Below are 72,089 nucleotides of genomic sequence, written 5' to 3' on the forward strand. Positions count from 1 at the left end.
TCTTAGAATTTCTTATAATTTAAAAAGCATTTAAAATATTGATTTGGTCCTAGTTTTAATTATTTTAGAGCACTTAAACACTTTATAAATTATTGGTTGCCGTCTGTTAAATAGTTAGTGCATAATTGTAACCTTTTGAACATTTTTAATTCACTGATTTACCAAAACTATAATTTAACTTGTTATTTGAATTTGTAATTGGACTAAGTTTGAAGCAAGCAGGTTAGCAAAATTTTAAATATGATGACCTGGCATCATTAATAGAGGTTTACTGTAGCTTAACTATCGGGGTGTCACAATCACACATAAACCTCCTTATATCTTCCTCAAAACAGCCACCATACCTACCTATATGACATTTCCATAGTCATTCCAAGATATATATTGCCATGCAACTTTCCACTATTCCATTTGTCATGACACACATCATCATTTTCATATTACCTTGCATGATCATGTAGTTGACATCGTATTCGTGGCAAAGCCACCGATTCATAATATTTCATACATGTCACTCTTGATTCATTACCCTTTCCGGTACACCGCCAGAGACATTCATAAAGAGTCATACTTTATTCTAGTATCGAGTTGTAATCATTGAGTTGTAAATAAATAGAAGTGTGATGATCATCATTAATAGAGCATTGTCCCAAAAAAGGCCAAATAAAAAAGGAAGGCCTAAAAAATAGGGGGCAATGCTACTATCCTTTTTTCCACACTTGTGCTTCAAAGTAGCACCATGATCTTTATGATAGAGAGTCTCTTGTTTTATCACTTTGATTACTAGTGGGAATTTTTCATTATAGAACTTGCCTTGTATATTTCAACAATGGGCTTCCTTAAATGCCCTAGGTCTTCGTGAGCAAGCAAGTTGGATGCACACCCACTTAGTTTCTTTTGTTGAGCATTCATACATTTATAGCTCTAGTGCATCCGTTGCATGGCAATCCCTACTACTTGCATTGACATCAATTGATGGGCATCTCCCGAGCCCATTGATTAGCCGCATCGATGTGAGACTTTCTCCATTTTTGTCTTCTCCACATAACCCCCATCATCACATTCTATTCCACCCATAGTGCTATATCCATGGCTCACGCTCATGTATTGCGTGAAAGTTGAAAAAAGTTTGAGATTACTAAAGTGTCAAATAATTGCTTGTCTTTTCATTGGGGTTGTGCATGATGAGAGCATTCTTGTGTGACGAAATTGGAGCATGACCAAACTATATGATTTTGTAGGGATGAACATTCTTTTGCCATGTTATTTTGAGAGGACATAAATGCTTAGTTAGTATGCTTGAAGTATTATTATCTTTATGTCAATATTAAAGTTTTGTCTTGAATCTTTCGGATCTGAATATTCATGCCACAATAAAGAGAATTACCTTGAGAATTATGTTAGGTAGCATTCCACATCAAAAATTATGTTTTTATCATTTACCTACTCGAGGACGAGCAGGAATTAAGCTTGGGGATGCTTGATATGTCTCCAACGTATCTATAATTTTTGATTTTCCATGCTATTGTATTAACTGTTTTAGATGTTAATGGGCTTTATTTTACACTTTTATATTATTTTTGGGACTAACCTATTAACCCAAGGCCCAGTGCAAATTGCTGTTTTTTTTGCCTATTTCAGTGTTCCGCAGAAAAGAAATATCAAACGGAATCCAAACGGAATGAAACCTTCAGGAACGTGATGTTTGGAACAAACGTGATCCAGAAGACTTGGAGTGGACATCAAGAAACAAACGAGGAGTCCATGAGGCAGGGGGCGCGCCTACCCCCTGGGCACGCTCTCCCCCTCATGGGCCCCTCGTGGCTCAACCGACCTACTTCTTCCAACTATTTATACTCATATACCCTGAAAACATCCAGGAGCACCACGAAGCCCTATTTCCACCACCGCAACCTTCTGTACCCAAGAGATCCCATCTTGGGGCCTTTTCTGGAGCTCCGCCAGAGGGTGCATCGACTACGGAGGGCATCTACATCAACTCCATGGCCCCGCCGATGACGTGTGAGTAGTTTACTTCAGACCTTCGGGTCCATATTTATTAGCTAGATGGCTTCTTCTCTCTCTTTGGATCCCAATACAAAGTTCTCCTCAATCTTCTTGGAGATCTATTCGATGTAACTCTTTTTGCGGTGTGTTTGTCCAGATCTGATGAATTGTGGGTTTATGATCAAGTCTATCTATGCACAATATTTGATTCTTCTCTGAAATCTGTTATGCATGATTGGTTATCTTTACAAGTCTCTTCGAATTATCAGTTTGGTTTGGCCTACTAGATTGATCTTTCTTGCAATGGGAGAAGTTCTTAGCTTTGGGTTCAATCTTGCGGTGCTCGATCCAAGTGACAGAAAGGGAAACGACACGTATTATATTGTTGCCATCGAGGATAAAAATATGGGGTTTATATCATATTGCTTGAGTTTATCCCTCTACATCATGTCATCTTACCTAATGCGTGACTCTGTTCTTATGAACTTAATACTCTAGATGCATGCTGGATGGCGGTCGATGTGTGGAGTAATTGTAGTAGATGCAGGCAGGAGTCGGTCTACTTGTCACGGATGTGATGCCTATATACATGATCATGCCTAGATATTCTCATAATTATTCGCTTGTCTATCAATTGCTCGACAGTAATTTGTTCACCCACCGTAATACTTATGCTATCTTGAGAGAAGCCACTAGTGAAACCTATGGCCCCCGGGTCTATATTTTATCATATAAAGTTTCCAATCTATTTTATTCTGCAACCTTTACTTTTAATCTTTATCATAAAAATACCAAAAATATTATTTTATAATACCTATCAGATCTCACTCTCATAAGTGACCGTGAAGTGATTGGCTTCTCTCGGGAAAAATAGCAAACGGTGGGTAAACAAATTACTATTGGGCCATTGATAGAACATCAAATAATCATGACAATATCCAAGCAATGATCATTACATAGGCATCACGTCCAAGATTAGTAGACCAACTCCTGCCTACATCTACTACTATTACTCCACACATCGACCGCTATCCAGCATGCATCTAGTGTATTAAGTTCATGGAGAAATGGAGTAATGCAATAACAACGATGACATGATGTAGACAAGATCTATTTATGTAGAAATAGACCCCATCGTTTTATCCTTAGTAGGAACCATACATACGTGTCGGCTCCCCTTCTGTCATTGGGATCAAGAACCGTAAGATCGAACCCAGTAGAAAGCACCTCTTCCCATCGCAAGATAAATACATCAAGTTGGCAAAAAAAAACCCAAATATCGGAGAAGAAATATGAGGATATAAGCAATCATGCATATAAGAGATCAAAGAAACTCAAATAACTTTCATGGATAAAAAGATAGATCTGATCATAAACTCAAAGTTAATTTGATCCCAACAAACACACCGCAAAAAGAGTTACATCATATGGATCTCCAAGAGACCATTGTATTGAGAATCACACGAGAGAGAGTAAGCCATCTAGCTACTAACTACGGACCCGAAGGTCTACAAAGAACTACTCACGCATCATCGGAGAGGCACCAATGGAGGTGGTGGACCCCTCCGTGATGTTGTCTAGATTTGATCCGGTGGTTCTGGACTCTGCGACGGCTGGAATTGATTTTCGTCGACTCCCCTAGGGTTTCTGGAATATTGGGGTATTTACAGAGTAAAGAGGCGGTTCAGGTGGGCACCCGAGGTGGACACAACCCACCAGGCAAGCCTGAGCCTCCAGGTGTGCCCTGGTGGGTTGTGCTCCCCGCAGAGCATCCCCCAGGTGCTTCTTTGGCCCACTGGATGTCTTCTGGTCCAAAAAATCCACACAAAGTTTCGCTGCGTTCGGACTCCATTTGGAATTGATTTCCTGTGATGTAAAAAACATGCAAAAAACAGCAACTGGCACTTGGCACTGTGTCAATAGGTTAGTACCAAAAAATGATATAAAATGACTATAAAATAATTATAAAACATCCAAGAATGATAATATAACAACATGGAACAATCAAAAATTATATATACGTTGGAGACGTATCAGCATCCCCAAGCTTAATTTCTGCTCATCCTCGAGTAGGTAATTGATAAAAACAGAATTTTTGATGTGGAATGCTGCCAAACATGTCATCTCATATTCTTTTTTTATAGCATGGACATTTGGAATTTTATATTGTTCAAAGCAATAGTCTAGTTTTGACATGATAACTTAAATACTCAAGCGTACCAACAAGCAACCATGTCTTTCAAAATATCAATGCTCAAATAAGTTATCCCTAGCCCATCATGCTCAGTCATCAATCCATTCATGAAACACACTCGCATATTCGGTATGCCCAATGCTTAAGTACGATCTGTCGGTGTACTAGAATAGGGGTACCCTAGTACCCCGAACTTGTGCACGGGCAGTTGCAGCACCCCGCGGCAAAGGCTTGCCGGGCGAACGCCAAGATCCCCCAAGGTTCCCTTGGAGCCATCCAAGAACAAAGTATTTAAGCTAAGGAGACAAGACCCCGGCAAGAGGAGCTTGCCGGGAAGGCCAACCAAGGCGCTCCAAGGAACTTGCCGCGACGCGCCACGCGCTCCGGCAAGGCAACAAGGCCCCGGCAAGAGGAGCTTGCCGGGAAGACTAAATAAGGTACCCCGAGGCCCGGTAAGCGACGAGCCTCTGGACCCGGCAAGATAACAACAGCGGCAAGGCGCTTGCCGCGGCAGGCGGCCACTCTGCACCCACGCTCCAGCGCATCCACCAACGTGTCGCTCTGGGGGCCTCTCCGGGCGCGCGTGGCAGGAGGCTGTGCAGCCAGCAGTGCGCAGTGGCATGCGAAGCTGACAAGATCGCCATCATGGCGAATGGTGGCGCCCCTAACGGTCCTTTTCTGCACTGTTCGGGCGACTCAGACGGGCATTTAATGCCCTTGTCCCCTGCCGTCAGGGTTAGGTAGGGTGCACTGTACAAGCAACTGTATCAACTACCTTGCTTTTTACGTTTTTACCCTCCTCTGCGTTGCCACCTGTCGGTGACCCCTTTAGCGTATAAAAGGAGGCCCATGCGCAACGTAGAGGAGGTTCGGGGTTTTAGAGGTTCGCACAGTTTGCTTCGATTCATTCGTAGCCCAGAAAACATCACACTCTCTCGCTCGAGAGCAAGAACACCAGATAATACAACCAGACAAGCAGCAGTAGGAGTGTTATCTCTCCGGAGAGCTACGAAGCTGGGTAAACCGCTCATGTGCCTCGCCTCGATCTGCTCTTCGTGCGACCTCCGCCCCCCGCCGAACCGAAAGGGGCCCGGTCCGCCGGCCCCATAGGTGTTCGTGGATCAGTTTCCCCGACATCTTTGGCGCGCCAGGTAGGGGGTGTTGAGATTGTGTGAACCAGATCCGGCGTTCACACGAGCTAGATCTTTATTCCCTTCATCAACATGCCACTGAAGAAGAAGACTTTGGCGGCAGCCGCTCCATCCACGTCACTTCCGCCACCGTTGGAGCAAACGAGTGGTGGGATGGACGCCGGCGGAAGAAAGGACGTCGACGAGGAAGCTCATGATGCCGCCAGGTCCAAGAACAAGGCTGCACAAACCTCGGCGACTGTACATGTTCCGCGCCACTCTCAGGAGGCGCAAGATCAACAACGTCATGGCACTAGCAGTGCCATACGCATGATAGCCCAAGACCAAGCTGGTGGATCTCGGGGCGCTCAAGACCAGCATGCACGCCAGCGTGCTGGCACGAGCGGGGCACGGTCGCCTGGACAGGATACTGCTCCTTCTAACATAGTTAGAAGTTCGAGCACGTCCCGCTCCTCGCGCCGTCCGCCACTGCCACCCACCACTCCAACAGAAGCTTTGGCGCGAGCTCAACTTCTCCTAGATTACCCTCCGACGTCGGACAAGATCGACGAATGGAGGGCCACCATTCAGAGTCTCATCGGCTATGCCAACGGCGACACTCCACGGCGGCCGAGCGCGTCGCCGCCGCGGCAGGACCGCCGGACGCGAGCCGGTGGCGACGAAACGGGCGGAGGTGCAACTACCATGCAATCACCGCCCCGAAGGCCAAGATCACCGACTTGCCGGATCCACCTCGACAGCGACTCCACTGCATCGTCGGATCCACGAGCTCGTCGCGATCAGCGCCAAGTTCTTCATGATCGACAACAAGAAGACGCTCGAACCCGCATCGAGCGCCGACGAGAAGCGCGACGTCAATCCGACAAGCGCGCTGGGCCCTCTGTTGACATGCATGCGCCAGGGGAACCAGGCGATCTGCCGTACGCGGTAGGTTGTCCTGCGTTCACTCGTGAGCTGCGGCAAGTCCAGTGGCCTAGCACAAAGAACTTCAAGCCAGACATACCGGAGAAGTACGACGGCAAGACACATCCGTCAGGGTTCCTCAGCATCTACACCATCGCGGTGCAGGCTGCCGGGGGACGGGATGACAAGATCCTTGCCAACTACTTCCCGCTGGTGCTCAAGCCCAACGTCAGATCCTGGCTCATGCACTTGCCGGACAACTCCATATCCTCTTGGGCTGATCTGTGCCATCAGTTTGTCGGCGCCTTTACAGGCGGACACAAGCCTCATGGCCAGGAGAGTGATCTTCATCTGCTCGCTCAAAAGGAAGGAGAGCCCCTGCGCAAGTACATTCAGAGATTCAGTAGTGTGCAGCACAACATCCCAGACGTCCACCCTGCCGCGGTGATCAGCGCGTTCCATCAGAACGTGCGGAACCGCAGGATGTGGGAGGAAATGGCGATGTGCAAGATCAGGGACGTCAGTGAGTTATATGCACTGGCTGACAAGTGTGCGCGTGCTGAGGAAGGGAGGAGACTCCCCGGAGAAAATATAGGAGCGGGGGGATCTGACAGTGAAGATGCTGCCCCGACAAGGAAAAACCGGCGGAGGAACAACAGAAGGAGGAAAGGCAAAAAAGTGCTAGTTGTTGAGTAGTCCGGCAACGGTGGTGGCGCCAAGGAAGCCAAAGCTGGTGACTCCGGCAAGGAGGTTGCCGCGGAGGTGGCAGTCGCCGACAAGCAGGACGGCACCAACAAGCAGTATTGCAAGATTCACCGCACTGTAAGAAAGTCGAGGAGCTTGTTGAGCAACAGAAAGCTGAATACGAGCGGCGCGACAAAGAGAAGGCCCAGGAAGGAGCTGGTGGGTCCGGCAAGAAACGTCCCGGCCGAGGAGGACGCCACGGCAAGGCCAAGCAGCGGCAAGGAGACAGACCTCCCCGTGGCCGCGACAAGGATGAAGATGATAACGAAGATGAAGATATGGATGATGAGGAGACTGATGAGCAGGAGTTCCAGAAAGCCACAGAGGTCCTGTGCGTTGACGGTGGTGCTTCTCTGCATGCCTCGCACCGCCAGCTCAAGCAATGGGTGCGGGAAGTTAATGCAGCAGAACCACCCGTCGAGTCACGCAAGCCTCTGAAATGGTCCGGCACGCCTATCATCTTTGATATTGAGGACCACCCGGATCGCATAACTGCGGTCGGGTGCTTGCCGATGTTGGTTTCACCAACAATCCGCAACCTCAAGGTCACTAAGATGCTAGTTGGTGGCGGGGCCGGCTTGAACCTGATCTCCTCCGCGGTGCTCCAGAAAATCCAGATCCCTGACAGCGAGCTCGAAGAGACCGGCACATTTCAAGGAATCAACCCGGGAAGGAGCAAGCCAAAGGGAAAGATCACGTTGCCGGTAACATTTGGCAGCGAGCTGAACTTCAGGACCGAGAGGGTCACGTTTGGCGTTGCCGACTTTCCATTGCCTTACAATGGAATCCTTGGCCGACCGACACTCGCCAAGTTCATGGCAGCCTCTCACTATGCGTACAACGTACTGAAAATGCCAGGCCCAATAAGTGTCATCTCTGTCCCTGGCGACAAGAAGGATGCTCTTATCTGTGCCAACAAGATCTACCGGGAAGCAGCAGCCGCAGCAGAACGCAGGACACTTGCCGCTGAAGCTCCCGGGGGGAAGAAGAAGACCAAGTCTGGCAAGAGCTCTGATGCCCACTCCGGCAAGCGCATCTCTTTGGAGTGCTGTGCTACCGTCGAGGACGCACCATCGAGCTCCACCGGCAAGTGTAAGAAGGCAATGGCAGCTCCACCTGAGACTAATAAGGTGTCTGCCAAGGAGGATGGCACTGGTGGTACCTTCACCATCAGCGCCACTCTTGACCCCAAATAGGAAAGCGCGCTCGTTGCTTTCCTGCGGGCGAATGTCGACGTGTTTGCGTGGCAACCGTCTGATATCCCCGGTGTTCCCAGGAAAGTAATTGAGCACCACCTTGCCGTCTGTCCTCATACGCGGCCCGTCAAGCAGAGAGTCAGGAAGCAGGCAGTAGAGCGCCAAGAATTCATCGCAGAAGAAATCAAGAAGTTGGAAGCAGCAGGCCTTGTCAGAGGAGTGCTCCATCCCATGTGGTTGGCCAATCCTGTTGTTGTGCGCAAGGCTAACGGGAAATGGAGACTTTGTATTGACTTCACTGATGTTAATAAAGCCTGTCCCAAAGACCCATTTCCCTTGCCGCGTATTGACCAGATTGTTGACTCCACAGCCGGATGTGATTTGCTTTCATTTCTTGATGCATACTCAGGATACCATCAGATCTTCATGGCAGAAGAAGATGAAGAGAAAACCGCATTTATCACCCCGTGTGGCACGTACTGCTTCGTACGGATGCCTTTTGGTTTGAAGAATGCTGGTTCAACATTCGCAAGGGTAGTCCACCATGCTTTTGAGCCACAAATACACAGAAATGTGGAAGCTTACATGGATGACATAGTGGTCAAGAGCAAGAACAAGGCGACCCTGATTCAAGATTTAGACGAAACATTTGCAAATCTGCGCAAGATCAACCTCAAGCTTAACCCCGAGAAGTGCGTGTTTGGAGTCCCTTCCGGCAAGCTTCTCGGGTTCTTCGTGTCTCAGCGGGGAATTGAAGCCAATCCCGACAAGACCAAAGCCATTGGGCAGATCGATGCACCAAAGCGCGTCAAGGATGTACGAAGGCTTGCCGATTGCGTGGCTGCTCTCAGCAGCTTTATCTCTAAATCTGCTGAGCGCGCCCTGCCATTTTTCAAAATTTTGAAAAAGGCAGGTCCAATGAAATGGACTCCGGAAGCGGAGGCTGCACTGCAGGACTTGAAGAGATACCTGTCCTCCACTCCAACGCTTGTCGCACCTAAGCCGCAAGAGAAGTTGCTGCTATATATAGCGGCAACCAATCAAGTGGTTAGTGCTGCGTTAGTGGCGGAGAGGGAGGCAGATGATGAGCCAGCAACCACGGCAGATCCATCCAGCGACAAGCAGGGGGCTTCGTCGACAAGCTCTGGTCCCGACAAACATGGGTTTGCGCAGGAGCATGATAAGATGCCAAGGAGAATGGTGCAGCGCCCAGTTTACTTTGTCAGTTCTCTTCTGCAGTGGGCTAGATCAAGGTACTCTGGTGTGCAGAAGTTGCTTTTCGGCCTCCTCATGGCCTCAAGAAAGCTGCGCCATTACTTCCAAGCACATGAGATCACAGTCGTCACTCGCTTTCCGCTGAAGAGGATACTGCAAAATCCAGAAGCAACGGGCAGGATTATCGAGTGGGCGCTGGAACTGTCAAGCTTTGGCCTCAAGTTTGAGAGCACCTCAACTATCCAAAGCAGAGCATTGGCAGAGTTGATAGCAGAGTGGACGTCAACCCCAGATGAAGAAATTTCAGAAACGAGCATCCCCGTCAAAGAGGCAAGCAAAGAGTGGCTGATGTACTTTGATGGTGCCTTCTCGCTGCAAGGCGCCGGTGCAGGCGTGCTGCTTGTCGCACCCACCGGAGAGCACCTCAAGTACGTAGTCCAGATGCACTTTCCCAAAGAGCAAGCAACCAACAATACTGCAGAGTATGAAGGATTGCTTGCCGGTCTCAGAATCGCAACAGACCTTGGGATTAAGAAGCTCATTGTCAGGGGTGACTCACAGCTTGTCGTCCGACAAGTGAACAAGAACTACCAGAGTCCGTTGATGGAAGCGTATGTTGATGAAGTGAGGAAGCTAGAAGAGCACTTTGACGGCCTACAAATGGAGCATATCCCAAGAGCTCAGAATGATATTGCTGATGGCCTGTCAAAGTGCGCCGCACTAAAGTTACCTGTGGAACCAGGGATCATTGTGCTTAAGTTGACTCAACCATCCGTAACACCATCAACTGGACAAAGCAAGAAGAGGAAGTTGGTTTCTGGTGACTACTTTCCAGCAGAGCTCCCCGAAGCCGCCGCCAAGAAAGTCCCCAAGATCAACACCAAGGATGCTGAGGGGCAGTCTGCTCCGGCAAGCCTTATGGTTTGTTCCGTTGAAGCAGACGCTCCCGACAAGTTTTGCTCCGGCAAGCTTGCCGGGGAACATCAAGCTCCGGCAGGGCCGCAAGCCCTTGCCGTAGAAGCGGATGTTCCCGCAGCAGCAAATGTGCCTTTAGTCCTTGTTGTTGAGCCACAAGCTCCAGCATGGGCACAGCAGATTGTCCACTTCCTTCAGACAGGAGAACTTCCCGAAGAACAAGAAGAAGCGGAAAGAGTAGCCCAGCAGTCAAGTATGTACCAGTTTGTCGATAGCATACTGCACAGAAGAAGACTCAACGGTGTGAAATTGAAGTGTATTCGCCGGGAAGATGGACAAAAGCTGTTGGCGGAGATACATGGAGGCATATGTGGCCACCACATTGGCGCAAGAGCACTTGCCGGCAAAGCTTTTGCGGCAAGGTTTCTTTTGGCCGACAGCCCTCCAGGATGCAACTGCACAAGTAACCAAGTGTGAAGCGTGCCAGTTCCACTCCAAACAGATACACCAGCCAGCTCAAGCTCTCCAGACAATCCCTTTATCCTGGTCGTTTTCGGTCTGGGGGCTCGATATCCTCGGCCCTTTCCCCCGAGCTGTCGGGGGCTTTGAGTACTTGTACGTCGCAATCGACAAGTTCACAAAGTGGCCGGAAGTGCAGCCAGTGAGGAAGGTGACAGCACAGTCAGCAGTCAAGTTCTTCAGGTCAATTGTTTGCCATTTCGGGGTCCCTAGCAGGATCATCACCGACAACGGCACGCAATTCACGAGCCGCACCTTCATGCAGTACGTCCAAGACCTTGGCGCCAAGGTCTGTTTTGCTTCTGTTGCTCATCCAAGAAGCAACGGTCAAGTAGAGTGGGCAAATGCTGAAGTGCTGCGCGGGCTCAAGACCAGAACTTTCGACAGGCTGCACAGGTGCGGAAGGAACTGGATCGAGGAGCTGCCGGTGGTTCTTTGGTCGATCAGAACGACGCCAAATCGAGCCACTGGCCAGACACCTTTCGCTCTAGTCTATGGAGCAGAGGCAGTTCTCCCCATGGAACTCGTATACGGATCACCTCGAGTGCTCGCTTATGATGAGCTTGAGCAAGAACAGCTGCGGCAAGACGACGCGCTGCTCCTTGAGGAAGATCGTCTTCAGGCTGCTGTACGAGCTGCTCGATACCAGCAAGCTTTGCGCCGCTATCATAGCCGCAAAGTTAAAGTCAGAAGCTTCGAGGAAGGCGACCTTGTTCTTCGGCGTGTTCAGTCCGCCAAGAATTCCAACAAGTTGACGCCGAAGTGGGAAGGCCCTTATCGGGTGAGACGAGTCACAAGGCCTGGCGCTGTCCGCCTTGAGACCGAAGATGGCATTCCGGTGAGCAACTCCTGGAACATAGAACATCTTAGTAAGTTTTTCCCATAAGGCGCGGTTGCCGGAACCTGTTCCGGCAACCACCTTTTGTACAAGTCTTGCCGCTGTTGCATGTAATCCTTTGTACAAAGCCGGGCGCAGATCCCGGGCATAAGTAAAACCCCATGTGCTCCGCATAGCTTGTCCATTTCATGCGTTAGTTCCTTAGTTGCATGCCATTATCTGACACTTTGTGCAGCACCTACATCCGGTAAGCAGTAACGAGTCGAAGAGCTCCATATTATTATTTTCTCTTCTTTCTTTTTCTTTTAAAGGAAAAGAAGGTTCTCTCGCACACAAGTTTGCCGGGGAGGGAAGGAGAAGATTGTGGTATGGGCCAGGCGTCGTTCAAGCAAAGACTTGCCTTACCGGGAAGCAAATGACAGAAAAGCTAAGTTGCCAAAGTTTGAGCAATCACTTTTAAAAAAAATTGAGTTATCTTCCTCGAACGACCCTACTTTGTATGGAAAACCTGTGCGCGGAGGAACCAACTCGTGGCTAGTTGCGCCCTTACTTTGTTTCGAGTCCGCTCAACAGCTTAAGCGTGCTGCATCTAGTTGCGACAAGGTTTCTTGTCGGAAGCAGAGCCGCCAGCAGGCTGCTGAAGTTCCGCACTCAGCGCTCGCGGCTCGGGCGCCTGCGCCGACAAGTTCCCTAGAAGCGTAGGGTAATAACATACAAAGGAAGGAATCTAGTAAAGGAAATAACATAGCAATTGATAGATAGAAATAAAGTTATATTACAAGATAACTTGCGGCAGCTCTAACAGACTGTTTTCATAACATGATTAGCAGCGACAAGGGAAAAGAAGAAATGGGCGGCCTAATCTACGCGTCCGCCCTCGACTCTCTTGATCTCGCTCACCTTGTCCACAATGGGTGCGACAAGGGCCTTGAGTGCATCCAGATCGGCGTCAGGCGGCAAGGACCTGAGGACGTTGGTGAAGCTGATGCCTGGATTGCGGAAGGCTACCTTCATCAGCACCTTCTGGAGAACCCCGGCGCAGATTTTGCGCGACTCGTCGGCCAGCTACTTCGGGATCCTCTCCCCGAGCCGCTGGAGTGTCGTCGCCACGCCCTTGAAGAATAGGCTGAGCTTGGCGCTGGGTTGAAGACTCTCGTCGGAAGGATACCCAAAGTCCTCCATCCCCAGCTGCGCCAGCTCCTCGTTGATGACTGCGGCAGTGTTCACCAGACCCTCAGTCCAGTGCTCCACTGTGTCTCTGAACGAGTTCTGGGTAACTGCAATGCTCTCCAGCAGCGCCGCGTCAGCCTTGACCTTCTCCGACAAGGTCTTCTCCCGCTCCTTGGCGGCCTCCAGCATCTGCGTAAATGTGGCTAGCTTCAGCTCCAGGTCTGCTTTGGAATCCTTGGCGGCGATGAGCTCCTTGCCCCTCTCAGCGAGAAGGCCTTGCAGCTCACCGTGGGCGGCAGCATCCTTCTAACGCTCACGCTTGAGCGCGGCAAGCTCCTCGCCGCTCTTCCCAATATCGGCCTCCAGCTGCGCCACCTTCTCCTCTAGCTCTTTCTTGGCAGCCTCTGCAGTTGCCGCGGCGTCCTTTGCCTCCTTGAGCGCCCCGCCAAGTGCTTGCTCACACTCGGCGAGCTCTTCCTCGTAGCTGTCGAGGTTGGCCTTCCGCTGCACTAGTTCACCTTCCCGCGCGGACTGCTTCTCGGCAGCCAGCCTTTGTTCCTCCTCAGCCTCGGCCTTCTCGAGAAGAAAGGCCGTGCGCTCCTCGTCGACTCACTCCCGCTCCTGCAAGGGACTGGAGAGCTTCTTGATTTTGGCCCCGGAGCTCCTCCGCGCGCTTTTCCATGTCAACTCCCGCCTTCGCGACAAGCGCTTCCCGGGAAGCCAGCTTGGCTTGCCGGGTGCGGTAGAGTGACAGCAGCTTCCGCAGCAGCTGCTCCTCCTCAAGCTCGCCGCTGCTGCTGCCGGGCGCGTCAACTAATGACAGTCCAGCAGAGGCGAGCACCTCCCCGTCAAAAGTCTCCCCCTCGACCGGCGCCCTGGAGCTCGACGCCCAGGGTAGCTTGATGAAGATATTGTCACCGGCCTTCAAGTAGGCGCCGGGCTAGGCCTCCTCGGAGCCCGGCTCCGCAGAAGCGGCAGAGGGTTCGGCGGTCGGCGCAGCGCCCGGCGCTCCTGCGGCCTCAGGGTCATCAGTGCGATCGCCCGACCCCTCGCCGGCTTCCGCAGCAGCAGCCCTGGCGGCCTCCTCGCCGGCGGTCTCATCAGCACCGGCACCTTCCTCGCTGGCGCCCTCTGTCTCCATTGGCTCAGCCGTAGATGGGTCTGAAGAACAAAGAAGGGAGGAAAATCAATCAAAAATCCAAAAAAGGAAAAACGGAAGAAGCAGAACCCAAGGGAAAGTTCCTGGGCAAGTGGATTACCAGCGCCAAGATCTTCAGTTGCGGCCTCGGTCGCCGCAGGATCAGCAGTGCCGTCCCTTGCCGGAGAGTCCGCCCTTGCCGGAGAGCGCTCCCTTGCCGGGGACTCTTCCCTTGGCGGCGCAGTCGAAGCAGGTGGCACTTCGGGACCAGCCTCCGGGCGCTCCTGATGAGGCTGCTCTGCTCCTGCACAAGTCAACAAGCAAGATATCAACAAAGGAAAAAGCACTCAAGTGCGCCCGACAGCAGAAGGCTAAACTATGAACTTACACTGGGGGCTGCGCTGGGGGCTGCTCTGAGGGGTAATTGCCGGGTCCGTCAAGGTGGTCTCGGGCCCACCTCCTGCTGACACGATGGGGTCATCCTCGATGACGATCACCGCGGCCTTGGCCCTCTTCGCCGCTCTCTGGGCCAGTGTTCTGAAAAGAAAGGAGTCCAGATTGAAGCAAGTCAGATACAAGATATAAACAGCAAGATTGAAGGATTATAAGAGCACCAAAGAAACTCACTCTTCTTCCTCTTCGTCGAAGCTGAGCGCGGAAAGATCGAAGTCCGGCCCTCCTCCGGTGCGGCGAGGTGGATGAGTAGGATCCCTTGCCCGCTTGGCGGGGGCAGTGGCAGTGGCCCAGGAAGATCCCGCTCCAGTTGCCGCTGTTGCGTGAGGCGCTCCCGCGGCAACATTGCTTGCCGCAATAGAGCGCGTCGCGCGGCTCGGTGGCTGTGGAGCCGGCTGCCGCCCCGCTGCGTCCCCGGCCCTGCAAAGGCGCCTCCTTGGCGAGGCCGGGGGCTCCACCTGCGGCAAGCTCTCTGAAGGCTCAGCCTCCTCCTCGCCGGCCACGCTCGGCTCGGCTTCGGAACCGGCAGGCACCTCCTCGCCCATGAACTCCGCGCGCTCGGCAAGGTTTGCCGCCTCCGCAGCCTCCGCCTCCTCCACAGTGAACCCAAACACGACCGCAGCAGCTGCGGCCGCAGCCTCTTCCGCCCTAGTAGCAATGAGCTACAGCTCCTCGTCGGTGGTGTCACGGGTGAGGCTCTTCTGCTCGTCAGTGCAGACCGGCACTTCCTCCAAGGTGTCGAAGAACGCTCGCACAACGTCATCCGCAGGCTCTTGCCAAGTTGGGACGATGCCGTGTGAATCGCACAACGGCATCATGGCGCGGATCCGGTCAAGCGAAGAGTTATTGCACAAAGGAACTACGCCCCTCGGCAGTGTGAATGGGTGCTGGGGGTCACGTTTGAATAACTCCAAGAGCATTGCGTCCAGCTCCAAGATGGTGAAGTTGTAGTTGAGGCCCGGCCGCAGCCTCATGATGTCCGCCGAATTCTTGAATTCCCAAGCGGGCCTCCCCCTCTCCTGCAGGGGGGCAATGCGGCGGCGGAGGAAATCTGCCCCGACAGCACCTACGGTGAGCCCGGCAAGCCTGAGGCGAAGAATCCTAGTGATGGCGATCTTCAGCCTCTCGTCTTCCGGGGCCACGTTGCTCCAGTTATTGCCGCGCACTATTGGAGTTTGGCGCACGGCGGTGAAGGGCTGCGGATTCTCCTCAACGATCCAGCACCACTCCGCTCTCCACTCCTCCCACTTGCTGCGGAGCTCACCCTCCAAGGACGCCTCTTTCTTGCCGACTCTAAAGACCCAGGCAATCCTTCCGGCAAGTGGCTCTCCTCTCTCTAGCCGAGGTATGAAGAAGTGGCGAAAAAGGGCAACACTAGGGTGGACTCCGACAAAGTTTTCGCACAAGTGTGCAAAAACTGCCATGGTCAGGACAACATTGGGGGTGAAGTCAAGGAGGCGGAAGCCATATGTGTTCATAATATCACAGAAGAACTCCGAGAAGGGCGGGCAGAGCCCGCAATAGAAGAATAGCTGGAAGAACGGATACCCATTTGGAGCCAACTCCGAGGCAGCGGCCGGGAGTACCCTCGTGCGCGGATTCGCACGCGTCTCCATCGCCCAAAAGAGGTAGAAGTACTCCCTCAGCTCCTGCACGCCGAGCTGGGGGGTGAAGATCGCCCGCTCCTTCCGCAGCACCGCGAGCCGCTGCGCCTCGGCCGACTTCACACCCTTTCCCTTGTCGGCTTTCGGGGCCATGGCGGAGGTGGTGGGGAAAGTCGACGGCGTGGTGATGCTGGTGGCAATGGGGGGGGGGCGGAGCGCTGCTCTCTCGGCTTCGAGAAGAAGGGGGGAGCGGCGGAGTTTGTGAAGAAGGAGTAGCAGCAACCAGCGAGGGGGTACGAACTACCTCTGTTTCCTCTGCTTATAAAGAGGGACGGGGCGGACGTTTCGGCCTTCCAAATAAACGACCACCCACGATCTCTCCCACGATGCCGCATTCAACGCGTGCCGTTATGGGAGAGCGCGGTGGATGCGGAGCAAGATTTGGCGCGGCCCAGCCCGCATGTGCCTGTGCCCTGTCTTGGGCCTGGCCCAACAGCGCTCGGCACCGTGTCTGGCCCAGGCCCAGGGGCTCCTGTCGGTGTACTAGAATAGGGGTACCCTAGTACCCCAAACTTGTGCACGGGCAGTTGCAGCACCCCGCGGCAAAGGCTTGCTGGGCGAACGCCAAGATCCCCCAAGGTTCCCTTGGAGCCATCCAAGAACAAAGTATTTAAGCTAAGGAGACAAGACCCCGGCAAGAGGAGCTTGCCGGGAAGGCCAACCAAGGCGCTCCAAGGAACTTGCCGCGACGCGCCACGCGCTCCGGCAAGGCAACAAGGCCCCGGCAAGAGGAGCTTGCCAGGAAGACTAAATAAGGTACCCCGAGGCCCGGTAAGCGACGAGCTTCTGGACCCGGCAAGATAACAACAGCGGCAAGGCGCTTGCCGCGGCAGGCGGCCACTCTGCGCCCATGCTCCAGCGCATCCACCAACGTGTCGCTCTGGGGGCCTCTCCGGGCGCGCGTGGCGGGAGGCTGTGCAGCCAGCGGTGCGCAGTGGCATGCGAAGCTGACAAGATCGCCATCGTGGCGAACGGTAGCGCCCCTAACGGTCCTTTTCTGCACTGTTCGGGCGACTCAGACGGGCATTTAATGCCCTTGTCCCCTGCCGTCAGGGTTAGGTAGGGTGCACTATACAAGCAACTGTATCAACTACCTCGCTTTTTACGTTTTTACCCTCCTCTGCGTTGCCACCTGTCGGTGACCCCTTTAGCGTATAAAAGGAGGCCCATGCGCAATGTAGAGGAGGTTCGGGGTTTTAGAGGTTCGGACAGTTTGCTTCGATTCATCCGTAGCCCAGAAAACATCACACTCTCTCGCTCGAGAGCAAGAACACCAGATAATACAACCAGACAAGCAGCAGTAGGAGTGTTATCTCTCCGGAGAGCTCCGAAGCTGGGTAAGCCGCTCGTGTGCCTCGCGTCGATCTGCTCTTCGTGCGACCTCCGCCCCCCGCCGAACCGAAAGGGGCCCGGTCCGCCGGCCCCATAGGTGTTCGTGGATTAGTTTCCCCGACACGATCATAGTGCCCCCTAGTTGGTGCTTTTATAAGAGAAGATGGAGAATCAAATTTAAAAATAAAAATTGCTAAAAATAAAAGAAAGGCCCTTCGAAGAGGGACGTAGGGATTTGTAGAGGTGCCAAAGCTCAAAGCAAAAATTGAGAGATAATTTTTTTTGAGATGCATACTTTTCCCACCAGCGAAAACGACTTAGAGTTCCCAACACTTTCCTTGCTAGATATATCATAGGCGGTTCCCAAACAGAAATTATAGTTTATTCCTTTTTCCAGCATACTTTCTTTCCATGGCTAAGTGTATCCACGGGTGCCTTCCATACCAACACTTTCCAAGGAATTTATCATTTGACAACATAAAGTAAATTCATTTTTCATTTCGAGACTGGGCATCCCTAATACCTTTGTCCTACTCTCGTGCGATGAAAAGTGAATAAACACTCATCGTGAGAATAACACATTTAGCATGGAAAATATTGGCCACCTCTCACTGCCTCGCGGGTGATAGAGCACACAAAAGAGAAATTTCTTTTGAATATTAGAGATGGCACATACAAATTTGCTTAGAATAGCAAAAGAATACCGCACATAGGTAGGTATAGTGGACTCATGTGGCAAAACTGGTTTAAAGGATTTTGGTTGCCCAAGTAGTTATCATACTTAGTGCAAAATGAAGGCTAGCAAAAGATTGAGAGGCGACCAACCAAGAAACGCATAACCTCATAAGCGAGCATTAAGCATAATTAACACCAAATAATGCACCACAAGTAGGATATAATTTGATTGCATAAGTATTGTCTTTCGTGCTTGCATAGGGAATCACAAACCTTAACACCAATATTCTTACTAAATCACAATTACTCATCAACATGACTCACATGTCACATCACCATATCTCAAAACTATTACAAGGAATCAAGTTTATTTTGTCCAATGATCTTCTTGGAAGTTTTTATTATATCCTTCTTCGATATCTATCACTTTGGAACTAATTTTCATGTGTTGCTTTTGATAAGCTCAAACAAATATAGGTGAAGATCATGAGCATAGTATTTCTTTCTCTCAAATTAATTTAAGTGAAGCAAGAGAGAATTTCTTGAAAATTTTACTAACTCTCGAATTAATCTAAGTGACGCAATAGAGCATTTCTTCAAAAATACTAAAGCAAACCATGCTCAAAATGATATAAGTGAAGCACTAGAGCAAATCCATAGATCATAAAAATTTAAGTGAAGTATAGAGAGAAATTCTAACAAGTCATGGCATAATTTTGGCTCTCTCAAATAGGTGTGTCTAGCAAGGAATCAAGAGTTAAAACACAAAATAAAACAAACAAAGACTCATATCATAGGAGATACTCCAAGCAAAACACATAGTATGTGACGAATAAAAATATAGCTTCAAGTTTTATGATATCCACCGACCTCAACTCCAACTCTATATATTCACGCTCGGGGAGAAAAAATGAGACAGAAGGATTCATCACGTTTTACAATACGGAGCCGCCGCCAAGCCCTATTCTCTCTCGGGAGGGCTGATCTGGAGTCCGTTCGGGGCTCCGGAGAGGGGAATTCGTCGCCATTGTCATCATCAACCTTCCTCCATCACCAACTTCATGATGCTCACTGCCGTGCGTGAGTAATTCCATCATAGCCATGATGGATGGTGATGGGTTGGATGATATTTATCATGTAATCGAGTTAGTTTTGTTAGGGTTTGATCCCTAGTATCCATTATGTTATGAGATTGATGTTGCTATGACTTTGCTATGCTTAATGCTTGTCACTAGGGCACGACTGCCATGATTTCAGATCTGAAACTATTATGTTTTCATGAATATATGTGAGTTCTTGATCCTATTTTGCACATCAATATTCACCTACTATGTGTTATTATCCGGTAACCCCGAAGTGATAATAATCGGGACCACTCCCGGTGATGACCATAGTTTGAGGAGTTCATGTATTCACTAAGTGTTAATGCTTTGGTCCGATACTCTATTAAAAGGAGGCCTTAATATCCCTTAGTTTCCAATAGGACCCCGATGCCATAGGAGGGTAGGACAAAAGATGTCATGCAAGTTCTTCTCCACAAGCACGTATGACTATATTCGGAACACATGCCTACATTACATTGATGAACTGGAGCTAGTTCTGTGTCACCCTATGTTATAACTGTTGCAAGAGGAATCGCATCGGACATAATTATCCATCACTGATCCATTGCCTACGAGCTTTTCAGATATTGATCTTTGCTTAGTTACTTTTCCGTCGCCACTATTACAAACACTAAAAAACCAATACTGTTACTTTTGCCACTGTTACCATTACTTCCATATTACTTTGCTACTAAATACTTTGTAGTAGATATTAAGTCTTTAAGGTGCAGTTGAATTGACAACTCAACTGTTAATACTTGAGAATATTCTTTGGCTCCCCTTGTGTCGAATCAATAAATTTGGGTTGAATACTCTACCCTCAAAAACTGTTGCAAACCCCTATACTTGTGGGTTATCAAGACTATTTCCTGGCACTGTTGCCGGGGAGCATAGCTCTATTCTTTGAGTCACTTGGGAGTTATATCTTTTGATCACTATGAGGAACTTGAAAGAAGAAAGAACCAAGATTTTTCCCTCAACTACGAGGGGAGGTAAGGAACTGCCATCTAGCTCTGCACTTGATTCACCTTCTGTTTTGAGTAAACTTGTAACACCTACACCTACTATTTATTCTGATATGTCGCATCTTACTGATGATGCCACTTCTTCTTTGCATGATACTTATGATGAAACTACTTCTATGCTTGATGATACTGTGCCACTAGGTGAATTTCTTGATGAACAACTTGTTAGGGTTAGAGAGAATGAAATTATTGAAACTGATAATATTGATGAAAGTGATGATGAAGATTCTCCCCATAGATATGAATTACCTGTTGTGCCTGAGGGTTATGTTATGCATGAAGAAACTACTAGAGACTTTTTAGCTTGCAATGATAGATATGATCTTAAGAAACTGATAGCTAAGCTGAAAGAAAAGTCTTTGAATGCTAGAGTGAAATATGACCCTGTTTTTTCTACTTCACCTATTTGTATCTCCGATAAGGATTATGATTTCTCTGTCAACCCTGAGTTAATTACTTTGGTTGAATCTAATCCTTTTTATGGTTATGAATCTGAAATTGTTGGGGCACATCTTACTAAATTGAATGATATAGCCATCTTATTCACTAACGAGGAAAAAATCGTTACTACTATATCCTTAAGTTATTTCCATTTTCATTAAAGGGTGAACAAGGTTTAATTCTATTGATCCTGGTTCTATGCGTAGTCCCTAGGATATGATTTATTACTTCTCTACTAAATATTTCCCTGCTCATAAGAAACAAGTTGCCTTAAGGGAAATATATAATTTTGTGCAAATTGAAGAAGAGAGTCTCCCACAACATTGGGGAAGGCTTCTCCGATTACTTAATGCATTGCCTAAACATCCTCTCAAGAAAAATGAAATACTTGATATCTTTTATAATGGACTAACTAATGCTTCCAGAGACCACTTGGATAGTTGTGCTGGTTGCGTTTTCAGGGAAAGAACTGTTGATCAAGCTGAATTGCTATTGAATAATATGTTGAGTAACGAAAATGATTGTACACTTCCTGAACCAACTCCTAAGCCAACTCCGAAGAAAAGGGGTATTCTATTTCTCAGTCTTGAAGATATGCAAGAGGTAAAGAAATCTATGAAGAAAAAGGTATTAAAGCTAAAGATGTTAAGAATTTACCACCAATTGAAGAGATGCATGCTTGATAACCCGACATAGGTAGTAAAGGTAAATTCTCTCTATAGATTTGATGGAAGTGATATTCCTCATAATAAGTCTGCTAGCCAATGCTTGGATGAGTTTGATAATTTTATTGTTAAACAAGAAAACTTCAATGCTTATGTTGGTCGACAATTGAAATGTAATGCTTATATGATTGAACACTTGAGTGATTATATGTCTAGAGTTAAAGGTGAATTAAACTTATAGTAAACATGCTTCTATGGTTACCACTCAAGTAGAGCAATTGTTTAAAGCTCAGAATGATTTTCTCAATGAATTAAATAACATGAAAAATGATAACGCTATTAGAGTTGTGACTAGAGGGGGTAAAATGACTCAGAAACCTTTGTATCCTGAGGGCCACCCTAAGAGATTGATCAAGATTCTCAGAGAACTAATGTTTATGCACCTAGTTCTTCTAAGAAGAAGAAAAGGAAAAATGATAGGACTATGCATGCTTCTAGTGAACCTGTTGTTGACACACCTGAGAATCCCAATGATATTTCTATTTATGATGCTGAAACACAATCTAAAAATGAACATGAACCTAGTGATAATGTTAATGATGATGTTCATGTTGATGCTCAACCTAGCAATGACAATGATGTAGAAATTGAACCTGTTGTTGATCTTGATAACCCACAATCAAAGAGTCAATGTTATGATAAGAGAGACTTCGTTCCTAGGAAGACGGTAAAAAATGAGAACCATGGGTTCAGAAACCCATGCCTTTCCCTCCTAAGCCATCCAAGAAAAAGGATGATGAGGATTTTGAGCGCTTTGCTGAAATGATTAGACCTATCTTTTTACGTATGCATTTGACTGATATGCTCAAAATGAATCCTTATGCTAAGTATATGAAAGATATTTTCACAAATAAAAGAAAGATAACGAAAGCTGAAATTTCCACCATGCTTGCTAATTATACTTTCAAGTGTGGAATACCTAAGAAACTAGGAGATCGAGGAGTACCAATGTAACGCCCTCGATGCGGCTATATCTCCCACATGTCGAAGCACAACTTAGAGGCATAACCGCATTGAAAGCAATGTTGCAAGTGAGGTAATCTTCGCAAACAACCCATGTAATACAATAAGGGAAAAGATACATAGTTGGCTTACAATCGCCACTTCACACAAATACATGAATAACGCATTACATCATCCAAATACAATCAGGGCCTGACTACGGAGCCAAAATAAAAGAAGACTACCCCAAATGCTACACAGATCCCCGATCGACCCCAACTGGGCTCCACTACTGATCAACTAGAACCAAACAACACAAAGGGAAAGATCTTGGTTGCGTCATCTGCACGGTTCAACGGCACCTGGAAGCTGGTTTTGGAAGTATCTGTGAGTCACGGGGACTCAGCAATCTCACACCCTCGTGATCAAGACTATTTAAGCTTATAGGTAAGGTAATGGTATGAGGTGGAGCTGCAGCAAGCGACTAGCATATTTGGTGGCTAACATACGCAAATGAGAGCGAGAAGAGAAGGCAAGGCACGGTCGATAAAACTATGATCAAGAAGTGATCCTAGAACAACCTACGTCAAACATAACTCCAACACCGTGTTCACTTCCCGGACTCCGCTGGAGGGGTGTCCCAACTTAGCCCATCACAAGCTCTCACGGTCAACGAAGGATATTCCTTCTAGCGGGAAGACCCGATCAGACTCGGAATCCCGGTTACAAGACATTTCGACCAGCAAGACCGCCTGATGCGCCGACATCCTGATAGGAGCTGCACATATCTCGTTCTCAGGGCAACACCGGATGAGCGCTCCGTACAACTAAAACCAGCCCTCAAGTTTCCCCGAGGTGGCACTGCAAAGGACTCTAGTTCGGACCAACACTTAGACAAGCACTGGCCAGGGGGGTTAAAATAAAGATGACCCTCAGGATGCGCGACTCCCAAGGGAAAAAGGCTAGGTGGCGAATGGTAAAACCAAGGTTGGTCCTTCCTGGAGGAGTTTTATTCAAGGCGAACTGTCAACGGGTTCCCATTATAACCCAACAGCGTAAGGAATGCAAAATCCGAGGACATAACACCGATATGACGGAAACTAGGGCGGCAAGAGTGGAACAAAACACTAGGCATAAGGCCGAGCCTTCCACCCTTTACCAAGTATATAGATGCATTAATTAAATAAGAGATATTGTGATATCCAACAATAATATCCATGTTCCAACAAGGAACAAAGTCCAATCTTCACTTGCAACTAACAACGCTATAAGAGGGGCTGAGCAAAGCGGTAACATAGCCAAACAACGGTTTGCTAGGACAAGGTGGGTTAGAGGCTTGGTTTAACAATATGGGAGGCATGATAAGCAAGTGGTAGGTATCACAGCATAGGCATAGCAAAAGAGCGAGCAACTAGCAAGCAAAGATAGAAGTGATTTTGAGGGTATGGTCATCTTGCCTGAAATCCCGCAAGGAAGAAGAACGAGTCCATGAAGAAGACAAACGGACGTAGATGATCGGATCCTCACAACTCCGGAACGAAACCGAAGCTAACGCGAGAAGTAACCCGGAAAGAAACAAATAACAAAGTAAACAACCATCACATAATCATGGCATGATGCACAATCAAGTATGATGCATGTCCGGTTTAATGAAGCATGGCATGGCAAAATGCACAAACAATCCTACAAATTAAGTGGAGCTCAACATGCAACTCCGTTGCATATTGGCGAAACACCACATGACTTATTTAGTTCTCTCTCGTTTATGTACCCAACAATATTAAATGTTGTTAAACATGGCAAGAGGGTGAAGCAAAGAAAACTACCTATCTAGTCAAGTTTAAATGAGGCCGGAAATAACAAACAACAATTCTGGTAAAACCTCATGTGCATATTTTACGGTTTGGTACTGTTCTTCCCTAAACCCATTTTTAGAGTTGTTAGACATGCAAAGTGATGCCACCATGTTAAACTAGACATTTTTCCACCCCATTTACATATAAAGATTATTAGGTTCCGAGTTACGTTATTTAGTTATGAAAAAAATCATTTTAGCATGGCATAGGAGCAAATTTAACCAAACAGTATTTTAAACATTTCAGACACACAAAATTCTAAGCAACTTTCATATATAATTCATTTTAATCCGATGCACCAATTGTGAGTTATTATATGCATGTAGTCTAGGGGGTTTCCTACAAAACTGCTGCTCTCCGGATAATAGACAAAATTCGCAGGACCGGGAAAAAAACTAGCGGGCCGAAACTGGCCGGCCCAACAGTAACAGGGGAGGGGCTGGATGCGTCCTCACCATGGGTCGTGGCCCAGAAATGTGGAAAGGGGAGGCCTGCAGGGGCAGCTGGGCCTGGATCTGGAGACAACGACGCGGTCGACTGCCTCGCTGGTGCGCTCGTTGTCTCGTTCCTGGAGCGGGGACTGAGTGATGCAGGGGAGCTGGCGCGGTCAATGAAGGCAGCAGCGACGCGGCAGAAGTCCTGGCGACGGTGGCGCGACGGGAACGGGAGGCGGAGCTCGTCGAGGATGGCGGGATCTGGGTGCAGGGTCCATGCATCATAGGGTCGTGCTCCTTGTTCCCTACAGCGACTGAGCTTGAGGCCATGGCAGCGGCGGTCTGGTTCAGAGAGAGACAGAGGTGAGAGGAGGGAGTAGGAAACGAAGGGAAGGAAAAGAATCAGAGGAGGAACGGTGACGGCGTCGGGCTGCAGGCTCGCGGGAGGTCTCTGCTGGTGGCTCTCGGGTGGAGGAGACCATGGGAGGGGCTTGCGGCGGAGCTCGGTGCTAGTTCAGGCGCGATGTAGAGGAGGCTGGCTCTGAGGCGGATGGGCACGGGTCAACAGGGCGCGGAGGAGGTCCCTGGCGGCGGGGCTTGGAGAGCTCGGCGCCGAGGAAGGAGCTCCAGTGCGGTGAACTCCCATGGCGGCGGTGGTGCTCCTGGACAGAGAGAGTTTGAGAGAGAGATACAGGAGACGGAAGGAAGACTGAAGCGATGGAGCAGGGGCTGGGCGCTGGACCTGCGGTGGTGTTTTGGCCGGCGAGGGCTCCTATGGCCGGCGAGGGTTGGTGGCGAGGTTCTCGGGCAGGATTGGTAGGGATGGATTTTTGGATCGGGAGGAGTTGTGGCGGCTGTAGAGTTGATTTGGTGGCGCTGAAAACAAGGAGAAGATGGCGGCGGCGAGGATTGGACAGGGGAGGATCCCTAGAAATTAGGGTTGGCTAGTTTAGGTAGGGTTTCATCTGCTATAAATAGAAGCTAGGAATTGGGTAGGGGCTATCACGTCCCTACGATCGCAATCGGACGGTTGCCAAAAAAATAGTTAGGGAGTCCGAATAGGAAAACAGTGATGTTTTGTAGACGTTTGGGGATGATCCGGATCCAACAGTGATGACTGTCCGGGTCGGGTCTGGGACAATTTTCGGACGCGCGCGAGGAGGGCCGCGGGCTGACGAGAGAGTTTAGGTAGGGCCTGACGGTGAGTGGTAGTGAGCTGTGTAGACGGTCTCGAGCTAAGAGAACAGAAGAGAGGGAGGCCCGGCGACTGTTTCCGGAGACCGAAAAACGTCCGACGTCTGACCGGCTATACTGCCGCTATAGTTTAACGGTTGGGCTATCAAACGAACTCTGAATGCGATGAAACTTGACAGGCGGTCTATCTACAGTAAAATAAGACCGCACGCCAACTTTCAACCCATTCCGAGAACATCTTTCGGCCACTTAAAAAATACTATTTCAGACGTGCCGCGGGCGCGTGCAAGTGTGTCACAGTAATTCCACAATAATGGAAATATTTATAATAGATCCCTAATATCAGGAGGATATGTTATAAAGAGAAGTCACCCTTCCCTCGGTTTAAATGGACCGAAGATCCATGCAATTTACTTAAGTGAGTTTTTAGAATGGGTTGCATGCTGACATGATGCCATGCACATGATGCAAAGATGAATGCAACAGACGAAACAAATCACACAACGAATCTCGAAAACCCTGGAAGGCATCTGAAGCTCCGGTCGTGGGGCGTCACAACCAACTATACCATGCTCCTTTAAGAGAAACTATGTTAAAACTGCTTTATGTGATCTTGGAGCCGGTGTTAGTGTTATGCCTCTCTCTTTATATCGTAGACTTGATTTGAATAAGTTGACACCTACTGAAATATCTTTGCAAATGGATGATAAATCAACTGCTATACATGTCGGTATTTGCGAGGATGTGCCTGTTGTGGTTGCAAACGTTACTATTTTAACGGACTTTGTTATTCTTGATATTCCCAAGGACGATAGTATGTCTATTATGCTTGGTAGACCCTTTTTGAATACTGCAGGGGCTGTTATTGATTGCAACAAAGGCAATGTCACTTTTCATGTTAATGGTAACGAGCATACGGTACACTTTCCGAGGAAACGACCTCAAGTCCACAGTATCAATTCTATTGGAAAAATTCCAACAATTACTATTTGGAGGTTTTGAATTCCCTCTTCCTACTGTCAAGAAGAAATATCATATTCTTATTGTTGGGGATGTGCATATCCCCGTTGAGGTAACTTAGTGTTATTCAAAAATTCTCCGGTTTCATGCGATTCAGAAAGAGTTTGTTAACAAGACTTGATCAACCTTGTTAGTGGATTCCTTTTGATGAGCATGAGATGGATGAAGTTAGAAAGCACAACTATTTGTACCCTATTTTTACTTTCTGTTATTTAGATTAAAGAAAGCAAAAATAGTATTTTCTGTCCATTTTCTGAATTATCCTTGCAGTAAAAAATTCCCCGAAAATAAAAGTTCTCCAAATGTCCTGACAATTTTTGATGATTTTTTGTAGAATATTTAAGAATTATTGGCACTGAGAACACACCAGGGGGACCCACCTGCTGGCCACGAGGGTCTAGGGCACGCCCACCCCCTTGGGGCACACCCCCTACCTCGTGGACCCCACGTGGGCCCCTCCACTTATTTTTGCACCCACACACTTCGTCTTCCTCCAAAAAAAATCATCCACCAGCTCAAACCCGAGTTCTAGCTCATCTTGCTGCCATTTTCGATCTCCTAGCTCAAAGCTCCATTCACAAAACTGGTTTGCGGGATTGTTCTTCGGTATGTGACTCCTCCAATGGTCCAATTAGTTTTTGTTCTAGTGCTTTATTTATTGCAAATTTTTGCTGCTTAGGTGACCCTGTTCTTGAGCTTGCATGTCAAATTTATGTGGTCAAAAGTGGTTCTAATGCATGATATGGCCTCTAGGCTCTTGTAGGAGTAGTTTCTATCAATCTTGTTGAGTTTGATTCACTTTTATTTTGAGTCACCAAAAATTTTAAAAATATATTTAGAGGAAGAAATATGTTTAGGAAAATGTACCAAGGTGGTTCCTCAAGGAAGCAAGGCCCAAGGCTTGCGATACGTGAGCCGGACAACAAACTACCAAGGGAAGCTTAAGTGCGGCCTTGTGAATGCCCGCCAGAGGAGTTCATGGTCCAGGCAGGCATCAAGGATGAATTTGACGCATATGTGAGTAATGTTGATCTTGAGGGCTTCGTGTCAGATAAGTGCCAGCAATACCACTATCCAACTGATTCCTTTGTGAGAAGGTTTAAATTTACATCCTCACACAATTCTCACACTGTTTTATTTGATCTTTATGATAAATCATATACCATGGACCTAGAAGATTTTAATACTTCTTGTAAACTCCCGCACTAGGCAATGTTAGTGAACCTCGCAAATCTGAATATAAAGACTTTCTTCCTAGTATCACTATGGGGGAATCTAGGGAAATCAGACAAGCTACCATAGGAACCATTCATTTCCCTTCCATACATTATTTTGCTCTCTTCATTGGTAGATGCATTAACGGCAAAGATGAGTCTTGTCGCATGTGTGTTCCAGATCTTAGTGTCCTCAAGAGTGCGGTATTAGGTGATAAACAATGCTACTGGCGCACGTAGGTTGAATCACAACAGTATAAGTGGAGATTAGTTTGGTGGAATTTATGCAACTCGTGTAGCTAACTATCTTGATATACCCATACGTGGAACTGATATTGAGTTGCCTCCTGCTTATCTAGATTATGATGCTATGGTTTGCCACCACCTTCTTGAGAGGAATGATCAGTTCCTCCAGTACCGACTAATCTTTGACAGACGGCACACCGTCCATGTTGCTCTCCCTGCTCCTACTTTCTTTGACTTTCAAGCAAAAAGGAGATATGTTATAACCAGGGAGGAGGCAAACAAGTACGAGAGGAGGACGGAGGCAGCTCGCCTCCAAGCTGCAGCTCGTCAGGCAGTAGCTGCTGCATCCCAGTACGACCCTAGTTAGAACTTTGGATATTCGCCAGGCCAGTCGTGGCCATAGACCAACTTAGGCCAAAAGCCTAAGTTTGGGGGAGTACGTATTTCTCATCGACATTACAGTCATGTTCACACACTCATCCCAATTGTCGGTGCTCATACTTTTTCATTGTAATTCCATGCTAGTTTATTTTCTTGTCCAACATTCTTCTTGTGTGTTTGAAAAACCTTAAGAAAAAACAAAAAAAAAATTGTAGCTTTTATCTAGTTTAGCTTCCATGCCTGTAGTAGTAGTAATCAAAAGAAAACCCAAAAAGATTTCTCGTTCTTATTTTGCTTGTTGGGAGCTTTCCCGTGTAAATAGTTTTGTTTCTTTTATTTTCTTTGGGGGTCGAGAGGAGAAGACCATAATGAAAATGTTGAGTGGCTCTCATATGCATTGTTGTTGATCTAACCAAGAGCCCATATTACCTTGTCTTCTCTTATGTATTAAATGCTTGCAGATTCCAACTTAGTCCAATGCACGTGCACTATTATTATTATCGACACCATTCGGTTGTGCAAGTGAAAGGAAATAATGACAATATATGATGGACTGATTGAGATGAGAGAAGCTGGTATGAACTTGACCTATCTTGTTTTTGTAAATATGATTAGTTCATCATTCCTGACTACGCCTATTATGAATGAAACATGTTTGCAATGACGATTAGAGATTATAGTTGCTCATGTCATGCCTAATTAGCTAGGAGTTTATAATGGTTTACCTTGTGTGCCAACATGCTATTAAAATGGTTGTGATGTGGTATGATAGGGTGGTATCCTCCTTTCAATGATTCGACTGGCTTGACTTGGCACATGTTCACGCATGTAGTTGAAACAAAATCAACTTAGCCTCCACGATATTCATGTTCATGGTGAATTATATCCTACTCATGCTTGCACTCAGTGTTGATTAATTTTAATGCATGTTCATGACTGTTGTCACTCTCTAGCTGGTCGCTTCCCAGTCTCTTTCTAGCCTTCAGTTGTACTATGCGGGAATACTGCTTGTGCATCCACTTCCATAAACCCCAAAAGTTATTCCATATGAGTCCACCATACCTTCCTATATGCGGTATCTACCTACTTTTCCAAGTAAATTTGTATGTGCCAACTCTAAACCTTGAAATGAAATTCTATTTTGTATGCTCGAATAGCTCATGTACCAACTAGGTTGTCTATATCTTCCATGTTAGGTGGGTTATTCTCAAGAGGAGTGGACTCCGCTCATTCACAAGAAAATGGTTGGTAACCGGGATGCCCAGTCCCATTCTTAAATTAAAATAATTGCAAACAAAACTTTCCCAGGATTGTTGTTAGTTGGAGGCACCCGTTGTTTTGGACAAGCCATTGATTGATGTTTGTTGGTGGTGGGGGAGTATAAACTTTACCATTCTGTTTGGGAATCATCTATAATGTGTGTAGCATAGAAGTATGCCACTCAAAATATTATTTATCTCTATTTTAAAAATTGAGCTCTGACACCTCAACAAATCCCTGCTTCCCTCTGCAAAGGGCCTATCTATCTACTTTTATGTTGAGTCATCATCCTCTTATTAAAAAGCACCAGTTGGAGAGCACCGCTGTCATTTGCATGCATTACTATTAGTTTACATTGAGTATGACTGTGACTGGATACCTTTTACCATGAATTATAGTGTTTAGTCAGTCCTTGAACTTTAGAGGTGCTCTGCATTTATGTTTTACGGTCTCAGAAAGGGCTAGCGAGATACCATCTTGTTATATCATATTATGATTGTTTTGAGAAAGTGATGTCATCCGAGATTTACTATTATTGCTCGCTAGTTGATTATGCCATTGATATGAGTAAACATGAGACCTAAATGTTATTGTGAATATAGTTAGTTCATAATCTTTGCTGAAAACTTGAATGCGGGCTTTACATATTTACAACAACAAGATAAAACAGAGTTTGTAAATTTTTTCTTTATCACTTTCAGTTTGTTAACTGAATTTCTTGGGACAAGCAAAGGTTTAAGATTGGGGGAGTTGATACGTCTCCATCGTATCTACTTTTCCAAACACTTTTGACCTTGTTTTGGACTCTAACTTGCATGATTTGAATGGAACTTACCCGGACTGACGTTGTGTTCAGTAGAATTTCCATGGTGTTATTTTTGTGCACAAATAAAAGTTCTCGGAATGACCTGAAACTTCACAGAGAATATGTTTGGATTCGATAGAAAATACTGGCGAAAGAATCAACACCAGGGGGCCCACAACCTGTCCACCTGGGTGGGGGCGCGCCCCCCTATCTTGTGGGCCCCCTGAGGCTCCATCGACTTCAACTCCAACTCTATATATTCACGCTCAGGGAGAAAAAAATGAGAGAGAAGGATTCATCGCCTTTAACGATACGGAGCCGCCGCCAAGCCCTAATCTCTCTCGGCAGGGCTGATCTGGAGTCCGTTCGGGGCTCCGGAGAGTGGAATCCGTCGCCATCATCATCATCAACCTTCCTCCATCACCAATTTCATGATGCTCACCGCCGTGCGTGAGTATTTCCATCGTAGGCTTGCTGAATGGTGATGGGTTGGATGAGATTTATCATGTAATCGAGTTAGTTTTGTTAGGGTTTGATCCCTAGTTTCCATTAAGTTCTGAGATTGATGTTGATATGACTTTGCTATTCTTAATGCTTGTCACTAGGGCCCGAGTGCCATGATTTCAGATCTGAACCTATTATGTTTTCATGAATATATGGGAGTTCTTGATACTATTTTGCAAGTCAATAGTCATCTACTATGTGTTATGATCCGGTAACCCCGAAGTGACAATAATCGGGACCACTCCTGGTGGTGACCGTAGTCTGAGGAGTTCATGTATTCACTAAGTGTTAATGCTTTGGTCCGGTACTCTATTAAAAGTAGGCCTTAATATCCCTTATTTTCCAATAGGGCCCCGCTGCCAAGGGAGGGTAGGACAAAAGATGTCATGCAAGTTCTTTTCCATAAGCACGTATGACTATATTCAGAATACATGCCTACATTACATTGATGAACTGGAGCTAGTTCAGTGTCACCCTATGTTATAACTGTTGCATGATGAATCGCATCCGACATAATTATCCATCACTGATCCATTGCCTACGAGCTTTTCATGTATTGATCTTTGCTTAGTTACTTTTCCGTTGCCATTGTTACAATAACTACAAAACCAATACTATTACTTTTTCCACCGTTATCGTTACTTCCATATTACTTTGCTACTAAATACTTTGATGCAGGTATTAAGTCTTTCATGTGCGGTTGAATTGACAACTCAACTGTTAATACTTGAGAATATTATTTGGCTCCCCTTGTGTCTAATCAATAAATTTGGGCTGAATACTCTACGCTTGAAAATTGTTGTGATCCCCTATACTTGTGGGTTATCAGGGATGCCAGTCGGGGCATCCCCAAGCTTAGTTGCTTGCTCTCTTTGGATAATAGCTTAGTATTCCAGTGCATCCCCAAGCTTAGGCTCTTCTTACTCCTCATTCCTTCATCCATCATAAGATAACCCAAAACTTGAAAACTTCAATCACACAAAACTCAACAAAACCTTCGTAAGATCGGTTAGTATAAGAAAGCAAATCACTACTATAAGCATTGTAGCAAACCAATTCATATTTTATTCTTGCATGATATCTATTGTACTCCAAACTTTCTATGGAAAAAACTCATAAAAGAAAACCATAGAATCATCAAAACAAGCACATAACGCAAAGAAAATAGAATCTTTCAAAAACAAAACAATCTGTAGCAGTCTGGAAATTTCTAATACTTCTGTAACTCCCCAAATCTTGAGAAATTAGTAAAACCTGAGCAATTTGGATATCAATCTTCTGCAAAAAGAGTTGGTATTTTATTGCGCTCTGGATAGAAATGAGAATTTTTTTCGTGAGCACGAAAGTTTATGTTTTTCAGCAAGATCAAACAACTATCACCCAAGAAGATCCTAAAGGCTTTACTTGGCAAAAACACTAATTAAAACACAAAAACACAATAAGAATAGTAGCATAATTGTGCAAACACTCAAGAATAGATAGAAAACGACAAAAATAAATTTTATTCATTGGGTTGCCTCCCAACAAGCGATATCGTTTTATGCCCCTAACTAGGCATAAGATTTCAATGATGCTCACACGAAAAATAAGAATTGAAACAAAGAGAGCATCATGAAACATATGACAACATGATTTAAGTCTAACATACTTCCTATGCATCGGAATTTTATAAGCAAACAAATCATCAACGCAAGAAATATCTAGCATATGCAAGGAAGAAGGAAGAAATAGTAGCAATCTCAACATAACGAGGGGTAATTTAGTAACATGAGAATTTCTACAACCATATTTCCCTCTGTAAAAATAATTACATGTAGGATAATAATCAAATTCAAGAATATAGCTATCATAAAATATTCTCTTCATGATCCACATGCATAAAAGTTTTATAATCTTCCAAGATAATGGGATTAACACCAACTGAAGTCATGACCTCTCCGAACCAACTTTTATCAAAGATTTCATAGGATTGAACACTCTCCAAATATGTGGGATTATTTTTACCTAGAGTTGACACTCTTCCGAACCCACTTCCAATATTATTGCAAACATATTCATCATGAGGCTTAAATAAACTATCAAGATCATAAGAATCATCATCACCCCAATCATGATCATTGCAATAAGTAGCGGACATAACAAAACAAGTGTCCCCAAGCTTGGGGTTTTGCATATCAATGACATTATCAGAGTTTATAATAATATTATTGCAATCATGCTTTTGATTCAAGGAGCTATCGTGAACCACTTTATAAATTTCTTCTTTTAACACTTCGTCACAATTTTCAGATTCAGGAATCTCAAGCAAAACTTCATAGAGATAATCTAGTGCACTCAAATCACTAGCAATTGGTTCATCATAATTGGATCTTTTGAAAATATTAGCAAGTGGATGAGGGTCCACATCAATAGATTTTTCAACAAGCAAAGATGCAAGCAAATAGAAGGCACATGGCAACACAACCAAACATAAGATCGACGGAGAAAAAGGCGAATGAAAAAGAGGGCGAATAAAATGGCAAATTTTTGTGAAGTGGGGGAGAGGAAAAAGAGAGGTAAATGGAAAATAATGTAAATTGCGAGGAGATGCAATTTGTGATTAGGAACCTAGTATATGTTGAAGATGCTCCCCGGCAACGGCACCAAAAATTCCTTTTGATGCGGCTTGAAGCTATGTCAGTATGTCCCAAAGAGGAAGGGATGATGCAACACAACGACGGTAGGTATTTCCCTCAGTGATGAAACCAAGGTTATCGAACCAGTAGGAGAACCAATCAACACTACGTAAACAGCACATGCGCACAAATAACAAATACTCGCAACCCGACGTGTAAAAGGGGTTGTCAATCCTTTTCGGGTAACGGTGCCACAAATTGGCAAATGGACGTGAGAGAGTTGTAAATGTTGATAGATCGAACGCCAAATAAAATAAATTGCAGAAAGGTATTTTTGTATTTTTGGTTTAATAGATCTGAACATAAAAGGCAAATAAAATAGATCACAAAGGAAAATAATATGAGAAAGAGACCCAGGGGTCGTAGGTTTCACTAGTGGCTTCTCTCGAGAAAAATAGCAAAGGTGGGTAAACAAATTACTATTGGGCAATTGATAGAACTTCAAATAATCATGACGATATCCAGGCAATGATCACTACATAGGCATCACGTCCAAGATTAGTAGACCGACTCCTGCCTGCATCTACTACTATTACTCCACACATCGACCGCTATCCAGCATGCATCTAGTGTATTAAGTTCATGGAGAAAGGGAGTAATGCAATAAGAACGATGACATGATGTGGACACGAACTATTTATGTAGAAATAGACCCCATCATTTTATCCTTCGTAGCAACGATACATACATGTCGGTTCCCCTTCTGTCACTGGGATCAAGCACCGTAAGATCGAACCCATTACAAAGCACCTCTTCCCATTGCAAGATAAATAGATCAAGTTGGCCAAACAAAACCCAAATATTTGAGAAGAAATACGAGGCTATAAGCAATCATGCATATAAGAGATCAGAGAAACTGAAATAACTTTCATGGATAAAAATATAGATCTGATCATCAACTCAGAGTTCATCCGATCCCAACAAACACACCGCAAAAAGAGTTACATCATATGGATCTCCAAGAGACCATTGTATTCACTACTGCAGGATGGTCCAAACGCGACACTTTGATCAGAGACCCTTCGACGAAGCTGTGTGCAATGCCATAATCACAAACGGTGGTGTGAAAGAACTGTCAAAAAAGGTGCAAAATGTTTGTGATGGCGGAGCTATCAAACACGGTTCATATTTTAGTTGCATGTGTGATGCAGGGCATACGGTTCAGCTCAATGAACTGTTTGTGATGAGGCAGAACAAAATAAATGGGCAGTCTGATGAAGGCGTGTGCGATATAGAGCATATGGTTCACTCGGATGAACTGTTTGTGATTAGGCAACAAAAAACAAATGGTCAGGCAGATCAAGGTGTGTGTGATACGCGACAAACAAGTCCGTAATCAGAAATATGTGTGAAGACCAATAATAACACAGACGATTGCTGGTAATAAGCCGTGTGATTTTCTCTATCTACAGTAGAATAACATGTATATATATAATTGAAATAAACATCCAGTTACATAAGTGACTATACAGATCATTCGCACACACCTCAATAAACAATTGCCTGCATTCTAAAGTAGGAGAAATGATTGTCTAGTCATCTATTTCTTGTGACGCTCCCGCCACTGTTATGTGGATCGATCCCTCGTCTGGGTCAGGAACAAGACAGTTCCTCATGTCAACGATCTGCATGTACATCTCATAGCTTGTGTACGTGTCCATGGCCGCGTACTTGACATGTTGTTCATCCAGTCTCTTATGCCACACACTGTGCTAGGCGTTCCTGTCCTTATTGATCTTATTCTTCATCTTCATGTGGTAGGGGTCAATGATGGCCGAGGCAAGGTCAACCAAGGAGTTCAGTTTGTTTTTGTCGCTGCCCCAGACCTTGTAGTCGCTTTGGATGTTGACAAGATTCGGGCATTTCAAGTCCGAAACCTTGAGCGCTTTTAGATCGTTGGTGGTGTCCACCGTAGCGAAACTGTAGTCGGAGCTATTGATAAACCTGGAGAAACGCTCACAAGGCCTTGTGGCAAGGTGGTACTGGTAGACGAGGACGTCATGTCGCATGCACAACTGGGCGGCGATAACCTTCTGATCGTGCCCGACACGACCGATGGTGTACTCGAGGTCGAAGCCGACCAGTCGGTACTTGTCCTCGGCAAGGAACTCCTCCATAGTTTGGATGGAGCTCTCCACCGAGATCAGATCATGCGTGTACACCACCGAGAGGTCCTTCCCTATCACCTGGGTGTCCACTACATGATGCGTGGTGAACTGCCCGCCGTTGTCGTTGTCGGCCACTGGGAGCGCCCATTGGAGCCACGGGGAGCGCCATTGGAACCGCTGGATGTCCTCTCTGTATGTGTCCTCATGGGTGTGCTTATTGTGTCGTGTGAGATGAGAGATGAAGGTAAATGACCGCAAGAATAAAAGGGGGCTGGGCGGCATGGATTATCGTCGCGTCTGCATGGTAGTTTTTGCAGCGGGTAACTGCATCGTCACGCTGCGCCCGGCGCAACCGCTTGCACACTCACGTGCATGATCGTGCGTTGGCCCCAAACACTAGCAGTGCACGTGGAGGGACGAGGGAAGAGCACCCAGAGGGACACGAGCAGAGCACGCGTGGCGGGACGCGAGCAAAGCGCGCCGCGGCCGCCTGAACTACAAGCAACCACACGCATAGAGCAGTTGAATAGGCAAGAAATGGTCGCCTACAAGTCGGCCGACAGTTGCGTCACTGCGTAGAGAGCGGCCGTGTGCTACCACCTCCGTCTAGTCTATTGTATCCTTTATATTCTGTGCCATACTTTGCCCTCAATTTAACCAACAAAATGATAATGAATGTTTAAAAAATTATATAATTGGAAACTATGTTCAAATACAAATCCAACTATACAATCTTTGGTGACATGCATTCGTATTTTATTAGTTAAATCATACTTATAAACCAGGATGGTGGTATAGTAGGTACTTAAATCGCAAATGTTTTTTTATTAACTGTATGTGTACATGGCCTTTCGTCCTCCTCTCGCACGTCTTGTCACCCCGCTGCCGCAGACGGCTTACGGCGCAAGCTTGCGCAGCGCACGGGGGCGTTCTTTTATCCAAACGGTGGCGCCAATGAATCATCGGTGAGCCCGTTCCCGCGCAACCTCGTAGGATCCCACGCAATCTTCCTGCCCGACTTGGTGAAATCCCCCAAAATCCCAATGCTTACCGGCCTGCGATAAAAACCCTCATGGTCGGCGAGTCCCGCGTCGCATTTTCCCCTCCCTCCCTATAGCTTATGTCATCTGCTTCTCCCACAATCGCCAATGACACCGGTCCATCGTCGTCGCTCAGCCACTCCACCGTCATTAGAGGACAACTCCAGCTGGGAGGCTACACCGCGGCAGTGGCCCGGTCCCCGGCGTAGTGTAGTGTGCATGGCATCCCTATTGGGTGTGCGTGGAAACCCAACCACACGCTCCTCCGCAGGTGCCCGTTGGCAGCTGTCGTCGGCCGCCGTTGCTGCCACACCACCGTCGAAAGCCAGGGCCATCGCGCACTCCGCCGCCGCGGCTCGAAGGTGGTAGGTGGCCGTCGTGGCCTCCACCCAACTGCCAGCCACTGTGGCCATCACCCGCTCCACCACCGCGGCCCGAAGGTGAGAAGTGGTGGTCGTGGCTGCCACCCCGTCCTGTAGGTGGATGCCTGCATGTGCATCAGCGACCTTGCGCACTACACCGAGTTCCTGCAGGAGGAGTAGGAGCGCCTTGTCGAGCATGCAAAGAGATTTACCGTTGCCGTGGCCTGTGCCACCTCAGAGGCAAGGAATCAGGAGATCTAGGAGGAGAACCACCGCTTTGAGAAGGGGTCGTCTGGAACGGCAGAGGGCGTTCGAGGTGAGCATTGCTGAAGCTGCAACAGCGGCAGGCATCGTACTACGGTTGCCCAGCTCCTGGTAGGCTCCTCCTCCGCCTCTTATTGAGCGCTCGACAGAGGAGAGGCATCCAGAAGTAGTGCAAAGCCCCTCCGCAGTAGTAGTAGTATTTTGGGGCTATTTTGTTCAGTTCATCTGACTATAGATGTGGTGTAACTATACAATGTACTTAAAATTAGCTAGTATATATAGTTGAACTAGCTATTTCAGTACGTGGTTGGCAACAATTGGGAAAAAGTTTGGTCGGTTCAGCCGCCGAGTTAAACTGTTTTTATAAATTAAGAACGACTGCTTAATCTATGATTGAAATCTATGCTTAATTACTGAATTTTAGTTGCAAAAATTAGATACTGCTAGTGATTTTTAGCTTCATATTTTGACAAATCGCAGTGTTACAAGGATTGACAAATCTTACCAAATTGTTTGTACGTGGTTGCACACGGGTCATCCAAAACAACCATTTGAGTTGAAGGGATGCACAAATCCTGCGTTGCTCTCACTTTGCATACGGGTGTTCTATCTAAAACGTTTGCGATCAGGAGCAGAAGAAATCCTGCTCGGCACATTTTCATTTGGCTACCTGTGGAAGCTGTCGGTTTGCATACGGGTGTTCTAACTAAAATGTTTGCGATGATTGTTTTATATTTAAAAAGCGAATTAAACTACGGCTTGGGCGCCATTAATGGACGGGATGCAAGCAAGGCGGGCGGCCATGGAAGTCAAAGGGCTCGCTTCCCAGTGAGCCTACGCATCATACAGCTCGCACGCTTCCTAGTGAGCCTGCGCATTGGAGGACAACTTGCACGCCTCTCGGTTAGCCTACGCACCGGACGGCGCTTGCAAGCCTCTCGTTTAGTCAAGGTCAAGCAGTTGTTTGCACAGCACATCCTACAGCCATTAAAACCAAGACACGTGGAGTCACGTTTGAGATATTGAAGTGGTAGCTCTTTTTTTCAAAATACCTTTCTTGGCTGTCATTATTAGAGTGCGCCGTCTCTCAAAATGGACACGAAAAATACCATAGCATGTCGGGTGCCATTCCATGATAGCATGCCAAGTTTCATGAATTTCAGACGAGTTTTGGATTTACTAGAATTTAAAAACCAGGCATCTCAATGTTTTGCCGGCAATCAACGGTGCCTTGGTGTTTGAAATTGATTCCCATTTCTTGCATGGGACCTAAGCATGCACCCAAGGACACATATTTCATTTTTCAACCAATTTATATGCACTCGAGCATGTGCATGTAGTTCAAATTTGAATTATGCACATAAATGCATTAAAAACTCAGTTAATGCATAAAAATGTCCAAACGAACCCCGAAAAATCACAAAAATTGACACAAGACTCCTGTTATTCTATGTTGACACGAGAAAGTTTTTGGAAGCAATAAGAGGCAGTGGATATCACTTCGTCCCCAAAGGTGGGACATTCCCTACCTAAACCATGATGCTTTTTGTGAGAAGCATATACCCAAACCTACCTCAAACGGGACAAAAATAATTTCCACAGCATGTTGATGCCGCTTCATGAAAGCATGCCAAGTTTCCTGAATTTCAGGCGAGTTTTGGATTTACTAGAATTCAAAAACGAGGCATCTCAATGTTTAGTTGGCAATCAACGGTACCCCTGGTGTTTGAAATTCATTCCCATTTCTTGCATGGGACTTAAGCATGCACCCAAGGACACAGATTTGATTTTTCAACTAATTTATATGCACTGGAGCATGAGCATGAATATCTAATTCGAATTATGCACATAAATGCATTGAAAACTCAAATAATGCATAAAAACGTCCAAACGAACCCCGAAAAACCACAAAAATTCCCAAAACACTCCTGTTGTTCTATGTTGACACGAGAAAAAATTTAAAGCAATAAGAGGCAATGGATATTGTTTTGTCAACAAAGGTGGGATGTTCCCTACCGAAAACCATCATGCTTGTTGTGAGAAGCTCCGGTTTGTGAGAAGCATATACCCAAACCTGCCCCAAATGGGACAAAAAATTTACCACGGTATGTTGATGCCGCTCCATGATAGCATGCCAAGTTTCATGAATTTCACACGGGTTTTGGATTTACTTGAATTTAAAAACCAGGCATCTCAATGTTTTGTCGGCAATCAACAGTGCCCTGGTGTTTGAAATTCATTCCTATTTCTTGCATGGGACCTGAGCATGCACCCAAGGACACATATTTGATTTTTAAACCAATTTATATGCATTGGACCATGTGCATGTAGTTCAAATTTGAATTATGGACATAAATACAATGAAAACTCAGTTAATGTATAAAAATGTCCAAACGAACCCCAAAAAATCACAAAAATTTGACACAACACTCCTGTTGTTCTATGTTGACACGAGAAAATTTTTGGAAGCAATAAGAGGCAGTGGATATAGTTTCGTCCCCAAAGGTGGGACGTTCCCTACCGAAACCATGATGCTTGTTGTGAGAAGCTCTGGTTTGTGAGAAGCATATACCCAAACCTACCCCAAAACGGGACAAAAATTTTACCACGACATGTTGATGCCGCTCCATGAAAGCATGCCAAGTTTCATGAATTTCAGACGAATTTTTGATTTACTAGAATTTAAAAATGAGGCATCTCAATGTTTTGCCGGCAATCAACGGTGCCCTGGTGTTTGAAATTCATTCCCATTTATTGCATGGGACCTAAGCATGCACCCAAGGACACGTATTTGATTTTTCAACAAATTTATATGCACTGGAGCATGTGCATGTAGTTCAAATTTGAATTATAAACATAAATGCATTGAAAGCTCAGCTAATGCATAAAAATGTCCAATCGAACCCCGAAAAATCACAAAAAATCACACAACACTCCTGTTGTTCTATGTTAACACAAGAACAATTTGAAAGCAATAAGAGGCAATGGATATCGTTTTGTCCCCAAAGGTGGGACGTTCCCTACCGAAAACTTTCATGCTTGTTGTGAGAAGCTCCGGTTTGTGAGAATCATATACCGAAACCTACCCCAAATGGGACAAAAATTTTACCACGGCATGTTGATGCCGCTTCATGATAGCATGCCAAGTTTCTTGAATTTCAGACGGGTTTTGGATTTACTAGAATTCGAAAACCAGGCATCTTAATGTTTTGACGGCAATCAACGGTGCCCTAGTGTTTGAAATTCATTCCCATTTCTTGCATGGGACCTAAACATGCACCCAAGGACACAAATTTGATTTTTCATCCAATTTATATGCACTGGAGCGTGTGCATCTAGTTCAAATTTGAATTATGGACATAAATGCATTGAAAACTCAGTTAATGCATAAAAAATTCCAGACGAACCCCGAAAAATCACATAAATTCACACAACACTCCTGTTGTTCGATGCTGACATGAGAAAAATTCGAAAGCAATAAGAGGCAATGGATATCATTTCGTCCCCAAAGGTGGGACGTTCCCTACCAAAAACCATCATGCTTGTTGTGAGAAGCTCCGGTTTGTGAGAAGCATATACCCAAACTTGCGCCAAATGGGACAAAAAGTTTACCACGGCATGTTGATGCCACTGCATGATAGCATGCCAAGTTTCATGAATTTCATGTGGGCTTTGGATTTACTAGAATTTGAAAACCAGGCATGTCAATGTTGTGCCGGCAATCAACGGTGCCCTGGTGTTTGAAATTCATTCCCATTTCCTGCATGGGACCTAAGCATGCACCCAAGGACACATATTTGATTTTTCAACCAATTTATATGCACTTCAGCATGTGCATGTAGTTCAAATTTGAATTATGCACCTGAATTGGCTAGAAAACCAATTTAATGTATAAAATGTTAAAAAGAACCCTGAATAATTCCAATTCTTTTACGACACACATATAGTTGCATGTTCACTCCAGATAAAAGGTCTAGCAATTCAAACACCGTCCATTGCCGCTGTGACCCCATTATGTAATTCAAATCAAGATGAAAAATCAAGTAGATCGCACATAGTTTATTATCAGCAACCGTGCGAGATGTAGCAAAAAATATCCTGGAGCACCGTCGGTGTATAATACGCCTATGGCTTACGCAAGAAGGTGCGTCAGCTACAGTCCATAGCCGGCATATCAAGCACACTAGCTTGCCCCCCAAATATCATTTCACTATTCAATCGTCGCCAATGAAAGATGGGCATGTGGATCCGCGTGCTACCAAGGTGCATGAGCGTGACCGCAATCTGCGACCAGGCGGCAAAGGCAGCCCAAACAGCCGTTGTTGCTTCTCAGGTGGCGGCAGCAACATCTGCCTCGGGGATAGCAACTAGCGAGAGTGGCACAACATATGTCCGTTCCGCAGCGGCGGCCTTAACCCTGATGGAGGCCGCCCGTGACCATGTCGAGGCCACCCACGCCCAGCGCCTGGCGGTCACCGCACAAATTGAACGAAGCTTCTCTGACAATGGTCGGCAACCCACGGCCGAAGAGCTGGCAATCACCGAGAGTGTTCGAGCAGCCCTCCGTTCCTCCACCACATACCTTGCGACGACGGAGCCCGTGCAAGCCCAGATCGCGTCCACCCATGCCCAGCTCATGGCGACCTTTTCCAAAGAGATGGCAGACGCGGATGGCGAGATGCTTGCCGAGTATGATGCAATGGATGCCATGGAGCCCCTTCCCCAGGAGACCGTTGGGCGCGAGCTGGACATGGAGGCGGCGGCGGAGATCGACGAGCCCCAGCCGTAGTAGTACTCTTTGTTTTGTTTAATTAAGAGCGCCGATCTTTAATTTGTTAGAGTAATGTTTAGGTCAGCTAGCTCTGTTTAATTGTTGAACTTGCTTGATTAATAAGTGTAGGTGTGCTGTAGTCTCCTTTGTGTACCCAAATTATGCAATGACGTGGATGACCACTGTAACCATGGAAATTCGAACCAAAACTTTTGACGTTCAAACTCATCACACACGGGTGAAGCTATCTGAATCGTTTGTGATGTCCACATATCGTACACAGTTCTAAATAAGGGACCGTGTCTGATGACACTTTGCGCGCCTATTTTTTGGCTGAAGCGATTCCAAATTTTCGACTTCCGCGGAAATATCTACCTCCCCGCCCCCTCCCCCTTACCAAAAGCCACATTTCCACTCTTTCTGCCTTCCTTTCCAAGTTGAAACCTTCACACCTTCCTTGCAGCGCCGCCTCCTCGTCGGCGACCCTCCTTCATGTTGCTCGGCCTCATCTATCCAGGCAGTTAATCCACACCCGACCCCCATCCTCCTCCTCCTTCCACATCCCACATGCCTCGACCGCTGGCGCGAGCGCGACACTTTCCACCAAAATCACCGTCCCCTCCACCAAATAAGCGCCGCCCTAAGCCATGGTGCATGTAGTGTAGCCAGGATCTCAAGGAGCATTTGGAAGCAGAGAAGCAAATCGCGGCCGCACATGCGGATGAGGTCGCGATGGCTGCCATTTGTGCCGACCCACAGGCCTTGCCATTTGCTAGCTATGCCGGTTAAGCATGCTCGGTTTACCCATTGCGTGTGCTGCTCCTGCCTTTCCTTCACAAATTCTAGTGAACTGTGGAATCTAATTTTACCATGAAATCTGTTGCTCAAGTGTATATGTTCTATATGTCGTGCAGTGTGGTGCTCACTTATTAACTATTTTGTTAATTAGTTGTCGTCTTCAGTTAACTATTTGGCTCAATTCTGCAAATGTGATGTTCAATTCTTCGGGCTGCAATTTTGTATTGTCTTCCATGTGAGAAATAAATCGAATTTATCTTTACAAAATACATGAGAAATGAATACAATTGCTATATTTCCAAGTTGTCAAGCCTGCTTGGTTTGGTTATACATTGTGCAATGTGGTGCTCAGTTAAGTTTGCTTCATTTGTGTAGTGGTGTTTAGTTAATTGTTTGGTCCAATTCTGCAATATGATGTTCAATAGTTGTGCATGCATTCTGTTATTCTATACCATGTGAGGAATAAATTGAATTTGGTTGTAGTAAATACATGAGAAACAAATAAAATTGCTACAATTGGCTGTATTTAACTATTTGGTTATTTGTGTGGTCTTCTATTAGGAGTATGTTATATTGTGCAATGTGGTGCTCAGTTAATGTTTGGTTCATTTGTTGTGATGTTAAGTTAACTGCTTGGTTCAATTCTGTAATGCGATGTCCAATTGTCGTGGGTAGAATTTTGTATTGTTGTGCATGTGAGGAATAAATCGAATTTGGCTGCACTTAATACATGAGAAACATATACAAGTGCTACATTTCCTAGTTCTTAATCATGCTTGGTTTGGGTAAATGGGTTCTCCGTGTGGCTTGAATTAACCTGATGAATATGCAATGTGCTTATTTTTCATCAAAATATTTTACTGATAGCATGCAAACCTTTACTTAACCTGATGACTAGCTACCTTATATGTGTTGCAGGGAAACAATGGGAAGCACCGAGGTTTACAATCGAGGTTAGAATGTGCATGGTCCGTTCTCTAATAGCACATTATTGTGCAATTGGAGGAACCATTCTAATATTTTGGTTTTTAACAATTTGGTCTTGCACATGTAGGTCCTGCTATCAGAGGTTTTGACCCACTGTTCGACCCTTTTTGCACATGGAGAAATGAGTTGTCCATGAGTATCAATCAAATGAAGAAACTCAGAAAGATTGTTAGAATAAAGAAATTAGCGACGAAAAACAACAAGATCTTTGTCTGCACAATGAAGAAGACATCAGTTCACTACAAGATGGTACTAACTATTATACCTTGCCTTTTTTATTCCTTTGCCCCATTTCCAATATAGAGAAGATATTTGTGCACATCCTTATTTTCAGGCCTTTCCAAAGCAGTTCACTAATGATTACCTCTCAAACCACCTCTATGGTCAGGAGGCGAGGAAGGTATTAATATAGCACCCACGGTTCAATATTGAAGTGTTCCTGAAGAGGTCGAAGGACGGATGGTCAATCATCCACAGGCACTTCCATAAAGTTGCAAAGACCTTCAACATGAATGAAGGCTCAATATTCGACTTACACTTTAGCAGTTTTCCAGATGAGATGCATCTGTCTATATGCCGCCCATGATGCTAATTTCAAAAGATTCTACATGTTGCATGTGGAACTTGCTGCTGGTGTAGTTGTGTAATGGGGTAGCTGAGTGCTAAAGCTATATCATGTTGTACTCTGATGTATTTCAATTATAAAATTCTGCTTCCTTAATATGGAAATGAAATATATTGTGTGCTTAATATGAAATGTAAATTAGATTAATAAATGGATTATGAATAATCAGATAATTATCCTGCTAATGGCGAATTAGCCTGCTAATTGGGTTTTGCTATTCCAAACGGTTGTTGAAAAAATACCATGGGCGATGACCTCAGGCAACGCACACAGTTTCTAAGAATAAACCATGTTGGATCAATGAAAAATCACACACGACATTCTCTTGAAAACTGTTTGTGTTAGGCCACCTTGCACAAACGTTTACCACATAAAAACTGTGTGTCATGGATAGCCTTTGCCGCACAGTTTCTTCTGCGGACCGTGTGTGATACATTCAATAACGCAAACGACTTAACGGGAAATATTGTGCGTGATGTACCTATGAACGGAAACGTTTTCCTTGGAGAGACTATGTGGGATGTACATACGAACGGAAATGTTTAGAGGGGACTGGCTGTGTGGGATGTACTTGCGACTGGAAACAATTTCACTGTATAATTGCATTTTTAGCTCTACTGTATATATTTCCATATTAGAGCGCTTGTCGGTCGCACACTTTTTCTTTTTGCCGAGCGTGCATGCCAGGAGGGCATATCCCCGACGGTTTCTGGGTCGTGTGGGAAGGACCCCCCTATCGCGCACACTCACTTGGCGACGGTTCCAAATGTCATCGCGAAAAGGGGTTAAAACCCATTTGTTTAGGACCGACGCGCACTAGTGATTGAGAAACAAACGAGAGAGAGGTAGTCATCTAGCTACTAACTACAGACCCAAAGGTCTACAAATAACTACTCATGCATCATCGGAGAGGCACCAATGGAAGTGGTGAACCCCTTTGTGATGCTGTCTAGATTGGATCTAGTGGTTCTGGACTCTACGACGGCTGGAATTGATTTTCCTCGACTCCCCTAGGGTTTATGGAATATTGGGGTATTTATAGAGTAAAGAGGCGGTTCAGGGGGCTCCCGAGGTGAGCACAGCCCACTAGCGCACGCCTGGGCCTCCAGGCGCGCTCTGGTGGGTTGTGCTCCCCTCGGAGCAGACCCCAAGTGCTTCTCCGGCCCACTGGATGTCTTTTTGTCCAAAAAAATCCACAAAAAGTTTCGCTCTGTTTGGAATCTGTTTGGTATTAATTTCCTGCGATGTAAAAAACATGCAAAAAACATCAACTAGCACTTGGTACTACGGCAATAGGTTAGTACCAAAAAATGATATGAAATGATTATAAAACATCCAAGAATGATAATATAATAGCAGGGAACAATCAAAAATTATAGATATGTTGGAGACGTATGAATGGTGTTGATCTAGAAGCCCTCCGTGGTCGAATCCCCCTCCGGCAGGACGCCGGAAAAGGCCCCTAGATGGGATCTCACGGGTACAGAAGGTTGCGGAAGCGGAAAAGTGTTTTCATGGCTCTCCTGGTTGGTTTGGGAATATTTGAGAATATATAGGTAGAAGAAATAGGTCGGCGGAGTCATGAGGGGCCCACAAGGGTAGGGGCGTGCCCTCCGTCCTTGTGGCCGCTTCGTGGCTTTCCTGATGTATACTCCAAGTCCTCTGGAAGCCTTCTAGGGCAAGAAAAATCATCATGTAAGTCTCATTCCATTTGGACTCTGTTTGATATTCCTTCTGCGGAACTCTAAAACAAGGAAAACACAGGAACTGGCACTGGACTCTAGGTTAATAGGTTAGTCCCAAAAATAATATAAAATAGCATATTAATGCATATAAAACATCCGGAACAAATAATATAATAGCATGGAGCAATCAAAAATTATAGATACATTGGAGATGTATCAAGCATCCCCAAGCTTAATTCATGCTCGTCCTCGAGTAGGTAAATGATAAAAATAGATTTTTGAATGTGGAATGCTACCTAACATATTTGTCCAAGTAATTTTCTCTATTGTGGCATGAATTTTCAGTTCCGAATGATAAACAAAAGTTTAATATTGACATAAAAACAATAATACTTCAATTATACTAACAAGATAATTATGTATTCTCAAAATAACATGGCCAAAGTAAGCTTATCCCGACAAAATATAGTCTGGCTATGCTCCATCTTCACCACACAAAATATTCAAATCATGCACAACCCCGATGACAAGCCAAGCAATTGTTTCATGCTTTTTATGTTCTCAAACCTTTTCAACTTTCACGCAATACATGAGCGTGAGCCATGGACATAGCACTATAGGGGGAGTAGAAGGTGTAGCTGGAGAAGACAAAAGGAGGGAGATAGTCTCACATCAACTAGGCATATTAACGGGCTATGGAGATGCCCATCAATAGATATCAATGTGAGTGAGTAGGTATTTCCATGCAACGGATGCACTGTAGCTATAAGTTTATGAAAGATCAAAAAGAAACTAAGTGGGTGTGCATCCAACTTTCTTGCTCATGAAGACCCAGGGCAATTTGAGGAAGCCCGTCACTGGAATATACAAGCCAAGTTCTATAATGAAAAACTCCCACTAGTATATGAAAGTGACAATATAGAGACTCTCTATCATGAAGATCATGGTGCTACTTTCAAGCACAAGTGTGGTAAAAGGATAGTAGCATTGCCCCTTTTCTCTTTTCTGTCATTTATTTTTTTGTTTATTTATTTATTTTATTTGGGCCTTCTCTCATTTTTGGGCCTCTTTTATTGATCCGGTGTCTCATACAGACTTGTGGGGGAATCATAGTCTCCATCATCCTTTCCTCACGTGGGAAAATTCTCTAATAACAAAGATCACCAAACTTCTATTTACTTAACTCAAGAATTACAACTCGATACTTAGAACAAAATATGACTCTATGTGAATGCCTCCGGGGTGTACCGGGATGTGCAATGAATCAAGAGCGACATGTATAAAAAAAGATGAACGGTGGCTTTACCACAAATACGATGTGAACTACATGATCTTGCAAAGCAATATGACAATGATGGAGCGTGTCATAATAAACGGAATGGTGGAAAGTTGCATGGCAATATATCTCGGAATGGCTATGGAAATGCCGTAATAGGTAAGTATGGTGGCTGTTTTGAGGAAGGTATATGGTGGGTTTATGGTACAGTCGAAAGTTGAGTGGCACTACAGAGGCTAGCAAAGGTGGAAGGGTGAGAGTGCGTATAATCCATGGACTCAAGATTAGTCATAAAGAACTCATATACTTATTGCAAAAATCTATTAGTAATCAAAACGAAGTACTGCGCGCATGGTTGTAGGGGATAGATTGGTAGGAAAAGACCATGGCCCATACCCGAACGCCACTCATAAGGAAGACAATCAATAAATAAATCATGCTCCGACTTCATCACATAACGGTTCACCATACATGCATGCTACGGGAATCACAAAATTTAACACAAGTATTTCTCAAACTCACACCTACTCATTAGCATGACCCTAATATCACCATCTTCATATCTCAAAACAATCATAAGGAATCAAACTTCTCATAGTATTCAATGCACTTTATATGAAAGTTTTTATTATATCCCTCTTGGATGCCTATCATATTAGGACTAAATTTATAACCAAAGAAAATTACCATGCTATTTAGAAACTATCAAATAATATAAGTTAAGCACGAGAGTTCATAAATTTCTATAAAATAAAACCACCGCCGTGCTCTAAAGAGATATAAGTGAAGCACTAGAGCAAAATTGCCTAGCTCAAAAGATATAAGTGAAGCACATAGAGTATTCTAATAAATCACGATTCATGCAAGTCTCTCTGAAAAGGTGTGTCCAGCAAGGATGATTGTGGCAAACTACAAAGCAAAGACTCAAATCATACAAGACACTCCAAGCAAAACACATATAATGTGGTGAATAAAAATATAGCCTCAAGTAAAGTTACCGATAGACGAATACAAAAGAGGGGATGCCTTCTGGGGCATCCCCAAGCTTAGGCTCTTGGTTATCCTTGAATATTACCTTGGGGTGCCTTGGGAATACCCAAGCTTCGGCTCTTGCCACTCCTTATTCCATAGTCCATCAAATCCTTAGCCAAAACTTGAAAACTTCACAACACAAAACTCAACAGAAAATCTCATAAGCTCCATTAGTATAAGAAAATAAATCACCACTTTGGGTACTGTTGTGAACTCATTCTTTATTTATATAGGAGTAATATCTACTGTAGTCCAAATTTCCCATGGTTCATACCCCCTCCCCGATTGTAGGATTGAAAGTATGTCTAGAGGGGGGTGATTAGACTACTTGACCAAATAAAAATCTAGCCTTTCCCAATCTTATGTCTTGGCAGATTTTAGCAACTTATCACAAGTCAAGCAATCAACCTACAGATGCAATTCTAAGAGTATAGCAGCGGAATGTAAATCATTGCATATGAAGGTAAAGATCAGGAGTTTGGAGGGAGCAAACACAATGTAGACACAAAGAATTTTGGCGTGGTTCTGATAGGTAGTGCTACCGTACATCCACGTTGATGGAGACTTCAACCCACGAAGGGTAACGGTTGCGCAAGTCCATGAAGGGCTCCAGCCACGAAGGTTCCACAAAGAAGCAACCTTGTCTATCCCACCATAGCCATCGCCCATGAAGGGCTTGCCTCACTTGGGTAGATCTTCACGAAGTAGGCGATCTCCTTGCTCTTACAAACTCATTGGTTCAACTCCACAATCTTGACGGAGGCTCCCAACTGACACCTAACCAATCTAGGAGACACCACTCTCCAAAAGGTAATAGATGGTGTGTTGTTGATGAACTCCTTGCTATTGTTCTTCAAATGATAGTCTCCCCAACACTCAACTCTCTCACACAGATTTGGATATGTTGGAAAGATGATTTGAGTGGAAAGCAACTTGGGGAAGGCTAGAGATCAAGATTCTTGTGGTTGGATTGGAATGTCTCGGTCTCAACACACGAGTAGGTGGTTCTCTCTCAGAAAATGAATGTTGGAAGTGTAGGCAAGTTTTGATAGCTCTCTCCATGAATGGGGGATGGGTGAAGGGGTATATATAGCCTCCACACAAAATCTAACCGTTACACACAATTTACCAAACTCGGTGGTACCGAATAGTGAAACTCGGTCAGACTGATTTGGTTCAAAATGTGAACGTTAGGTTTTCAGTGGGACCGACATGTCAACTCGGTGGGACCGATTGTATTAGGGTTAGGGCATAACATAATCTCAGTGAGACCGATCACATGAACTCGGTGAGACTAATTTCTATAATAGGCAGACAGAGAGTTGGTCAAGAAAACTCGGTGGGACTGATCGCTCATTTCGGTGAGACCGAAACGTTACGAAAAGGAAATAGAGAGTTTGCATTGTGAACTCGGTGGGACCGATCGCTCATCCCGATTAGAATGAAATGTTACGAAGGGAAACAGAGAGTTTGCAATCCCATCTTGGTGAGACCGAGATCCTTATCGGTGAGACCGAATTGATTAAGGTTTCTGGCTATGGCTATGTCAAATGAACTCGGTGGTGCCGGATGAATCAAATCGGTGGGGTCGAGTTTGATTTTTGGTTTGGGACATATGTGGATATGAGAAACTGGTTGAGGGCTTTTGGAGCATATCACTAAGAATTTTGAGCAAGCAAGCTATAAAGCAACACCTCATCCCCTTATAATAGTATTGGCTTTTCCTATGGACTCAATGTGATCTTGGGTCACTAAAATGAAAATGTAGAGTCTTGAGCTTGGGCCAATATGAGTCCTTAGAAATTTGAGGGGTCCACATCTCAAGTCCATGCCATGCCAATCATTGAACTTTCTGAAAAGATTATCTTGAATGGATATTAGTTCAATGATCTATATGTTGTTAATAATTACCAAAACCACACAGGGATTAGTTGCACTTTCAATCTCCCCCTTTTTGGTAATTGATGACAACATATAGATCAAAGCTTCGACAAATGATAATAAGAATGAAATATATCGTTGTTTTGAGAAGTATGTGATAAGCAAGAGCTCCCCCTAAATTTGTGCATTATTGAAAATTTTCTTTTGAATGCAAATGCACAATCGATTAGGAACATGGGTTACTCTTCCATGTCACATGCATACATCTTGGTGGAGCGCTCAAAATGATAGAATATGAAATATACACTCATCACCAAGAAAAAGTGAATGATCATACATGAGAGGTAGATAATATTAAAGCATGATATGATCAAACACATGACCATACAAGTATCACACACACACACACACTACTAGGGAAAACCTTATACACGGAATCTTAGCAGCAGCGCGCCACAAAAAGAAGTGCTACTGCTAATTAGCAGTAGCGCGGGTTTTTACCCCTCGCTACTACTAAGTTGATAGTAGTAGCACGGGTTTTTAACCCTCGCTACTACTAAGCGGTCTCTACCGTGCTCCCCGACACATGCCATAGTAGTAGCGAGGGGTATAAAACCGCGCTACTACTACTTAGTAGTAGCGCGGTTTTATACCCCTCGCTACTGCTAAGTACGAGGTAGGTGAAGTCGTCATATCCTCGGCCGAATCCCCATCTCCTCTCCCAAATCCCTCCTCTCTTCCACCATTCTCTCCTCTCACTTTCCATACGCTCTCACATGGACCTCTTGCCCATGCGCCCATCCATCTCCGTGGCGCCGAAAGAGGCCACCGCCTCGCGCCACCGGCGTCTAGGATCTCGCCGGTCTTCCACTGACGTCTAGGAGGCCGCCGCCCTGCGCCACCACACCGGAGCACCTCAGCACCGGTGACTAGCTCCGCTACTCCCTACATCACCTTCCTCTCTCCCTCGGTTTTCCTTTCCTCTCTCTCCCTCTGGTTTGACTCACCCTCCCATGTCCATGCCCGTGTAGGTCATTGCCATGGACGACCCGGAGCTATCTGGCATGGTCAGGAAGAGGAGCCCCACGCCGCGGCCTGGCTCTGCCATAGAAATAGGCCCTCTCCAACAGCCACTACTGGATCTGGTCTTCCGCTGTCCGTTCATGCCTCCTGCCACGCCAATCATCGCTAGATCGAACCACTGCTACCATTGACAACACGCACGGGATCGAGATTTTTTTGTTTTTGAAAGTAATAGTAGTAGCGCGGGATATAAGACCCACTACAGCTAATTAGCAGTAGCGTTGTTTGCAACGCACGCTACAGCTAACCATGTATAGCAGTAGCGTGTGTCAACACGCGCTACTGCTACAAGTTAGCTGTGGCGTCATATCAGTAGCGTGGGCACCCGCGCTACTGATACACCCAAAACCCGGGATGCTACTAGGCTTTTCCCTAGTAGTGACACATAAAGTATCATCCAAGCAAACAAACAAATAAGTAGAAAACAAGTAGCAAAAGAGATAGCAAAAAGAAGCAAAGCTCTCTCTCTCTAAGCCTATGATCTATACACTTTCTCCCCCTTTGGCAATAAGTTACCAAAAAGCTCGAAAATGCATAGTGTTATGTGGCTCTCTAAGCTTGATATTCGGGAGGTGGCGTGGAGCGTGGAGAGGACTCCTAGGACAAATGCATTTATTGAGGTTGTTGGAGCTCGTGGAGTTGCAACTTGGGGGGGGGGGGACAACTGAAGCTGTGGCTGCAGGTGCTGAAGTAGTAGCTCTAGTGTCTGTTACCGGCACTGCTGCACATCTCTGAGCCCTAGGCAATCTCTGAAACGCTTCAGTGGTAGCTTTCCCTTTCCTCTCTTTAGCTTCTTCCTGGAGCTGCTCAACAGCTGTTTACATCTCTGTGACCTTCAAGTCTAGATCATAAAACTTAGTTTCAATGATCCTTTCAAGACTCTCTTGATTCTAAGTCAGGGTGGCCAATCCATTCTCAGTCCTCAAAGTAGCTTGAATAAGATATCCAAGTTGATCTTGTTTTGACTTGAGAAAAACTTGGGAAGCTTCTTCAACACTTGGCATCTTGGCTGCCTTCTCTTCTTTTGCTTTCACCAGTGGCCTCTTAAACAACTGATTTAGATGCTTCAATAGTTGAGGCTCTGGCCTTTGAAGTGGACACTCTCTTGGTAGGAGCCTTCTTGTGCATACTAGGCTTAGTTGAAGCAGTTGTGCCAAATTCCTTCTTAACCACCTTCTTTTTTGAGCCGACTTCTTCCTCAGCAGCAACATAGTCCTCATCTTCAGAGTCTGAGTTTCTCTTCTTCCTCTGCCTAGTAGCAGCCTTAGCCGGTTGCTAGGAGTAATTCTGCTACCCACATCATAACTTCCAGAGGTACTAGTACCCTCACTCAGGTTAACTTGCTCCTCGGACTTGTTCTGGCCATCACTCTGATCAGACATTTCTGACACTGCAAACTGAAAGCTGACCTTGTGAATAGATATAAATGAGATAGAGTGGATGAGCATCACAAAGTGCAGATACTTTGCAAAACAATTGAGCCAACAACTTAGTTTTAGTTTTCCACAAAAAGCATTTCAGAGCTACCGATTTGTTAAACTTGGTGCCACCGAAGCAATATTGGAGTCTGAACTAGTGAGATCGGTCAAACTGAGACACAATTCGATGAGTCCGAGATTGCTAGGGTTTAACTAAGAGTTGAACTCGGTCACACCAATTTGCAAGTTTCGGTCAGACCGAAAGTTACAAGTGCGATGGCCTAAGCCGAATCAGTGAGACCAATTTCTACAACTCGGTCGGTCCGAGATGAGTTCGGCGAAAACCTAACCCAAAATTTTCGAATCAAAACTAATCTAAAGGGAGTTTTTGCAAGATTGGATAATCTCATACGTGGTAAGAATCATGGCATTTACTTTGTTCTAAGAATCGGAAGAAAAGATTGCACAAAGGATCGAACTCATACCCTAACTTGGCGATGAGCTCGCTACGGCGGCAACGGAAGTGAAGATTCCTGTTGACGGCAGTGGAGACCAGCGGCGGGAGGTCGCTGGCGATGAGGAGATGATCCGGAGACCCAAGTCGGCAGAGTAGGACACGCGCAGGCGAAAATATTTCAGCGGAATTTCCAAAATTTGGCTCGTGGGTATATATATCATGACCTTGTCGATGTGACCGAGTGGAACAACTCGATGGCACCGAGATGCAGAATCGCAAGCGGTTACTGCAACTCGGTGTGACCAAACGGTTCTAATCATTTGCACCAAGATTGAAAACCTGGATCAACACAATGAACTCGGTATGACCGAAAGGGATGAATCGATCAGACCGAAATACATAGAGAGGTTTTGGAAGTTTAAGTCTATGAAGAATCGGTGACTCCGAGTGCTCCTCGCCCAGAGAGTTCAAATCTGACTTGACCAAACTTTGTGATGTAGCACGAATAGAGTTTGAGACGAGAAAAGCATAGATAGCTTGAGGAAGTTCTTAGGCATTCTTGTCCATCCATTTGGAAAAAAAAGGATCCAGACAATCAAAACAACAAATGGATGTCCTTGAATGAGAAAAATATGCAATCAACATGCTCACTCAATAAGATAGCAAATGAAATATGTGGCAAAGCATGCACAATCACTCTAGCAGCTATCAAGCAATTGGCGATGACTAGGTCATCTATATATAAGTGTATTGACTGAGGAGTCAAATGAGAACATTTGATCGTAGGTCATACTCATCGTTTAAGCACAAGTGGGGTTACCACTTTTACATAAAGCATTGTTGTGTTCACACCATTAGAGTTGCTTTAGCTCAATTCTTAGAGTAAAGTTCCCCCTAGATGTGATATCCCCCCTAAGAGGGATGAACTAACCTTGGATTTTGTCGATGATGACTTCATGTCGATGTTGAAGATGTGGATGCTCAATGTTGATGTTGACCATTTGGATCAATCCATTAGAGTGAGTTGCACTTTCAATACCTACATGGGTTAGTCCCAAAAGGAACAAACAAGGATATCCATAGACATAGAGTGAAGTACACACAAGATGATGTCCATGAAAGCATTAGGTTACCTTGTCCCTTGTCTTACCAACAAGAGGGTTTGTGACTCCTTGAACTACTGCATGATGTGGAAGTTGTTTGCACTTGTTCTCACCAAAATGATATGCGTGAAGTATGTTGGCCGAGTCACCCTCAAGAGCTCTCTAGTTCTTCTTCTTCAGAATCCACATCAACTTGATGGGAATCCTTGGAGTTGTAGTCATACTTGATGAAGTAGAACTTGTTGTAGTCTTGGGAACCCACTTGACCAAGGCCTTGGGAGCTTCTTCAAATGCATCAACCTCCTCTTGAAGCTTGTCCTTGCCATTTTGCTTGTGTTCTTGTGGTGGAAGATCATCTTGCGCTTGTGTCCCTTTGAAGGAAGTACGATCATACTTCTCTTGTTGAGGAACAAACTTTGTCTTGGGGTATTGATCTTCTTCCCACTCAACTCCATTGGCATTGAAGTTTCGTTCAAAACCAGCACCTTGATTCTTCCGGTGCCTTCCTTGCTTGCGTACAATTTCCTCAAATTGATTACTTCCGTCAAGGCTCTTGTAAACACCTTTCTCTATAATTCCCTTCAATAAGCTATTTTCTTGCTCAAATGTAACTTGGCTAAGAGAAACATTAGTGTAATCAAGAGAACTACTAGAAGCAACAACATTGGATTTACCATGATTATTGTTACTACTAGATGAAGAATCTTTCTTACCCTTGTTACTAGATTTTACTTGTGGCATGTAAGCAGACAAGAGTGAACTCTTGGCAATGTAAGAAGAACTTTTATTACAAAGATCATCATTGATTGCTTTTAAGAATACATGCTCTTGCTCTAGGTTTAGTTTTTCAAAGCATAGCTTCTCACGAGTCTTTAAAAGCTCTCGATGATCTTCTAAGGTAGTTTCATGAGCTAACTTAAGAGTGTTTAGTTCTTTAGTTAAACGCTCAATCACCTTCTTATCATCGTCATTCATTTTATCTTGATTAGCATGATTAATAGCAAGTTCATCATAGTTTTCATCACTAGAGTTGTCAACAAGTAAATCATCATCACCTAGCAAATAATCTTCATCACTATTGAAATCAACATACTTGGGGTGTGATACCTTTGGGCCTTTAGCCATGAAGCATCTTTCAATTCTCTCATTTGGTGAGTCAAATATGTCATAGGAGTTGGTTGACACAAGTGCTAGACCGGCAACACCTTCATCTTGAGTATATCCGGAGTCGGAGTAATAACTTCTCTTAGAGTGGTTGTCGGCGTCGGAGCCGGATACCCATTCACCAACATGAGATTTATGTCTTCATTTTGTGTAGCTCCTTGATGACTTGTCCTTCCTCTCCGAATCCTTGCTTCTGCTAGAGGTTCTTCGTTCATAACGATCATCTCTACTCCTTCTCTCTCTTGGAGGTGATTCTTCTCTTCTACTTCTCCTTTTAGGTGAGTCTTCTATTCTTTTGTAGGGAGCCGTACACTCATTGGAGTAGTGTCTGGGTTTTCCACAATTGTAGCAATTACGCTCATGACTAGAAGATTTTTGTCATTGTAGGACCTTGACTTGGAACTTCTGTCTTTGCTTCTACTCTTGTAGAACTTGTTGAAGTTCTTCACCATTAGGCTCAATTCCTCATTGAAGACTTGTTTCTCACTTGATGATGTAGGAGCATCACATGAGGTTTTGTAAGCACCACTAGACCTGTTGTGAAGCTCTTCTTTATCCTTGAGTGACATCTCGTGAGCAACAATTCTACCAATGACTTCCGTCGGTTGAGATCTTTGTAACGGGGCATCATTTGGATCAATGTGCACACGGTATCACATTTTCCATCCAAGGCTCTTAGTCTTAGGATCTTCTTGATGATGAACCCGGTCATCTCTTCACTTTCTAAGCCGGCAATCTCATTTGTGATGAGAGCAAGCCTAGAGTAAATTTCTGCGACACCTTCACCTTCCTTCGTTTTGAACTTGTCAAGCTGACTTTAAAGCACACCCAATTTGGATTCCTTGGCGGTGTCAGTAGCTTCGTGCGTATCAATCAAAGTATCTGAAATTTCCTTTGCATTCTCAAGACGGCTGATTTTCTTGAATTCTTCGGGGCATAATCCGTTGAAGAGGATATCGCAAGCTTGAGCATTGTATTACAACATCTTCAATTCTTCTGCGGTGGCTTCACGATTTGGTTTTCTCCCATCGAAGAATTCACCTTGCAAGCCAATACACACAACAGCCCAGACGGCGGGGTTATGTCCAAGAATATGCATTTTCATCTTATGCTTCCAACTAGCAAAATTAGTACCATCAAAGTAAGGACCTCTACAATGGTAATTTCCCTCGCTAGATGCCATACTCTCCTAGGTTGTGAAACCAAGGCTATGATCACCAAAGCTATGGAAATCAAGGCAAATGGAGACCAAAGCTCTGATACCACTTGTAGGATCGAAAGTATGTCTAGAGGGGGGTGATTAGACTACTTGACCAAATAAAAATTTAGCCTTTCCCAATTTTATGTCTTGGCAGATTTTAGTAACTTATCACAAGTCAAGCAATCAACCTACGCATGCAATTCTAAGAGTGTAGCAGCGGAATGTAAATCATTGCGCATGAAGGTAAAGGGGAGGAGTTTGGAGCGAGCAAACGCAATGTAGACATGAAGATTTTTGGCGTGGTTCCGGTAGGTGGTGCTATCGTACATTCACGTTGATGGAGACTTCAACCCAGGAAGGGTAACAGTTGCGCGAGTCCACGGAGGGCTCCACCCACAAAGGGTCCACGAAGAAGCAACATTGTCTTTCCCACCATGACCATCACCCATGAAGGACTTGCCTCACTTGGGTAGATCTTCATGAAGTAGGCGATCTCCTTGCCCTTACAAACTCCTTGGTTCAACTCCACAATCTTGATGGAGGCTCCCAAGTGACACCTAACCAATCTACAAGACACCACACTCCTAAAGGTAATAGATGGTGCGTTGATGATGAACTCCTTGCTCTTGTGCTTCAACTGATAGTCTCCCCAACACTCAACTCTCTCTCACAAATTTGGATATGGTGGAAAGATGATTTGAGTGGAAAGCAACTTGGGGAAGGCTAGAGATCAAGATTCTTGTGGTTGGATTGGAATGTCTTGGTCTCAGCACATGAGTAGGTGGTTCTCTCTCAAGAAATGAATGCTGGAAGTGTAGGCACGTTCTGATGGCTCTCTCCATGAATGGAGGATGGGTGGAGGGGTATATATAGCCTCCATAGAAAATCTAACTGTTACACACAATTTACCAAACTCGGCGGTACCGAATAGTGAAACTCGGTCAAGCCGATTTAGTTCAAAATGTGAACGTTAGGTTTTCAGTGGGACCAACATATCAACTCGGTGGGACCGATTGTATAAGGGTTAGGGCATAACATAATCTCAGTGAGATCGATCACATGAACTCGGTGAGACTAATTTTTGTAATAGGCAAACATAGAGTTGGTCAGGCAAACTTGGTTGGACCGATCGCTCATTTTGGTGAGACCAAAATGTTACAAAAAGGAAACAGAGAGTTTGGATTGTGAACTCGGTGGGACCGATCGCTCATCTTAGTTAGACCGAAACGTTACGAAGGGAAACAGAGAGTTTCTAATTGTAGCGACCAGACCTCAAACGGTCCAATCTCTGTGCTCCGGCATAATCCCTGGATCAGTAATGCTGACACCACACAATACTAGAAGGATTTATAACAGAGTAGCAACCACACACTTAATACATCAAGTGTCTCAAAAGAGAACTTATTACAATAAATATGGCTTAAGGCCATCTAATAATGATAACAGCGGAAGGCTTGGAAGCTAAGTGAGTCCATCAAGTCCAATGGCATCACTGAGTATAGAACCACGACCTAAAGAGCACCTTACTCGTCGTTTGAAAAGTCTGCAACATGAACGTTGCATCCCGAAACGGGTCAGCACATGGAATATGCTGGCAAAGTAACACATAGAGAGCAATGAAAGAATAAGGCTATACTACATGCATATTTGGCTGGTGGAAAGTTCTATGGTTAAAGTTTTGCGTAAAGCCAATTTTTCCCTACTGCAAAGAATTCATTTTTATAAACTATTAGGTGGTTGTTAAACATTGAGAGTGTAGACACCCTCTCAATCCCAATTAAGCATCAACATTAAAACCCAACAAAATTAATTAGAGTAACATGATGAGATTCACATGATAATCCAGGTACTAGGTACTCAAGTTGTCCATAACAGGGGACACGGCTAACCATGATTAGTTTATACACTCTGCAGAGGTTTGCGCACTTTTCCCCACAAGACTCGATCTCCTCTGCTGAGATTATCGCACTACATGGTGTTTGAGAAATGGATGACTGAAACATAGTCATTCAAAAGCGCTCACACCTTACGAACGGGTAGACCGTTACACCTACTTTCCCCTACATCTGCTAGTCTACCACTGTAAGAGTTCGCACAACTTAGTCAACTATGCTAGAGCCCATAGTAGCTTGTGGATGCACACAGAAGTTTCTAGCCTGAATAATCTCATGATCCCTTTTTGCCTGGGTGGCGGTCCAAAAGAAAACAGGCAATCGCTGGAATACCCAGGTGCCTCAATCCAACCAAATGTGTATTTAAGTTGCCACATTAGATAAACCATTAAATTAACAATCTCACATCTGTCATGGATACACTCATCCAATCCATGTCTACTAGCATAGCATGGCACAATAAGCAACATAGAAGTAACTCCCAAAGGTTTGATAATAACAGGTAATAGGTACTACCTCATGTACTTCCCAAACCCACAATTTAATCAGGTCCTAATCGTACAATGTGTGAGGGTTGATCTAATGCAATAAAAACTGGGTAATAGGAAGTATGATCATAGTGTTACTTGCCTTGCTAACGATCCGTGAAACCTAGAGATTCGAAGTAGCAAGCGTCGCACTCCGGGTACTCTATCGCAAACAAACAAGCATACAATAAGTACTCAAGTAATGCACAGGTAAAACTCAAATAAAAGATCTAACCAGAAAGTTCAACTTAAGAACTCCGGTTGGCAAAAAGAATCAAATCGAATGAAGCAATGAAAGACAAACGGCAAAAGAAACAAGCTTCGTTTACTTGTTTGAGTTGGTTAAATGAAAAGAGGGTTTTGAGACGAAACTCCATGCGCCTAAATCGCCTGATTCCGATAAGCGAGCAAAAAGTTATACTAAAACGAAAATCGGATCAGGAATAGCAATCAGAGAAATCATGGATTTAATCCGAGAAAAAGAAAACGACAAACAGATTAACGAACGGACGTTCGTTATCTGGATCTAAATGATGAACGCGTTCGTTAAAACAAACGAATGAGCGAACGCTCGCTAATTAACTAAACCAAGAAAAAAAACGATCTATCTAAAAACGAATCTAAAAAAACCGAAAAAAAAACCCGGTGAAAACCAACGGTTTTAAAAAAAACGGCGGGCGGCGGCGGGCTCCGGCGGCGGCGCGGCGGCGGCTGGGGCGAGCGGCTAGGGTGGCTAGGGTTGAGCGGCGGCGGCTTTGGGCTGAGGCGGCCCGGGTGGCTTGCTATATAAAGCCCGGCCAGGCGAAGTCCTGGCCGGACATGGCCCAAGGTCGGTTTGGATTTTTTTTTAAATAATTACGCTTAGAAAAAAAACAAAAGGAATACTAAACGGACTTCAAAAATCCCGAAATAAATTTTCCCCGGCTTCTAAAATCAAGCCGCACATGATGAACATTTATCTGGGACCTAAATGCAATTTTGAAAAACGCGCATTTTTCCTAAATTCAAATAAAATAGCAAATAAAACCAAAATAAAATCTTATTTGATTTTATTATTAAATCCTCAATATTTCTTTATTTTGGGAAAGTCATTTTATTCCCTCTCTCATATTTTTGTAATAGAAATAATTGAAGATAAAACAAATAAAATCAAATGATCCTATTCTCAAAATTTGAGAAAACTCAAATATGAAAATAACGAAACCACCAACTCTCTCCGAGGGTCCTTGAGTTGCGTGAAATTTCTAGGATCAACCAAAATGCAATAAAATATGATATGCAAAGATGATCTATTGTATAACATTCCAAATTGAAAATTTGGGATGTTACAAACCTACCCCCTTAAGATGAATCTCGCCCTCGAGATTCGGATTGGCTAGAAAATAAGTGAGGGTGGTCCTTCAGCAACTCTTCCTCTCGTTCCTAGGTGGCTTCATCCTCCTTGTGGTGGCTCCACTGAACTTTGCAAAACTTGATAACCTTGCTACGGGTGACTCGGCTGGCATACTCAAGAATCTTAACTGGTTTCTCTTCATAGGTCAAATCACTGTCCAACTGAATCACTTCCAGCGGCACTGTATCTCTCAACGGTATATCAACCATCTCCGCATGGCACTTCTTTAACTGGGAAACGTGGAACATGTCGTGAACTCCTGATAATCCTTCGGGCAATTCCAACTTATAAGCTACTTCTCCCATATGTTCCAAAACCTTGTATGGTCCTACAAAACGTGGCGCTAACTTTCCCTTAACTCCAAAGCGCTTAACTCCCCGAAGTGGAGATACTCGAAGATAAACTCGGTCTCCGACTTCGTAAAATGTCTCCTTGCGTTTAGAATCTGCATAGCTCTTCTGCCTGGAATGGGCTACCTTGAGCCTATCGCAAATCAATTTCACTTTTTGTTCAGACTCCTGAATCAAATCCGCTCCAAACAACTGACGGTCTCCAACTTCATCCCACGACAATGGGGACCTACACCTCCTTCCGTACAAGGCTTCGAAAGGGGCCATCTTCAAACTGGATTGATAACTGTTGTTGTAAGAGAACTCTGCGTATGGCAAATTCTCATCCCAACTAGATCCACAATCTTGCGCACAGGCTCTCAGCATATCCTCCAAAATCTGGTTGACTCTCTCAGTCTGTCCATCTGTCTGTGGATGGAAAGCTGTACTGAACTCTAGCCTGGTACCTAAAGTCTCATGCAATTGATTCCAGAACTTTGAGGTAAATTGGGTTCCTCTATCTAATACAATGCTCCTTGGAACTCCATGCAGGCATACAATCCTGGTCATGTATATCTTTGCCAACTTGACACTAGTATAGGTAGTCTTTACTGGAATGAAATGAGCTGCCTTTGTCAAACGATCGACTACAACCCAAATAGAGTCATAGCCTGAACGAGTTTTGGGCAATCCCGTGATAAAATCCATGCCTAACTTATCCCACTTCCATTCGGGTATCGGCAATGGCTATAGCAATCCTGCTGGCTTCTGATGCTCTGCCTTTACTCTCTGACATACATCACAAACTGCTACATACTCCGCAATATCCTTCTTCATTCTGGTCCACCAGAAAGTATCTTTCAAATCCAAATACATCTTGGTATTTCCTAGGTAAATCGAATATGGTGAATCATGGGCCTCTTGCAGAATTAACTTCCTGATCTCTAGGTCATTAGGCACATAAACCCGATCTTCAAACCATAAGGTATCGTGCTCATCCTCACGAAATCCTTTAGCTTTTCCTTTGCTCATTTTCTCCTTAATAAAAGTAATCTCCTTGTCAATCTTCTGGGCTTCTCTGATCTTATCCATCAAACTAGACTGAATCTCCAATGCTGCTACATAGCCTTTTGGGACTATCTCCAAACCTAGCTCACGAAGATTTTCGGCTAACTCTCTTGGTAAATCTCCCGTCATTAGGGTGTTGACATGACTTTTACGGCTCAGCGCATCGGCTACTACGTTAGCCTTTCCGGGGTGATAATGCAATCTCATATCATAATCCTTGATGAGCTCCAACCATCTCCTTTGCCTGAGGTTCAACTTCTTCTGCGTGAAAATATACTTCAAACTCTTGTGATCCGTGTATACTTCACAATGGTTTCCAATGAGGAAATGTCTCCAAGTCTTCAATGCATGCACTACGGCTGCTAACTCCAAATCATGCATAGCTAATTCCACTCATGAGGCTTAAGCTGTCGTGAGGCATATGAAACAACTCTTCCTTCCTGCATAAGCACTGCTCCAAGTCCTCGACGTGAAGCGTCGCAATACACTTCATAATCCTTGTTCTGATCCGGCAGAATCAACACTGGTGATGTAACCAAACGTTTCTTCAACTCCTGGAAACTGGCCTCACATTCCTCGGTCCATATGAACTTGGTGTCCTTCTTCAACAACTCTGTCATAGGCTTCGCAATCTTCGAGAAATTTTCAATAAATCTTCGGTAGTATCCTGCGAGTCCAAGAAAACTCCGGATCTCTCCAACTGTTGTTGGTGCTTCCCAATTTGTCACGGTGTCAACCTTGGTGGGATCTACTGCTATACCTTCTCCGGATATAACGTGTCCGAGAAATCCAACTTCCTTCAACCAAAACTCACATTTGCTAAACTTGGCATATAACTGATGTTCCCTAAGCTTACCAAGTACCAAACGCAAATGCTCCTTATGCTCCTCTTCATTCTTCGAGTAAACCAGGATATCATCAATGAACACTACGACGAACTTATCCAAAAACTCCATAAACACTTTGTTCATCATGTTCATAAAATATGCAGGTGCGTTAGTCAGACCAAATGACATAATGGTATACTCATACAGCCCATACCTGGTGGTAAAAGCCGTCTTAGGTATATCCTGTTCTCGAATCTTCAATTGATGGTATCCTGATCGCAGATCGATCTTGGAAAATACCTTAGCTCCTTGCAATCGATCAAATAGATCATTGATCATCGGTAGTGGGTACTTGTTCTTGATGGTTACTTCATTCAATCCTCGATAATCAACAACCATCCTTAACGATCCATCCTTCTTCTCCACTAGAAGTACTAGCGATCCCCAAGGCGAAGAACTTGGGCGGATATATCCTTTATCCAATAACTCCTTAATCTGCTTCTTAATCTCTTCCAAATCCTTTGCGGGCATCCTGTATGGTCTCTTAGATATTGGCCCTGTGCCTAGCAAAAGCTCAATCAAAAACTCAATATCTCTATCAGGTGGCATGCCTGGCAACTCCTCTGGAAATACATCAGGGAAATCCTTCACCACTGGTACTTCCTCTTGCACAACTCCTGTTAACGAATTTATTTGAGTCCTCTTCGGCACATGCCGGGATACATACTTGATCCTTCTTCCTTCTGGGGTGGTGAGCAAAATCGACTTACTGGCGCAATCTATGTTTCCTCCATACATCGACAGCCAATCCATACCCAGAATTACATCCAAACCTTGTGATTCCAAAATGATTAAATCCGAGGGAAACACATGCCTACCTATACTCAATGGCACTTGAAAACATCTTTGGCTGGTCATATACTCCGCTCCTGGTGAGCTTACTAACATGGGTGTTCTAAGAACCTCAGTGGGCAGGTTATACTTATCCACAAATCCCCTTGATATGTATGAATGCGATGCACCAGTATCAAAAAGAACGAGTGCAGTAAAAGACTTAACCAAAAACTTACCGATTACTACATCCGGCTGCTCTTCAACCTCCTCCATGTTAACGTGGTTCACCTATCCCCTATTGATAGGGTTTGGCTTCTTCCTAGAGCTTCCATTGCCATTTCCATTCTGAGATTCAGGACATTCATTGGCATAATGTCCGGTCTTATGGCACTTAAAGCGAGTGACTTGGCTCAGGTCTCTCTTGGCTGGGGTTGATGGGTTGGTACGGTTCTGGCCGTTGCTTCCTCCATTCCCATTACCATTTTTGGGGCCATTATGATTGTGCGAGCTACCTCCTCCATGGGTATGCTGAAAATGCCCTCCCGGTCTAGGGGTAAACGCGGCTTTTGCTGAGCTCCTGAATTGTACTTCCCTTGTCCATACTTCCTCTTGTGATTCTCAATCTGCCGCTGCTTCCCTTCAATCATAAGAGCACGATCTACCAACTCCTGGTAGTTGTTGAAGGTTGCTACCATCAACTGCATGCTCAACTCATCATTCAGCCCTTCTAGAAACTTCTCCTGCTTAGCTGCATCCGTAGCAACGTCATCTGGGGCATAACGTGCTAGCTTACTGAAGTCCTCCACATACTGGCCAACTGTCCGTCCTCCTTGGTGCAAGTTGCGAAACTCACGCTTCTTCATGGCCATAGCTCCTGATGAAACATGGGCGGTACGGAAAGCCTGCTGGAATTGGTCCCATGTGACAATGTCGATAGGGAAAGTGGCTGTGAAATTCTCCCACCATGATGTTGCGGGTCTGTTAGGCTGATGCGCGGCAAACTTCACCTTTTCCGCATCTGTGCATCCTGTCGTGGTCAATTCCCTTGCTATCCTGCGGAGCCAATCATCTGCTACTATCGGCTCGGTGCTACTGGAAAACACCAGCGGATTCAGCCTAAGAAAACAGGCTAAGTGATCAACAGGTGGTGGTGGCGGTGGGTTGTTGTTGTTGTTCCCCTAATTTTGATTCTGACTAGCAACTGCATCAATGTGTTCTGCTGCTGGATCAACTGAGTGAGCTCCGGTGGGAAGGTAAATCCGGGGTCAGGTCTCGGAGGCATCTGAGGGTTTAGAAAAGATGAGATTTAAGAATAGAGAGGGGTCTAGAGAGAAAACACTACCCATATGCACATGAGGCAAAAGCAAACAATTTACTTCATTCAATCAATCAAACAAGGGCATACAATCGGCCTAACTATCGCAAAAGTGCTTGGAATACTATATTTACATGGTGGACTACTATTACTATTGGGTGGTCTACTAGAAATATTCTTAGGTTGCAGACTCCATGATATCTGCTCCAGCTTTATCAACATAGTCATCATCGATATCATCTGGATCCGAGTCGGTGTCGTCGATGATGATGTAGTCTTTTGGGCGAATCTCCTTGGGTTCTTCGTGTTCTTCTACTGGTGTAGGGCCTCCCATGAATATTCCGATCTTCTTGATCAGATCGTCATTCTTCTCCACTAATACCTCGATTTCCTCTTCATAATCTTCACGTGTAGCCTTGAGTTCTTCCTCCAGTTCCTTGATTCTTGTCCTTGCCTTCTTTAGAACTATCATGTCGGTGCACATCTGGTTCTCCTGGCATCGAATGTGCTGGTTTAACTCCTGGATAAAAGCTACAATTGATCTATCCTTCCTTGTGATGATCATCTCCCAGTGCTCATCTCGGCGCCCAAAAATCTGGTAGATAGTATCCTTGAGATCATTGCGGTAAACTTCTCCAATATGTCCCATGGCGATGTGAGCTGCCATGCTCTTTCCTAGACTCCAGGTTGGTGCATCAAAGGAAAACTCTATGGGCTCGGTGACTGGCATGAACGTCCTTCCTGGAACTTGAACTTGGATCATCCAACGCTCCTCTTCAGGTAAAGTGGCGTTGTAGGTTCTGGTGAAACTTGGTACTCCTATGTTCAGATATCTAGTGACTTCCTTCTAGTGACGTCCAAAGGGTGTATCTTCATCCGGTTGTGTGAACTTGTTCCTTGCATCTGCCATCCTAAAAGAGTAGAAAAGATGAGAAGTCAGAATGAGAAGAGAGTAGTGATCTAGGGCTTTAGCTTAACGGTCGTGTCCTACAGTCAACATGTGCTCTGATACCATCTTGTAGCGACCAGACCTCAAACGGTCCAATCTCTATGCTCGGGTGTCATCCCTGGATCAGTAATGCTGACACCACACAGTACTTGAAGGATTTATAACAGAGTAGCAATCACACACTTAATACATCGAGTGTCTCAAAAGAGAACTTATTACAATAAATATGGCTTAAGGCCATCTAATAACGATAACAGCGGAAGGCTTGGAAGATAAGTTAGTCCATCAACTCCAACGGCATCATTGAGTATAGAACCACGACCTAAAAGGCACCTTACTCGTCGTCTGAAAAGTCTGCAACATGAACATTGCAGCCCGAAACGGGTCAGCACATGGAATATGCTGGCAAAGTAACACATAGAGAGCAATGAAATAATAAGGCTATACTACATGCATATTGGCTGGTGGAAAGTTCTATGGTTACAGTTTTGCGTAAAGCCAATTTTTCCCTACTGCAAAGAATTCATTTTTATAAACTATTAGGTGGTTGTTAAACATTGAGAGTGTAGACACCCTCTCAATCCCAATTAAGCATCAACATTAAAACCCAACAAAATTAATTAGAGTAACATGATGAGATTCACATGGTAATCCAGGTACTAGATACTCAAGTTGTCCATAACCGGGGACACGGCTAACCATGATTAGTTTATACACTTTGTAGAGGTTTGCGCAATTTTCCCCACAAGACTCGATCTCCTCCGCTGAGATTCTAGCACTACATGGTGTTTGAGAAACGGATGACCGAGACATAGTCTTTCAGAAGCGCTCACACCTTACGAACGGGTAGACCGTTACACCTACTTTCCCCTACATCTGCTAGTCTACCACTATAAGAGTTCGCACAACTTAGTGAACTATGCTAGAGCCCATAGTAGCTTGTGGCTGCACACGGAAGTTTCTAGCATGAATAATCTCATGATCCCTTTGAGCCTGGGTGGCGGTCCAAAAGAAAACATGCAATCGCTGGAATACCCAGGTGCCTCAATCCACCCAGATGTGTATTTAAGTTGCCACCTTAGATAAACCATTAAATTAACAATCTCACATCTGTCATGGATACACTCACCCTATCCATGTCTACTAGCATAGCATGGCATAATAAGCAACATAGATGTAACTCCCAAAGGTTTGATAATAACAGGTAATAGGTACTACCTCATCTACTTCCCAAACCCACAATTTAATTACGTCCTAATCGTGCAATGTGTGAGGATTGATCTAATGCAATAAAAACTGGGTAATAGGAAGTATGATCAAAGTGTTACTTGCCTTGCTGACGATCCGTGAAACCTAGAGATTCGAAGTAGCAAGGGGCGCACTCTGGGTACTCTATCGCAAACAAAAAAGCATACAATAAGTACTCAACTAATGCATAGGTAAAACTCAAATAAAAGATCTAACCAGAAAATTCAACTTAAGAACTCCGGTTGGCAAAAAGAATCAAATCGAACGAAGCAACGAAAGACAAACGACAAAAGAAACAAGCTTCGTTTATTATTCTGGATCTAGGTCAAATTTTACAGAGGTAAAAACTTGTTTGAGTTGGTTAAACGGAAAGAGGGTTTCAAGACAAAACTCCAAGCACTTGAATCGCCTGATTCCGATAAACGAGCGAAAAGTTATACTAAAACGAAAATCGGATCAGGAATCACGGTCAGAAAAATCGCGGAGTTAATCCGAGAAAAAGAAAACGACAAGCAGATTAACGAATGAACGTGCATTCGTTAAAATGAACGAACGAGCGAATGCTCGCTAATTAACTAAACCGAGAAAAAAACCGATCTATCTAAAAAACGAATCTAAAAAAACCGAAAAAAACTGGTGAAAACAACGGTTTTCAAAAAAAAACGGCGGGCGGCGGCGCCTCCGGCGGCGGCGGGGCGGTGGCGGCGGCTGGGGCGGGCGGCTAGGGTTGAGCGGCGGCGGCTTTGGGCTGAGGTGGCCCGGGTGGCTTGCTATATGAAGCCCCGGCTAGGCGGAGTCCTGGCCGGACATGGCCCAAGGTCGGTTCGGATTTTTTTTAAATAACTACGCTCAGAGAAAAACAAAAGGAATACTAAACGGACTCCAAAAAACCCGAAATAAATTTTCCTCGGCTTCTAAAATCAAACCGCACAGGATGAACATTTATTTCGGGCCTAAATGCAATTTTGAAAAACACGCATTTTTCCTAAATTCAAATAAAATAGCAAATAAAACCAAAATAAAATCTTATTTGATTTTTTTATTAAATCCTTAATATTTCTTTATTTTGGGAAAGTCATTTTATTCCCTCTGTCATATTTTTGTAATAGAAATAATTGAAGATAAAATAAATAAAATCAAATGATCCTATTCTCAAAATTTAAGAAACTCAAATATGAAAATAACGAAACCACCAACTCTCTCCGAGGGTCCTTGAGTTGCGTGAAATTTCTACGATCAACCAAAATGCAATAAAATATGATATGCAAATATGATCTATGGTATAACATTCCAAATTGAAAATTTGGGATGTTACACCAATCCCATCTCGGTGAGACCAAAATCCCTATCGGTGAGACCGAACTGATTAGGGTTTCTTGCTATGGCTATGTCAAATGAACTCAGTGGCGCCGGATGGATCAAATTGGTGGGGCCGAGTTTGATTTTTGGTTTGGGACATATGTGGATATAATAAAGTGGTTGAGGGCTTTTGGAGTATATAGTTAAGCATTTTTAGCAAGCAAGCCATATATCAACAACTCATCCCCTTTTAATATTATTGGCTTTTCCTATGGACTCAATGTGATCTTGGATCACTAAAATGAAAATGTAGAGTCTTGAGCTTGAGCCAATATGTGTCCTTAGCATTTTGAGGGGTCCACATCTCTTGTCCATGCCATGCCAATCATTGAACTTTCTGAAAAGATTATCTTGAATGGATATTAGTTCAATGAGCTATATGTTGTTAATAATTACCAAAATCACCCAGGGATTAGTTGCACTTTCACCGATACGAGCCATAGATACATCAAAATAAGCAAACAACACATAGAAAATAGAATATGTGAAAAACAGAACAATCTGTAGCAATCTGCATATTTTGAATACTTGTATAACTCCAAAAATTCTGAAAATTTGGATGAACTAAGAAATTTATTTATTAATATTCTACGAAAAGAATCAGTATTTTATCACGCTTCTGCTAAAAATGAGAAATGTTTTCCTGAGCGCAAAAGTTTGTGTTTTTCAGCAAGATCAAATCAACTATCACCGTAAGCTATCCCAAAGGTCTTACTTGACACAAGCACTACTTAAAACACAAAACCACATCTAACCAGAGGCTAGATGAATTATTTATTGCAAAACAGAACCTAAAATTAAAAAAATTGGGTTGCCTCCCAACAAGCACTATTGTTTAACGCCCTTAGCTAGGCATAAAACACGAATAGATCTAAGTATCATCATCTTTGGCATGCAATCCAAAAGTGGATCTGATAATAGATTAATAAGGCAATTTAATTCTCTTTCTTGGGAAGTGTTCCATGCCTTTCCTTAACAGAAAATTAAATCTAATGTTTCCTTCTTTCATATCAATAATTGCACTAATCATTGTAAGGAAAGGTCTACCAAGAATAATAGGACATGTAGGATTGCAATCTATGTCAAGAACAATGAAATCTACGGGCACATAATTCTTATTTGCAACAATAAGAACATCATTAATCCTTCCCATAGGTTTCTTAATAGTGGAATCCGCAAGATGCAAATTTAAGGAACAATCATCGAATTCACGGAAACCTAGCACATCACAAAGAGTTTTTGGAATCGTGGAAACACTAGCACCCAAATAACACAAAGCATGTCACTCATAATATTTAATCTTAATCTTAATAGTAGGCTCCCACATATCATAAATTTTTCTAGGGATAGAAACTTCCAATTCAAGCTTTTCTTCAAAGGATTGCATCATAGCATCAATGATATGTTTACTAGAAGCTTTGTTTTGATTATAAGAATGAGGAGAATTCAACATGGATTACAACAAGGAAATACAATCTATTAAACAACAATTATCATAATTAAATCCCTTGAAACCCAACAGAGTGGGTTCATTGCTACCTAAAGTTTTGACCTCTCCAATCCCACTTTTATCATTTTTTCCATCGAGATCTAAAAACTCTGAATCATTGGGATGCCTTCTAACTAAAGTTGACTCATCTCCAGTCCAACATTTATCAAGATTTATATTGGAAAACAAAGATTCAATACGAGTCACATCAATCACTTTCAGATCTTCATCATTATTTTTACGAAACTAGAAGAACATGCTTTTATAAACCAATCTTTTTCAGCACGCATCTTAGCAGTTCTTTCTTTGCACTCATCAATGGAAATTATCATAGCTTTGAGAGACTTACTGATATCATGCTGGGTGGAATAGATCTAAGTTTCAAAGAATCAACATCAAGAGAAATTATATCCATGTTTCTAAGGCAATGATCATGAATATAGGCATCATGTCCATGTCAAGTAGATCGAAATGATTCTGCATCTACTACTATTACTCCACACATCGACTGCTATCCAGCATGCATCTAGAGTATTAAGTTCATAAGAACATAGTAACACTTTAAACAAGATGACATGATGTAGAGGGATAAACTCAAGCAATATGATATAAACCCCATCTTTTTATCCTTAATGGCAACACTACAATATGTGCCTTGCTGCCCCTGCTGTCACTGGGAAAGGACACCGCAAGATTGAACCCAAAGCTAAGCACTTCCCCCATTGCAAGAAAGATCAATCTAGTAGGCCAAACTAAACTAATAATTCATAGAGACTCGCAAAGATATCAAATCATGCATATAAGAATTCAGAGAAGAACCGAATAATATGCATAGATAATCAAGTTCATAAACCCACAATTCATCTGATCTCGGAAAACACACCGCAAAAGAGTATTACATCGAATAGATCTTCAAGAACACCAAGGAGAACTTTGTATTGAAGATCAAAGAGAGAGAAGAAGCCATCTAGCTAATAACTATGGACCTGAAGGTCTGTGGTAAACCACTCATCCTTCATCGGTGAGGCTATGGTGTCGATGTAGAAGCCCTCCGTGATTGATTCCCCCTCCGGCATATCACCAGAAAATGCCCCAAGATGGGATCTCACGGGTATAGAAGGTTGCGGCGGTGGAAAAGTGGTCTCATGGCTCCCCTTGATGTTTTTAGGGTATAAGAGTATATATAGGGGAAAGAAGTACGTCGGTGGAGCTCCGTGGGGCCCACGAGGGTGGGGAGCGCCTACCCCCCTTCGGCGTGCCCTCCTATCTCGTGGCTGCCTCACCGAGTTCCAGACTATCACTCCAAGTCTCCTGGTTTGCTTTCGGTCCAAGAAAGATCATCCCGAAGGTTTCATTCCGTTTGGATTCTGTTTGGTATTCCTTTTCTGCGAAACACTAAAATAGGCAAAAAAATAGACACTGGAACCGGGCCTCCGGTTAATAGGCTAGTCCCAAAAATAATATAAAAGAGCATATTAAAGCCATTAAACATCCAAAATAGATAATATAATATCATGGAAGAATCAAAAATTATGGACATGTTGGAGACGTATCAAGCATCCCCAAGTTTAATTCCCGCTCGTCCTCGAGTAGGTAAATGATAAATACAGAATTTTTGATGTGGAATGCTACCTAACATATTTGTCAATGTAATTCTCTTTGTTG

Source organism: Triticum dicoccoides, chromosome 2A, assembly GCF_002162155.2.
Source record: "Triticum dicoccoides isolate Atlit2015 ecotype Zavitan chromosome 2A, WEW_v2.0, whole genome shotgun sequence".
NCBI lineage: Eukaryota > Viridiplantae > Streptophyta > Magnoliopsida > Poales > Poaceae > Triticum > Triticum dicoccoides.